A 72089-nucleotide genomic window follows, 5' to 3' on the forward strand; every position below is an offset into this window, starting at 1 on the left:
GTGTTTATTCAGAGTTGTTCTGACCAAGTTAGGTGATCCAAACATTCTGACCTTTAATCAATAAAAAAAAGGTATTTCAGTTTACCTCTTTATTTCCTGATGATATGGAGCAGTGAATGAAAATGCTGCTAATCTATGCCACTTCCTGCTCCATTATAGAAAAACACTTTCATGTGGGTATGATTTAATTTAGCATTGTTAACATGGAAGATTGAAAGGTCTTGCTTCGCAAGTACAGGCTGATTTTGAGTATTTAACAGCACACACATACTTTTGATGTTAAATTTTCATTCGCATGTTGGAGCACACAGTTAAAGGCAGCTTTGTGACGAAATGTTTTTTTTTCTCCTTAATAATTAACTTTTAAAATCTACCATCTTTTATTTACAGACCATTATGAATACAGTGTGTTGCTAGTATCGTATCATGTAATGCTCTCACACATACTATATTTTATCCTTTGTACATTTATAGCTTAGTTATTCACAATTTTGTGCGACTTCTCCCCACAGCCCGGCTTCATGACGGCTTTACCTCACTGACACCAACAGAAACATAGCAAATGTGTGATTATATACTGGATTTTTAAATGAAGCCATAAGTGATATATATTTATCAAATTGCAGTAAAGCAAAAACTGAATTTGCTGTAAACCCCTTCGCCTTTAAACCATCACCAGTTCTCACCAGAAAACAACCGTTAATCATTTTTGAAAAATCTAAGTAAACATCATCAACGTATTTTAACGTGCACAAACCCATAAACGGAAGAACAGTGATCAACAGAAAATTGCCTAGAAGAAAAAATACTGCATCCTGACTCACCTTCTCTCCAACTAACCCACCAAAGTTGTAAAGGGGCTCGAATAAACTATTATCCCCACCCTTATCCTCTGTGACCTACTTTCTGCAGAATCAATAAACATAAATAACAATTAATCCATTACATTACATTACATTACATTTCATTTAGCTGACGCTTTTATCTAAAGCGTCTTACAATAAGTGCATTCAACCCCGAGGGAACAAACCCAGAACAACAAGAATCAAGACAGTACAATTTCTTCGAAATAAAGCAAAACTACAAAGTGCTATAAGTAAGTGCCATTTTAGTGCTACCAAAGTGTTAGTTTCAAAAGTGGTTAGCTTTTTTTTTTTTATTTTTTATTTTTTTTTATTCAAGTTACAGTCGGAAGAGGTGTGTTTTTAGTTTTCGGCGAAAGATGTGTAAACTTTCAGATGTCCGGATGTCGAGTGGGAGCTCATTCCACCATTTAGGAGCTAGGACAGCAAACAGTCGTGATTTTGATGAGTGTTTAGCTCGCAGTGAAGGAGCAATGAGTCGTTTAGCTGAAGCAGAGCGGAGTGAACGTGCTGGTGTGTAGTGTTTGACCAGGTCCTGGATGTAAACTGGACCTGATCTGCTTACAGCATGGTATGTGAGTACTAGTGTTTTAAACCGGATGCGGGCAGCCACTGGTAGCCAGTGTAGGGAGCGGAGGAGCGGAGTAGTGCGAGTGAATTTAGGTTGGTTAAAAACCAGTTGAGCTGCTGCATTCTGGATGAGCTGCAAAGGTCGGATGGCAGCAGCAGGTCGACCTGCCAGGAGGGAGTTACAGTAGTCGAGGCGTGAGATGACCAGGGCCTGCACCGCCTTCTGAGTGAGAAGGGGGCGTATTCTCCGGATGTTGTAAAGCATGAATCTACAGAACCGCGTTGTTGCAGTATTGTTGGCAGAAAGGGAGAGTTGGCAGTCGAGTGTCACACCCAGGTTCCTAGCAGTCTGAGTGGGGGTCAGCACGGAGTTGTCAAAGTTAATAGTCAGGTCATGGGTGGGAGAGTTTGTCCCTGGAAGGAAAAGTAGTTCAGTCTTGTCAAGGTTAATCTTCAGGTGGTGAGCGGTCATCCACTGAGAGAGGTCAGTCAGACAGGCAGAGATTCATGCTGCTACCTGTGTTTCAGATTGAGGAAAAGAGAGGATTAGTTGGGTGTCATCAGCATAGCTATGGTAGGAAAAGCCATGTGAGTGAATGACAGAGCCGAGAGTGTTGGTGTACAAAGAAAAGAGGAGAGAACCCAGGACCGAACCTTGAGGGACCCCAGTAGTGAGAGGACAAGGTTCAGAAACAGATCCTCTCCAAGTTACCCGATAAGTGCGTTCATTGAGGTAGGAAGAGAGCAGGGATAGAGCAGAGCCTGAGATACCCAGGTCCTGAAGGGATGAGATCAGGATCTGGTGGTTCACTGTGTCAAATGCAGCAGAGAGGTCTAGAAGGATAAGGACAGAGGAGAGAGAAGCTGCTCTAGCAGTGTGAAGCTGCTCAGAGACAGCAAGGAGGGCAGTCTCAGTTGAGTGACCTGCCTTGAAACCAGACTGGTGAGGGTCAAGAAGGTTATTGTGGTTCAGATAGGAGGAGAGTTGATTAAAGATCGCTCGCTTGAGAGTTTTGGAAACAAAGGGAAGAAGAGAGACAGGTCTGTAGTTATTTACTGCAGACGGGTCGAGGGTGGGTTTCTTCAGGAGAGGATTTACTCTTGCCTCCTTCAGAGAATTAGGAAAACAGCCATTTGAGAGGGAAGTGGCTCTGTCAGCACGCACCGAGTCAGACAGCCACGGAGCTGGGGAGGACTGGCGGACCTGTCGTGACATAAGAGGGCAGAGAGAGTCAAGAGAGGAGGACAGAGTAGAAAGGAAAATGTCTGTGGCCAAATAATACACCTCTGATGTTTAGTCTTTTTTTTTAAATATTATTATCAATTAATTAATTTAATTTAATTGAAATAATGACTCAAAATAAAAACCTTCAAATACCTTGTAACATTACCCAAAATAATTATATTCATATCAACTCATTCATGGCTCTTACTGCAAAAAAGCTAAGATTTCAACAATTTTTGTTATTTTTCAGAGAATAATTAATGCAACTTGATTAAAAAAATCAGGCATTTTCAGTGCACTGATAGTTATGAGTGTGTAAAATTTGGGGCAGATTCAAAAATCTAAAATCTACATGTTTGTATGCTTGCCCGGCAAATAACCATCAAATCCACATTTAATATCAAGCATTCACAATAAAAATCTACCGACACAGTTTTATAAAGAAAGAATATTTCATTTTTATTTCAAAACCATCTTAAACGTTCTCATATCATTATCATATACTGTTAAAATACATTTCTAGCTACATATACCTTTCTCAAAAATATAAAGAAATGCTACACAATAGTAACCTATAGGAAATATGTTTTGATAAACAGCTTCTTCGGGTCTTTCTCTAAAATATACCATCATGGAGGAACATTTCAGTCAAAGGGCCTTATCTTACACCAGCGATAAGGCCTGAGCATGTGTTACTGATGTTGTTAAAGAAAAGCCGTTGGGAAACATGGTTCACCCACAAGAAGAGAGAATACATTTAAATCACTGTGGCTCAGATATAGCACAGCACACTTTACTTGTTGACAGTAATTGGTGGTGCATCTGTGGCTAGCTCATAGCTAACACCATGTTAATCAGACAACGTTGGAGCTTTTTATTATGATGGAGAATGACTGTGCTTCCAATGTTTGTACTGTGTTACACTAAAAATGTCTCTGAATGAAAGACAGATGTGAAGTTAGTTGATCAGTCTTTTTGTGGGTGACACAGCACAATAACATATCACTACAAGTTACAAGTCAGAGAGTAATAGTAAACTGATCATGGAAAGACATGGTAGAAGTTTTAGCTCTGTATGCACAGAGTGTGTCCTGTGTTTTAAAGCTGCTGCTAACATCACCACAGCGCCCACAGCATGGACAGTGAGATCAACAGCAACTCTTCAGAATATATAACAAATGAAAATATAAGCTTTCTATATAAGAACTGTCTTTTACATTTAGGGTAAGTACAGAAGTTTCAGAAATCAGACACAGTATTGTTAGTGCTTGCACATGTAACTCTACAGTTAAAGTATCAGCTTCAAAAGAGATTCTGACCAATTTTTTGTTCTAAGATAACTTGAATCCCTAAACCAGCCAATCTACAGAGATCCTTTCTAAATTATGTTCTTTTTAATCTTGTGCACACACAAGGTAATTATCCTGTGTGCACATTATTAAGGTTCTGCACAATTTTAGACCTTCAGACCTTCATAGCCTTTTTCCATTCTTACTGTGCATTAACAACAACGTCAAAGGTCATGTAATGTCCATGAAATGACAGTTTTGACGGAAGCCCGGATTATCAGTCAAATTAAAGGAAATATAAATCAGAGAAACCTCATCAACTGTTTAAATAAATGTCTTCCTTTTCTTTATGGAGAAACAAACAGAGGCTCCTGCAGAGACAGTCATGGTCCCTTCCAGGACAACGAGCTGCTGTTTGGTCTGGTCTCTCTGACAGCATGTGTCAGAGCTGAATCAGGAAAACAAAGCAGAAGTTCAGCTGCTTCTTCACAGGGAAACTTTGACCAGTTTGAAAAACATCTTGAAATACGGAGTTGATTTCAAGAATTTTAATTCATGTGTCAGGGTGAGAAATAATGAACCATTTGGGAAATATTAAGGCTTAAAGGGAAGGATTCTGGTAGTGTTGATTGATTTTTATCTGCCCACACAAATGAGTATGCTCAATTTAAACTTGAATCAATTGCCCCTCATAGAATAACAACTGTAAAGAGCTCTGAGTGGTCATCATCAGACTAGAAAAGCGCTATATAAATACGAAACTCTTTACCAAAACCATAGAATGCTAAATCTAACTGCACAACATTTTCTAAGCAAGGACAACTTGGTCAGCAAGTGCTTACAATTGATAATCCATGTTGTGTTCTACACTGGTAGCGAATCCCATTCAGCCTTGGTGACTGCGTCTTGTGTTGTAGCTCCGATCAGGCTTGCCCACATATCCCATGTTCAGACCTTCTGCTTCTAAGATGATGGCAGGTAAACCCAAACCCAGCGTTTTAAAATGTTTCATACAATCTGTGTCAGACATCATCAAGAGTTGCTGTTTTTGGCCTTGTAACAGCCATGGTCTTCCACAGTTGGTACCACATCCAGGTAGAAGTGACACATACATCCATTAAAACTCAGTTTATTTCAGACTGATGTGGCTGTAATTTATCAGCAAACAAAAAAAAACATGGTTGAAAAGCTTCCAGTCCAAACTAGGATAGTTGGACTGCTGGGATGTATGGTGGCTTCACTTGGTGTCCAACAACTGTAGCGGCCCTTTGAACTGGTTTCCTGAAAGCTGCTGTCTGACGGATGGCTTGGAGCCGGTGGCATCGCCCAGCTTTCTCCAAACAACCTGAGAGGGACAATCAATACTGTTAGGGACATTGTATACGTTTATCAGTCATTTTTTTACCAGTCTTGTTATATGTCTAAAAATCATTTTAAATAATCATCAGTCATGGTACATGATTATTAGTCATAAGTTTAGCCATTTTTATTATGTTAAAAGAAAATTAAGCATGTCTATTTCATGTGCATGAGCATGCTGGCTGTGAAGTGTTTGTAATGTGCAGCTACATGTGACAGGTGTGTGACCATCTGTTGGTATATAAGTTTAATATAAGTTTATAAGTTCTGGGGAATGTTTTATCACTGTAGAACCATTTTGACATGGTTGTCTGTGTCTGATTTTGGACTAGAAGAGGATCTTACTCCGGCATATTCATCCTGAAACTTTAGTGAAAGGAAATCATCTTCCAAACATCAGGGACACTGACTTATTGCATGTTCTTTCAACATTTGGACATTATCGCCACACTGCTGCTAGAAAATTCTTGTTGGAACTTACATTGCACATCTCTCTGACGATGGTCTTCTCTTTCACACTGAGATCTTCATCATAGTCCTGCGGACACTGTCTGTCAAGCTTTTCATGGACCTGCAACACAACACAAACACACACACACACACACACACACACACACACACACACACACACACACACACACACACACACACACACACACACACACACACACACACACACACACACACACACACACACACCAATGGCATCAAATCTGTTTCTTTTATTTGTAGATTTAATTTAAACTGACTATTAATAATAAATAATTAAATATAATAGAAGAAAGAAAAATCCCCAAAATGTGCATTTAAATGAAAACAGGTCTGAAATGCCACTAGAAGTCAAACACTGCTACAACACCAAGATTGTAAACACAAAACAGATTTAAAAGAAAACAAGACTGTCTGAGCAATATGACAACAAAACGTCACCGCATCACCTACACTACCTGTGTTCAGCTGACATGAGGTAAGGAAACAACTCAAGTGGCATGCATAACAGTAACGGAGAACAAATTTGAATCCAACTCTGCTGTAAAGTCTGAGCACAGTTTTATTCATGAAGCACGTGCGCAACACTAAGTTCTTTTGGCCTGAGGTCAGCTAATTGAAAGTTAAAACCTGTGTTAGGGAGTCAAAGTTCAAAGACAGTGGACAGACAGAGGTGGTGTATCAACCTAAACTTGGTAAAAGCTGTATCATATTTTAACCACTAGAGGGCAGCTGGTGTACTGGAGTATTTTTCACATTACTTTATTGGTACTATTACTGCAGTAAAGGATGTGAATACTTCTTCCACCACAGTTTTTCCTTCGGTCAGAATGATAAAACAAAACAAAACTGACAGCTACAGTAAATGATTACCAGTTGCAGTTTAAAAGTATGACAATTCTGTAAAAAACAATAAACTGCAAATAAAAAACAAGCAATTCCCAACCACATGGCTTGTGAGTGCTAATATAAACAGTTTGAGGGCCCTTTCTTAGGGGCCTAATTTCTGATGTGTCTGGGTTGTTAGATGTTATGTTCATAAAATATCCAATATTTCACACAAAATCAACTGAAAACAGATCAGTGAATCAGATCAGTATGTGTTTTTCACTCTCCACTGAAGACCTCCTCATGTGACGACCTCTAATTAAACACATTCGTGTGCTGAGAGCTAAGAATTAAGGATCTGAACTCTTATACCATAGTACAGTTACGCCATGAGCTACAGATTCTTGAATTTGAATGCATTAATTCTACTTGTTTAAGAGTATTCTTTCTTTGTTTGTATTTGTATCTTAGGGCAGATTCACAACAGCCTAGTTTATTCCGGTTGAATCAAACCTTGGAGCGTTTACACCTTTTTTATTTCATTTGGATGGTATGAATTTGGATTGGATCTCCGGTGTGGACCCAACAAATGCACTCTAGGATTTTTAAATCGACACCTACTGTGAGCGCGGTAGATGTTGTTGAGTCGTACGTCAAGGAACATGCACCAACTCATCGTTGTCTGCCATGGATAGCCACAGTTACTCAGGTCATGTAGGCAGATTATTAGATTAATTAATACCTGCTGTTCATATGCGCAGTCCTCAAATGTTTGATTATATACACTCCAGATTAACACAAGCATAAACAGAACCTGACGGTGCTTCATGATGTACCATATTCAAGTAGAACATGGAGTGGGAGTATTTTATTTTTGAAAACAAAGCGGACCAGTTGAAAACTTGAAACAATGTATCATTCTCACACTGATTCGAACCAGGAACATAACTTTTTGGTATGAGCCCGCCGTAAGTAAAGGAAATACTTGAGTGAAGGATCCAAATATTTGCTTCTTTTATGCTTAATCATCTTTATTATGGCGTAAAACAGAAGACCTCATCAGCTCTCACAGGCAGAGTTGTGGTCTACCTTCATTGCGTGGACTATTGCCTCTGGTTTCTGACCTCGGGGGATGTAGAGCTCTGTGGGTGAGGGGATCAGAGCAGCACCCTGCAGAGATAGGATTCACAATTATTGTTGTCACCATGTTAACAGAAAGATGAGAGTACAAGGATATTCTGAGGCAACAAGCAGTTGAACAAAAATTAGAAGAAGAGGAAGAAGAGAAGGTGTGAGAGGAAGCAGCAGTGCTGCTGAGCTAGGTAAACATCGTTCCCATGGTGAAAGGAGGTGCCATAGACCTGCTGTGTTTGCATAATAGCCGAACAGGATCAATCTGCTCCTCAGACAGAACTTGAGATGACATAGGATGGCCTGTATCTGCCGCAGGAAGTTAACGGTTTCCTGATCTGTATCATGTGAGAAGGGCTGCAGAGCTGATACTGATGCTTCACCTTCTGATAAACATCTCAGATTTATTTGATATATTTTTTCTTTAATTCTGGTGAAACCAAAATATCTTAGAAAACAGTTAATACCATCCCACACACTGCAAAAAGTGGTATCTGACCCTGACTGAAGAGCTGAACTGACGAATGAAAATCAAATCACAAGATTTTGTATTCCTCCGATTCATAATTCCAATAAACATTTACAAAGGAAATGTACTAATGTGATTAGATGTCCCATTTACATCAAAAAGAATAAGAGGGTTATATCAGTTTTCTGGTTGGAACACTTGGAGGTCATGATGGGCATCGTTCACTTTGGAAGCCAGTGAATAAATAACTTAGAAACAATTCAACAACCTTCCAATTCTCTGTTTGTGTGAGTAGAGTCTTGTCATCTTAGCTGGGACATGTACTGACTGTTGTCACTCATAAAAGGGAAATGAGAAGCAATATTAAATGTATCCACATCAGACTTTATTGCCATTGTTTTGCAGACGATGTAATGTCTTTACACACAAAAGAGCAGAAGGGTTACAGTGACACCACTTACCTGTGACAGCAGCAGCTTGTTTTCATCCTCCAGCATCCTCACCATGTTTTCCAGCTGTGTGATGTAACCCACAGATGCATCTAAACAAGACAAAGAAAAAGAGGCCCATCTGATGAGGTTTTGGATTGAATGAATAAAATTAAACTAGGTATCAGAGATTTTTTGGGGGCACGGTGGTGCAGTGATTAGTACTGTTGCCTGACAGCAAGAATGTTCCCCCCATGTCTGCATGGCGTTTCTCAGGCTCCCTTCCGTGGTCTGAACACATGCAGATTGGAGTTGGACTAATAAGAGACAATGCACTGACTGCAGGTCTAAATGTTTGTTTGTCTCTGTTTGTCAGCTGTGATATGCTGCTGACCTATCCAGGGATGGATGGATAAAAGAATTTGCTCATGCCTCTATTTTCTTTCTCTTTCATTGGGCACAGCAACATGATCAACACTGTATAGCTTAATTATAAAACAATGAGCTTGTCTGTGGGTCTCCATAGTGTCTGATGGCTGCAACGAACTGATACCTGAGCCCTATGTTCAACATCTGAGCCTCCACCTCTGCCAGCATCTCCTTCTAGGGCCTGGACTGACATGTTTTTCAGATGTTTAATCTCCACATAAGAAGCTCTTTGTATTAGCTGATCTTACTTCTCAGAACAACATCAGGCAGTGAAGCAAATTTCTGGCACCTTAAAGATATTTTAAGTTTAACCTTAAACCAGAGAGCTGTTGATTCTAATTCAAAGATACCTCTGAACATGATCAAGCCAAAAATGACATGTCCAATTTCTATCATATGAATGTGTATGTGAATGGGTGAATGTGACTGAATGGTCATTAAGAAGAGTTAAAGGCTGTATAAATGCAGTTCATCCACTTTCCATTAATCTATATGGTCGTTAAAGTTGAATGAAATGCTAATATTTTATTATGGCAAAGACAAATAAACTGTATTCAATGTAAATCGGTTGCATCAATCTCAATTTGTTTGATAAATAATTATAATCATTACATTACATTACATTACATTTCATTTAGCTGACGCTTTTATCCAAAGCGTCTTACAATAAGTGCATTCAACCCTGAGGGTACAAACCAAGAACAACAAGAATCAAGACAGTAAAATTTCTTCGAAATAAAGCAAAACTACAAAGTGCTATAAGTAAGTGCCATTTTAGTGCTACCAAAGTGTTCGTTTTCAAAAGTGGTTAGTTTTTTTTATTTTTTTTTTTATTCAAGGTACAGTCGGAAGAGGTGTGTTTTTAGTTTTCGGCGAAAGATGTGTAAACTTTCAGATGTCCGGATGTCGAGTGGGAGTATATTCCACCATTTAGGAGCTAGGACAGCAAACAGTCGTGATTTTGATGAGTGTTTAGCTCGCAGTGAAGGAGCAACGAGTCGTTTAGCTGAAGCAGAGCGGAGTGAACGTGCTGGTGTGTAATGTTTGACCAGGTCCTGGATGTAAACTGGACCTGATCTGTTTACAGCATGGTATGCGAGTACTAGTGTTTTGAACCGGATGCGGGCAGCCACTGGTAGCCAGTGTAGGGAGCGGAGGAGCGGAGTAGTGCGAGTGAATTTAGGTTGGTTAAAAACCAGTCGAGCTGCTGCATTCTGGATGAGCTGCAAAGGTCGGATGGCAGTAGCAGGTAGACCTGCCAGGAGGGAGTTACAGTAGTCGAGGCGTGAGATGACCAGGGCCTGGACCAGAACCTGCACCGCCTTCTGGGTGAGAAGGGGGCGTATTCTCCGGATGTTGTAAAGCATGAATCTACAGGACCGCGTTGTTGCAGAAATGTTGGCAGAAAGGGAGAGTTGGCAGTCGAGTGTCACACCCAGGTTCCTAGCAGTCTGAGTGGGGGTCAGCACGGAGTTGTCAAAGTTAATAGTCAGGTCATGGGTGGGAGAGTTTGTCCCTGGAAGGAAAAGTATTTCAGTCTTGTCAAGATTAATCTTCAGGTGGTGAGCGGTCATCCACTGAGAGACGTCAGTCAGACAGGCAGAGATTCGTGCTGCTACCTGTGTTTCTGATCGGGGAAAAGACAGGATTAGTTGGGTATCATCAGCATAGCTATGGTAGGAAAAGCCATGTGAGTGAATGACAGAGCCGAGAGTGTTGGTGTACAAAGAAAAGAGGAGAGGACCCAGGACCGAACCTTGAGGGACCCCAGTAGTGAGAGGACAAGGTTCAGAAACAGATCCTCTCCAAGTTACCCGATAAGTGCGTTCGTTGAGGTAGGAAGAGAGCAGGGATAGAGCAGAGCCTGAGATACCCAGGTCCTGAAGGGATGAGATCAGGATCTGGTGGTTCACTGTGTCAAATGCAGCAGAGAGGTCTAGAAGGATAAGGACAGAGGAGAGAGAAGCTGCTCTAGCAGTGTGAAGCTGCTCAGAGACAGCAAGGAGGGCAGTCTCAGTTGAGTGACCTGCCTTGAAACCAGACTGGTGAGGGTCAAGAAGGTTATTGTGGTTCAGATAGGAGGAGAGTTGATTAAAGATTGCTCGCTCGAGAGTTTTGGAAACAAAGGGAAGAAGAGAGACAGGTCTGTAGTTATTTACTGCAGACGGGTCGAGGGTGGGTTTCTTCAGGAGAGGATTTACTCTTGCCTCCTTCAGAGAATTAGGGAAACAGCCATTTGAGAGGGAAGTGTTGATAAGATGAGTAAGAAAAGAAATCATAATGTCCCTATCTGGACCAACAGTATTGACTTATTAGTGGTACATTAATGTTACTCTTTCTACATGTGATAATACCTCAGTTTGTCTGGGTTAGGTCTGCTTTCTGTCCCTAGAGTCCAAACTTTAGGTTTTCATCAGCCATAGGCCGAACAAACAACAAAGCTGGTCTTTTCTGTTTGACATTGCCTTTTATTATATCAAATTAATACTCATGCACTACACTGGGGAGTTTTTCTTTCCACATGTGCCAAAGTGCTGCTCTTTGTTGGAACGGTTTTCTATAATTTTGTAAGGTCTCGACCTCAAGATGTATGTCATGATTTGGCGCTTTACAAATAAAACTGAATTGAATTGCACCAAAACTTTGACTTCTTGTTATTTATTCATTTTGATAACTATTTTTGGATAAATAATGTATTAATAAATAAATATAAAACCAAAAAGTATCATTGGTGAAGAGCTTGATTTTTCATTCCATTTCATTTCCATAGCCATGAGATAAAGTCGAGGCGATGTGGTCAAAGTCACTGGTACAGATGGTGCTGACCTCAGGGCAAATACAGGAATGCACACACACACACACACACACACACACACACACACACACACACACACACACACACACACACACACACACACACACACACACACACAGTAACACCACCCCACCCTCTCAAGTGGAGACAGTGCTGACAATTAATGGCAGAGTTAAGAGGACGTCCTTAAATTACGGTCAGTCAGCACTAGGTCAGTACAGTATAGTGTTGTCTGTCTCTTTAGCCTTCTGTTCGTCTGTCCTTCAAAGTCCTTCTATCTATAAAGATGGAAGCTTTGACTAAAATCACTGATGGCTCAAGAATATTTTAGTTAAGTTTACACAGAAAAACCTGCTAATGTAAGGGGTAGTTGTCGATGAGGGGTTGCAACTGAACTCCCCTCTCCTTCCGAACATTTTCCAAGGTTTCATTTACTATAATCTTGTTAGTAATTTAGAATGTTTGGTATGAAAGGACAGGGTCAAATTAAGTCGTACCTGGCCCCACATTTCCTCTTCCTGAATGTGGATACTGAGGAGTCTCATAAGTCTGTGAGGGGGATATTGAAATATGTGGTTCAATAAAATCCAAGCAGGGGGCAAACAGGTATTAGATGAGGCTCATGAGAGCGGCCCTGAAACCAGTTTGACCATAGCGTTTAAAGGGATAGCTCACCAAAAAATGAAAATTCACCCCTCATCTACTCACCACTGTGCCGATGGAGGGGTGGGTGAAGTATTTGAGTCCACAAAACACTTCTTGAGTCTCAGGGGTAACCGGCTTTGCATCAGATACAATTATAGTCATTTACACAGTGTTTTAGGCCTGAAAGTTTATTGGAAGTGCCACGCTGGCGGACGTAGCCACACGATAGTGTGACGAGGGTCCGTGAATGCACCTCGTATGAAGATATCAGAGGGTTAATGACAGTTGGTGAACTATCCCTTTAAGTACAGTGTTTGCCTTGGTCGGTTAACAACATAAAATAATCTTTAGAAAAAAGTAGCAAACTATGCTAGTAAATTTAATATGCTCAAATTAATGACGCATTATTGATCATTACTAACTAATTATAATTTTCCTATTTTCAAATTAAACATAATTTAAAGAACACAATAAAGCTACATGAAAAACCCTTCCTGTCACACAATCTAGAATCAGTATTCCAGACTGGGTTCAATCATTATCTTATTAGGATCTGGTGTTCTCTGATTGAGTGTCAACAACATCCAATGATCTAAAGAGCATTCACAAATACAGGCTTAGACACCTCTGCATCTGGCACAGGTTTTGAAATATCCCTAAATAATGTGAAATAATTAATTCCACAGTCAGGAAATGTATCTACACATGAATAGAAACAACTTCCAATATGTACAGGAATGGCCAAACTGGAAAATTAAGACCAAAGGCAGACCGTTTATTTCAAGACGAATGCTCCATGAAATTTCACACAGCACCTGCAGACTCAAACTCATGGTGTCAAAGTGCATGTGTCTGCAATCAGAATGAGACTGCACAAGTTTAAGTCTTGCCAGGAAAAATACTTTACTGTTCAACAAGAGCATTAGAGCAAGACTACATTTTTCTGATGAACAGATAGGCAAAGAGCATATATTGGAGTTGTTTGGCCACAGTATCCATTTGGTGCAGACCAAATGTCTTTAAGGAGATCCTCAAGCAACTGTGAAGCACGCTGCTGGAACTGTTATGGATTGTGGACAATACAATGTTTTGTTTCGAGTTGAATTACAAAGGTTTTATTTTGAAAAGTTGTTAACTTGGGTCTCAACATTGTGTTGAACTCTGAAATAGCTGACATGCAATATACTAAAAATAAATGCAGTCAAATAAATCATTCAAACTTATATGTAAGCCACACACATGAACAGTAATAAAGAAAATTCGTTTTATGAAAATTGCGAATAAGCCAAACATGATGAACGCAGCTTTCAAACTTCACCCTGCACCATAGACTGTGTATAAAAAAAACTTTGAACACAAAATCCAGCACACAAACAACAAGGGTAGGCAGTATATTTGAGAAAGACTCATAAATGTCGAGTAATAATTCTTAAGTAGCTCCAAAACATCACCACAGGCCCAGCAAACCGCCCATTAAAAACTGTAATGTTTACAACCAGCACTGCAATAGTGATCTACATTCTAATAACATTCCCTCCTCAGCTGAATCACTGGCATGAAAGTCGGTTCTTTTCCCCAGCAATGAATCATTTGATTCTTGATATAAATTGTTTTTCCTGCAGAGCTGTTTCAGGGCGCATTCCTCACTCTCTGTTATCAACAGTGTCACAACGCTGTGTCATTTCATATGATGTAAAAACCTGAACAGGCTCAGCTCTAGTGGGAATACAGAGTCTGTCATATGAGAACCTCGAACATGCTGTGAGAAATACAGGCAGAGCACAGGAAACTGAGAGAGCAGAACACAAAGCACAGCTGGCAGCAGAAACACTGGCTCAGCACTGTCTCTGGTAACACACACACACACACAATTTATTTGGTCCATATTTATATTCAGTAAAGCTGCTGTGTAGCCTATTTAACTCCTTCCTCCCTGGACCAACCCAGCAGGTGTCTGAGGCTCTTCAGTAACACTGGACAAAACAAAGCTCTATTATTGTTTCCTCAGCACGGCTTTTTTTCTCACACTACTCTCAGGCCATTATGTGCACTGTGCTGGAATGTGGGAATTCCTGAGCAGGCGGCTTTTGTCCTGTGATTCCAGGCCAGGGCTCGTTCCTACGGTTAGAGTAAACTCACTCAGATTGAACATGTGTCTCTTCTGCTTTGTAATGTTATCACATTCAAATTAATCACTAAGTTAATGGGGGTAAACTGATTAGGCAACACATCATGCTGTGTTTCTGATACATGAAAGTCATTTATTTAGCCGGACATTACTTATTCTGTATGTGTTTATTGACAGTTAATAGAATATTATCCCTCTCCATCCAGACTCTTAATCAATGACTCTTATTCTGTAACAGCTGTGCATTATAACCTGTATTTACATTTTATTGTTAGACGACCTCTAGTTATTATCACATGAGTAAAGGAGAACATCAGGTGATGTAGTGTGAAGAACAACTAAGTCCAGGTTAGGAGCAGGTCAGGGTGGATACTGCGCTTTATTTCCCACGTGAAATAAATAGTCATCATGATTTTTTTCCTCCAAACTTTCACGTCATGTTTATTATTGTAGACATGATGACAAAGGTCATCCAATCTAAAGGAAGAGCTCAATTGAAACCAAACCACGATCTTTTCCTAAACCTAAGTAAAAACGTGACCCTTCCAGAACCACAAATTGTTTTACTGTTAGGTAAGGGTTAGGTCCGTTGAGTGTGCATGATCTATGGGTCGTATGAGGGACCTGGTACATAGTGAAATATGTTGGAAGATTTTTGGGAAGAGACAGTGTAAGAAATAGGAAACAAACACGCAGAGGTCCAACGTACCAAGTTCTAGGTAAATTGCTAATAATAACAATTTCTTTACACTAATCGAGACAAAGAGCCAAATATACAGTAAAAACAGACGAGATATGCCGCAGTTGAGTCACCGCGGAGCAGTCACAAGTCTCAACTTTGTGAGGAAATACAATAGTAGTCCTGTATGCGCACTATAAAAGAGTCACTAATATGGATTCACTCAGTTGGTCACATGGATATAAACTTACACACAGCAGTGTGCTCCGCTTCTTCAACAGCAGACAGTGGATGGTGTTTAGAATTAACCTTATTCTCCCATGGTGCATTCAAAGCTTTTCATAGCTGCAGACACAAACACACACACACACACACACACACACACACACACACACACACACACACACATACTCGTTTTTGTCACGTCAGGAGGTCCGTTCTGTCTTTGTATCATTGTGGGGTCCACCATTTCCAGTGGTTCTACAGCATTGTAAAAAATCAGGGAAAATAATAAAAAAATTCTAAAAACAGCTATCACTTTGAAGTTACAATATTCAAAACTTTTGTGTCACGCTAGTTTTTTGGTCACTTGTGGGGCTCGGTTTCTAGCGTTCCACTCTTGTGGGGTCCAATTTCACACACACATACATATCTCTAGTTTTTCTATCTTAGCGGGGATCTCAGCATTAGTAGAGGATAAAATCGGTTTAAGTACACTAATAGTATTTTTGGACGATAAGATTCTTATGATTTGACTGATGCAAACCATTTTAGGATATAATCACAACAGCTGGTACAATCAACTGCATCAGTTATTTACTTTTCTGTGTACAATTCATACATTCTGCATCTTGTCTCTTTTCCCTCTTACCAACCAATTCACATCCCTGGTTAGCTCAGTGACGTGGTAGTCAAATAATGACATCCTCCTCAACATATCTGTATCATGGAGACTTTTATTCAAGAAACATTGTACAAAACAATGTTTTGTGGACAAAAAGCTGCTCTCAAAAACATTTTTTTTAAACTTAGGGTATAGACTCAGACCAACCCATTATGGCAGGTACATTTAACATAACTAGAAAATATTAAATACAAACATTGTACAAAACAAAGTTTTGTGTAAAAAAGAAAGCTGCTCTTGGCAAGAGCTTGTTTTTAATTATTTTTACTTAGGGTATAGACCCAGGCCAACCCATAATGGCAGGCACATTCCACATAACACACCCGAAAATATTAAATACACACTCAAAAACAATAAATAACCTGTGTGTAGGAACCTGAAGAGTGAGGTTAGTGCAAATTGTCTCAAACAACATGGCATTTCATTACATTTTACTTTTCATTGCAGTGATCCTATTTTTTATGAAAAACTTGATTGCTTTCCAATCTCTACTGCCACAGCAGGAGGCTGCCAGTTGGTCACCTGAAATTCAGATAAAAAACAAAAACACATAATGAATTGATGCTGATGAGGTTTGTGAAGATATTGACAAGTTACTTAAGTCAGCTCTGTGATAAACGTTTCTAAAACCGCATATAACTAAAGCTAAGTGTGTGGCACAGACGTTTCTGAAGATCTGAACTACTGTCATGACAACATATAAGAGGCTGAAGCGATCACCTTCAAAATACATGTAACATATAACAGTTCAGAGAGTTTAATATTATATCTGTAATAACTTGGTTTAGATATTGAGAGGTGTTGCCTTGTGTGAGAGATGAATTGGGCCCCATAAGGAAAAGACTAGAGATGTGTGTGTGAGAGATGAATTGGGCCCCATAAGGAAAAGACTAGAGATGTGTGTGTGGGAGATGATTTGGGCCCCATAAGGAAAAGACTAGAGATGTGCGTGTGTGTGAGATGAATTGGGCCCCATAAGGAAAAGACTAGAGATGTGTGTGTGAGAGATGAATTGGGCCCCATAAGGAAAAGACTAGAGATGTGTGTGAGATGAATTGGGCCCCATAAGGAAAAGACTAGAGATGTGTGTGTGTGAGATGAATTGGGCCCCATAAGGAAAAGACTAGAGATGTGTGTGTGTGAGATGAATTGGGCCCCATAAGGAAAAGACTAGAGATGTGTGTGTGTGTGAGATGAATTGGGCCCCATAAGGAAAAGACTAGAGATGTGTGTGTGTGAGATGAATTGGGCCCCATAAGGAAAAGACTAGAGATGTGTGTGTGAGAGATGAATTGGGCCCCATAAGGAAAAGACTAGAGATGTGCGTGTGAGAGATGAATTAGGCCCCATAAGGAAAAGACTAGAGATGTGTGTGTGCTTGTTTTAGTTAGGTGCACTGGTCATAAACTATGTTCCTTCAATCAGAAGTCTACCACATCAACCAATGAGTAACCCTCAATGAAAAGCTGTATCAGAATGCTATATCAACACCATAATATCTTCGTTAATGAACTAGATAGTGTAGAGATCAACATTAACAGTTTGTGATGACAGCATCTTCATCATTCTTTTACCTGTGAGTTTGAACTGTCTGTATTTGAATCTCCATGGGAGCTCGGATCAGCTTTTAATATCTGGGTCTCTACTGCCACAGCAGGAGGCTGCAAGTTGGTCATCTGCAATTCAGATAAAAAACGAAAACACATAATGAATTGATGCTGATGAGGTTTGTGAAGGTATTGACAAGTTACGGAAGTCAGCTCTGTGATAAACGTTTCTAAAACAGCATATAACTAAAGCTAAGTGTGTGGCACAGACGTTTCTGAAGAGCTGAACTACAGCCATAACAACATATAAGAGGCTGAAGCGATCACATTCAAAATACCCTTTTTAAACATATACCTGTTCAGAGAGTTTAATATCCTGTCTGTAATAATTTGGTTTAGATATTGAGAGGTGTTGCCTTACTGATGTAAAATCTCTTAAAGTGAGATCCAAACCGGAGGGCCCCATAAGGGTATCACTAGACACGTTTATGAGTGTGTGTGTGTTCGAGGAAAATCTCTAAAAGTTGGATCCAAACGGGAGGGCCCCACTAAGCATCACTAGAAACAGAATGTGTGTGTGTGTGTGTGAGATGAATAAGGCCCCATAAGGAAAATACTAGAGATGTGTGTGTGCGTGTTTTAGTGAGGTTCACTGGTCATAAACTATGTTCCTTCAATCAGAAGTCTACCACATCAACCAATGAGTAACCCTCAATGAAAAGCTGCATCAGAATGCTATATCAACACCATAATATCTTCGTTAATGAACTAGATAGTGTAGAGATCAACATAAACAGTTTGTGATGACAGCGTCTTCATCATTCTTTTACCTGTGAGTTTGCACTGTCTGTATTTGAATCTCCATGGGAGCTCGGATCAGCTTTTAATATCTGGGTCTCTACTGCCACAGCAGGAGGCTGCAAGTTGGTCATCTGCAATTCAGATAAAAAACAAAAACACATAATGAATTGATGCTGATGAGGTTTGTGAAGGTATTGACAAGTTACAGAAGTCAGCTCTGTGATAAACGTTTCTAAAACAGCATATAACTAAAGCTAAGTGTGTGGCACAGACGTTTCTGAAGATCTGAACTACAGCCATAACAACATATAAGAGGCTGAAGCGATCACATTCAAAATACCCTTTTTAAACATATACCAGTTCAGAGAGTTTAATATCCTGTCTGTAATAATTTGGTTTAGATATTGAGAGGTGTTGCCTTACTGATGTAAAATCTCTTAAAGTGAGATCCAAACCGGAGGGCCCCATAAGGGTATCACTAGACACGTTTATGAGTGTGTGTGTGTTCGAGGAAAATCTCTAAAAGTTGGATCCAAACGGGAGGGCCCCACTAAGCATCACTAGAAACAGAATGTGTGTGTGTGTGAGATGAATAAGGCCCCATAAGGAAAATACTAGAGATGTGTGTGTGCGTGTTTTAGTGAGGTTCACTGGTCATAAACTATGTTCCTTCAATCAGAAGTCTACCACATCAACCAATGAGTAACCCTCAATGAAAAGCTGCATCAGAATGCTATATCAACACCATAATATCTTCGTTAATGAACTAGATAGTGTAGAGATCAACATAAACAGTTTGTGATGACAGCGTCTTCATCATTCTTTTACCTGTGAGTTTGCACTGTCTGTATTTGAATCTCCATGGGAGCTCGGATCAGCTTTTAATATCTGGGTCTCTACTGCCACAGCAGGAGGCTGCAAGTTGGTCATCTGCAATTCAGATAAAAAACAAAAACACATAATGAATTGATGCTGATGAGGTTTGTGAAGGTATTGACAAGTTACAGAAGTCAGCTCTGTGATAAACGTTTCTAAAACAGCATATAACTAAAGCTAAGTGTGTGGCACAGACGTTTCTGAAGATCTGAACTACAGCCATAACAACATATAAGAGGCTGAAGCGATCACATTCAAAATACCCTTTTTAAACATATACCAGTTCAGAGAGTTTAATATCCTGTCTGTAATAATTTGGTTTAGATATTGAGAGGTGTTGCCTTACTGATGTAAAATCTCTTAAAGTGAGATCCAAACCGGAGGGCCCCATAAGGGTATCACTAGACACGTTTATGAGTGTGTGTGTGTTCGAGGAAAATCTCTAAAAGTTGGATCCAAACGGGAGGGCCCCACTAAGCATCACTAGAAACAGAATGTGTGTGTGTGTGAGATGAATAAGGCCCCATAAGGAAAATACTAGAGATGTGTGTGTGCGTGTTTTAGTGAGGTTCACTGGTCATAAACTATGTTCCTTCAATCAGAAGTCTACCACATCAACCAATGAGTAACCCTCAATGAAAAGCTGCATCAGAATGCTATATCAACACCATAATATCTTCGTTAATGAACTAGATAGTGTAGAGATCAACATAAACAGTTTGTGATGACAGCGTCTTCATCATTCTTTTACCTGTGAGTTTGCACTGTCTGTATTTGAATCTCCATGGGAGCTCGGATCAGCTTTTAATATCTGGGTCTCTACTGCCACAGCAGGAGGCTGCAAGTTGGTCATCTGCAATTCAGATAAAAAACAAAAACACATAATGAATTGATGCTGATGAGGTTTGTGAAGGTATTGACAAGTTACAAAAGTAAGCTCTGTGATAAACGTTTCAAAAACAGCATAAAACTAAAGCTAAGTGTGTGGCACAGACATTTCTGAATATCTGAACTACAGCCATAACAACATATTAGAGGCTGAAGTGATCACATTCAAAATACCCTTTTTAAACATATAACAGTTCAGAGAGTTTAATATTATGTCTGTAATAACTTGGTTTAGATAATGAGAGGAGTTGCCTTACTGATGTAAAATCTCTTAAAGTGAGATCCAAACGGGAGGGCCCCATAAGGGTATCACTAGACACGTTTATGAGTGTGTGTGTGTTCGAGTAAAATCTCTAAAAGTTGGATCCAAACGGGAGGGCCCCACTAAGCATCACTAGAAACAGAATGTGTGTGTGTGAGATGAATAAGGCCCCATAAGGAAAATACTAGAGATGTGTGTGTGCGTGTTTTAGTGAGGTTCACTGGTCATAAACTATGTTCCTTCAATCAGAAGTCTACCACATCAACCAATGAGTAACCCTCAATGAAAAGCTGCATCAGAATGCTATATCAACACCATAATATCTTCGTTAATGAACTAGATAGTGTAGAGATCAACATAAACAGTTTGTGATGACAGCATCTTCATCATTCTTTTACCTGTGAGTTTGAACTGTCTGTATTTGAATCTCCATGGGAGCTCGGATCAGCTTTTAATATCTGGGTCTCTACTGCCACAGCAGGAGGCTGCAAGTTGGTCATCTGCAATTCAGATAAAAAACAAAAACACATAATGAATTGATGCTGATGAGGTTTGTGAAGGTATTGACAAGTTATAAAAGTCAGCTCTGTGATAAACGTTTCTAAAACAGCATATAACTAAAGCTAAGTGTGTGGCACAGACGTTTCTGAAGATCTGAACTACAGCCATAACAACATATAAGAGGCTGAAGCGATCACATTCAAAATACCCTTTTTAAACATATAACAGTTCAGAGAGTTTAATATTATGTCCGTAATAACTTGGTTTAGATAATGAGAGGAGTTGCCTTACTGATGTAAAATCTCTTAAAGTGAGCTCCAAATGGGAGGGCCCCATAAGGGTATCACTAGACACGTTTATGAGTGTGTGTATGTTCGAGTAAAATCTCTAAAAGTTGGATCCAAACGGGAGGGCCCCACTAAGCATCACTAGAAACAGAATGTGTGTGTGTGAGATGAATAAGGCCCCATAAGGAAAATACTAGAGATGTGTGTGTGTGGTTTTAGTGAGGTTCACTGGTCATAAACTATGTTCCTTCAATCAGAAGTCTACCACATCAACCAATGAACATGACCCATAACACATAACCCTCAATGAAAAGCTGCATCAGAATGCTATATCAACACCATAATATCTTCGTTAATGAACTAGATAGTGTAGAGATCAACATAAACAGTTTGTGATGACAGCGTCTTCATCATTCTTTTACCTGTGAGTTTGAACTGTCTGTATTTGAATCTCCATGGGAGCTCGGATCAGCTTTTAATATCTGGGTCTCTACTGCCACAGCAGGAGGCTGCAAGTTGGTCATCTGCAATTCAGATAAAAAAACAAAAAGTAATATTTAGTTCTGAGAAATCACATAATTATCTTTCAAAACACAGATCACAATCAATTCTATATAAATGGAGGAATACAAACATTTAGACATTAGAAATATTATTTCGTCACCCAATACAATATTCTCCTTCTTGGCCTTCATGCATTTATCGAACTGCAGTTCATTGTGTTTTTTCAGGGGGTTTAATATTTGTGGAGCAGGCAAGTGACATGCACTCTTTGGATATGATTTTTGTTGTTAATGATCACAACTCTCCTAAATCTGAATTACCTCAAAAACAATGGGACGATGATTTGTTTCAAGGGACTAGCTTCTGCCTCTGGTTTTTGTCTAGCTGTCTACTCTGGATATCCCTTTTCTACTCTCGAGTGCAGCCACAACATCCAGGAATTGTATATTCAGGCTGCCAATGCACGATGCACACAACATATTAGTTTAGGGACTACTTGATTTTATATGCAGCGTATAAGAGCTTTCTGTTAGCGAAACCTGCATTTTAAATGTCAATAGTCAGTCGATCATGTTTATTTAATTGTGGAAGACCAAAATAATGATCACAATTACTATTTGATTAATTATGCAGCCCTTTTTTAAATAAGTTGGAGCTAGCATGTAATCATTCTCCAACAACAAGGATATGTATTTATAACACAAGCAATATACAACTGAAAACAATGTGATGCAATTTAATCTATTTCAACTATATTTAATGTAAATATTTATGATAGAAGCCAGTGTAAAATTGCCCATACAAGGCTGCATTCATTTTACTAAAACAGCAGCCATAAACAAGTTGTTTTTTGTTTTTAAATGTCTGCTTCTGAGATGTTTTTTAAATATATATTTATACCACATGTAAATATTAATGAATAGTACTGAGGAATGCACAATATGCTACACCCACTGGACCAGACATGCTTCTTACCTTTATTATTATCAATATATTTTTCTATAAAACACTGCTTCTCCCTTTAAGACAGAACCCACGATATTGCATCCACTGCAGGCTGGATCCTCTTCCTCTTTAACATTGTGGCTCTGTGAAAATCATTTTCAAATTAGACAGCAAACAAGTATTTATTATCTAGGATTAGTCATCAGAACTACAGGTGTGTCCAAGAGGTTTGTGCCAATAGCATAATAACATTCACTAGTAATCATGAACCCCAGCATTCAACTCATGAAGCCATTCTTCTTATTAAAATAATACTTGTATAGGATCAACCATGTAATACACAATACACATATGCCCTTTTTTAAAGGCAAACTGGAATACTGATGCTGCAGTGATGTTTAAATACTTATATTAACATAAAGGCAAACAAAAACAGCATAATAGTAATAATTCATATTGATCAGCCCATCAGCAGCCAGCTATCTTGTGCTACTATAAGAAGCTAGTGATCTGCTGTTAATAATAGCAGCTAGCAATCCGATGCTAACATAAGCCAGTGATAGGACACTAACATGAGCAGCTAGGGATCCGATGCTAATATTAGCAGCTAGCGTTTCGATGCTAACGTTAGCAGCTAGCTATCCGATGCTAACGTTAGCCAGAGATAGGACACCAACATGAGTAGCTAGGGAGCCGATGCTAATATTAGCAGCTAGCGATTCGATGCTAACGTTTGCAGCTAGCTATCCGATGCTAACGTTAGCCGGAGATAGGACACTAACATGAGCAGCTAGGGATCCGATGCTAATATTAGCAGCTAGCGATTCGATGCAAACGTTAGCAGCTAGCTATCCGATGCTAACGTTAGCCAGAGATAGGACACTAACATGAGTAGCTAGGGAGCCGATGCTAATGTTAGCAGCTAGCGATTCGATGCTAACATTAGCAGCTAGCAATCCGGTGCTAAGGTTTGGCAGTGATAATACACTATTATTAGCAGCTAGTGATACAACACTAATATTAGCAGCTAGCAATCCGATGCTAACATTAGCAGCTAGAGATCTGGATAAAATATTTTATTAATCCTCAATGGTGAAATTGTTGCACTGCAGTTGTAAGAAACTGTGGGGAGGAACAATAAAATGTCATACAAACCAAGTCAAGCTCCACTAAAACTATCCAGCTTACCTGTCATCCATTAAGCAGCAGGCCCGGTCCACAACACGGCATTCGCTAGGCCCCGCCCACGTCCCGTATCATTGGCTGAAAGGTTACACACTTGTAGCTGGTGTGTGTGGGCCAAAATGGCCAAACCGGAAGTAGGGGGCAGTAGAGAGCAAATAATTTCACACACACTTTTCCACTTTTTGTTACCTTGTGGGCCAAGTGAAGAAGAAGCAAGGGGGGCATGAGGGGAGGTTCCTGAGCTCATTTAAAGCAATAAACGGTGTGGGGCCCACCATTTAGGGCCCCACACCGTTTCAGGGCCCCACACCGTGGGTGTGCTCCTTGCCACTGGACCTCACAAAGTAAGAAATACGAGTGCACACACACACACACACACACACTCAGACAAAGACCTTCCCATGCAACCTCATTAACATAACAACACAGCCTCTCTCCATCACATGCTGTAAATCTGTCACACACACACACGCAAACATTGAGAAGAGGCCAAGCCCAGATACAAGCTTTTTATTCGACTCGACTCAAAGACTTACAACAAACACACACATCTTCAGTATGTAATTACCAACAAATCTTGGCAGATTAGACGGTACATAGTGAACACAATTCGGAAAGGCTTTGGAAAAAACCTGCAACAATAAACCATGAGTTTAAAATTGTTAAAAAAACGAAATAAAAAGTGAATTGCTTGAGTCATTAGAAGTATTTTAATTCCAAAGAACCAGCAGCCCCCCCCTCTCTCTCTCCACAGCATTTGTTATGGGTCTCCAGAGGGCCACTGAGAAGCTGTCAATGAGCAGTTTATGGATCACCCCAATTACAGGGTCCTTCAGAGGGTAACAGCAGCACTGCTTGTCTTTTTATGGCTGCAGGATCACTGAAAGACATGTACATTTACAGAATTAAAAAAATGTGGATAAACTCACAAACAAATAATTTGCTGTACTGATGGATTCTAATGCAATTTCTAATGAGGAGGAGGTCAGAAGGTAAAAATGGGGTGTCAGTGGGTGAACAGGGAGGGACACAATAAAATGGGATACATTTGCCATAAGTGTTTGTACACCCTGGTCCACATACTCTAATGGAATACTGCCAAGATTTTATATTCATTTCATATTATTTCATAATGTAGATAAATTGTCAACTTACAACCGGCGAGTTGCAAAAATCTTCAGCATGCTTGTATCAGCTGAAGCAAGATGAAAAGTTTTCATCGTTGTGTTTGTGCTCCCAGCATTTGGTTAAGGAAACATGTTGGTTTTTATTAAATGCAGAAAAGCCTTTGTGATTTGATGCACAAGGTGTAATGTTTACTTTAATAACGTCTTTTCCTGACGCTAACCCAGGACTAAACCTGTAACCACATGAAGGACTCAGGATGAATCAAATCTCCTCCCCACAACTTTTTTCAACCTTCTACAACTATCTATGGCCATGATCCAGGCAGGAACTACAGCTTGCATATTGGGCAGTAGAGAAGTACATTAGCATTAAGTTCAAGTAATTAGGACGCTTCCAAAATGTGATGTAATGAAGAATGGATGGAGACACTGAAGTTGATATGGACCGAAGTAATACATCTGCTTCCACGTTACATTACACAATGTGCTGACCTGTTTGAATGGTTAATGTTACTGACCCCCCAAACATGCATGTCTAAATTAACAGCAACTCAAACAGGTAAATCTGAGGAGGGCTGTTTTAGACAGGGTAAAATGGTTGCTGTTATAAATTATCCTTGTGGTATTTTGACCAAAATATGTTGCAGACATTTCATTAAGACCCCAAGGAACCATATCAACTGTGGTAAAATGGGCATAATATGTCCCCTTAAAAACATGCATGCATGCACGCGCATGCACACGCACACGCACACACACACACACACACACACACACACACACACACACACACACACACACAGACACACACACACGTACATAGATAGCTGTAGACCCTAACTGGTATCAGACAGAGACATGGTACCTCAGTATTGGGCTGACACTGGTTTAAACTGCAAATGTCAACAATCCAACCACACGCTGTCTCTCTCTTTCATGAAATAAAATGCGTGTATCCTGTCTGAGGCCACTTTGACCATGCCACACCATAAATCAGTCCAACCTTGAAGTGATCAATCCTAATCCACACTATGGAACAAAGACAACCAGATGTGTTCCAGACACTGTCTGTCACAGATGTCTGACCCAAGGAGGCTCCAACTGTTGTGTCTCTCTTTGATGTGTGTGTGTGTGTGTGTGTGTGTGTGTGTGTGTGTGTGTGTGTGTGTGTGTGTGTGTGTGTGTGTGTGTGTGTGTGTGTGTGTGTGTGTGTGTGTGTGTGTGTGTGTGTGTATGTGTTGTGTGTGTGTTGCTAACATGCTGAGTTGAGCGCAGCCACCATGGAGGTACGACTCAGATAGTGATCTACTGACCACAGTGATGATGACATTTCACTCCTGCTTCCCACACACAGCTGCCTATTTATTGACAGACTATTTTGGTAAGACTTTTCAAAATCTCTTTAAAGATAGTGTATACTGCTCATAATGAAGTGTTACCATCTTTACAAATTTTGTAACCCCTTAGAAACTGTGTTAAATTGTACTGTGTCGGTCCAAGTTTCCAAATATGAATGTGAAGAGGAAATTTCAGGTAATGTCAATTCAGCTGGTTTTGACAAACATGCACAAGGTCAGCTGCTTGCTTTCTTCAGGATCTTGTTCTTCTGATAAATTAGTTTTGTGCAGTAAAGTGCACGGTGTATTTCATTACACTCCTCAGATAAATTATGAAATATAATCCAGAGTGTGGCTCTGGAGGTAGTGCGCTATATTTGAAACTTTCCAATTTTCTTTCCCATATCTTAAGGAATCAATGACAACTCTAACTAAGGCTGTTTGAGGAAGTACTCTATATTACAGTTTTTTTCAATTGCATAAACACTAAAATCAAAAGTATTACACAATTATCAAAACCTTACCCATTTTGCAAAGGATCTGAGGTGTTCTGCTCATTGGGTGTGTGGTTGTGCTGATTGTGTGTAGTGTTTTGAAACACGAGCCCTGTTTTGAAAATCGTTCTTAAGCAATCAAGAAAAACCTATTATGTTACTGATAAATTATCAGATTTATTAGATCATTAGACTATTTGTAAAGAGAACATGGTAATTCCTAGTTTCGAGTGCGTATATACTATTATGAAAGTTATGTATATTCCATTTTTGACCCTAAATCCTAACAATGCACCTTAAAAAACTCTTTGAGATATTGTGGATCAAAACCAACCTACATAACCATTGATCAGCTTTTGAGGAATTGCTGTATGAACACAACATCCCAAGTGGTGCAGAGCGTACGCAGAACTAGGGTCATTTTTGTTTCTGTACTTCCGATTATTCACATAAGAGATGGTAGAAATGTCAGTCTTTGGGTACAAATAACTGTTTACAGCCTAGTATTTCTCATCCTGTGCATTTGTTTTTACGTCTTTCCCTCTCAGACACACGTAAAAATGCAGACATAATCATCGATTTAACTGTTTGACCATTGGTCTAAATCAGGGGTCGGCAACCTTTGCTATCAATGTATCAAGCTCGGATGTGGTGCTGCATTGTGGAAAGGATTAGCTATGGTTGTGAATAAACAGAATAAATATAACATGACATCTCATCCACTGAATGTGATTATTTCTGGAGCTGGACCTGCAGGTGTCCTACTGTACAGTGTTCAGGACCAAGACCTCACCTCAGCTGGATGTTTGGAGCGTATAATGATTTCAGCAGGGACTAGATTAAAACGGCAACAGCTGAGAACCAATCTTCTCTCTCAGATTGAATTTTGAGACCAGTTTAGACCACACTAGACAAATAATAATATTACTGTATTACACAACTTCAAGAGCAGTTGGCTGTAGCATTCTGCATCCGTGATGTTTCTTTGAAGCCATATTTTTTACGTTAACAACAAAACTGCGGTCCTCTGTGTTTTGTAGTTAGGCACCAATCTTCAGGCTGCTTCCATTGACATTCTGCTATATCAAAAACAAACACTCCAGTCCTGTTTGCTTTCCTTTAACCAACTTGCAACTTATAACTCCAAGTCAAAACTTCTTATTTTCACTGTGTTTCCTGTAGAGAAGGGGATTTTAAAAACGGTGACAGAAGACAAGAAACAGAATGGGAGGAAAATGCAACCGAGACACATGGTCAGTGATAGGTTTATACCCCAAATCCAGTGTATCCACCCTGACCTTCTTCAAACGCGGACTTTGTCCCGCTGTATACTGCATCAGCTGACTTCCTACTTTGCTCCTGTCATATTGGTAATGGTAATTCGCTCTGGGCCATCTGTGCTGAGCCATGCCGGGCCAGACACTGTCATTTAGTCAGAGAATGAGCAAACAGCAAGGTGACTATGAAACACTGCCTGAATCAGTGAGAAGAGGAAGTGTGTGTTTACTCAAGCAGAATTGGTTCTGTTATTTATTTCAAAGCTCATCCGGGTTTTACTATGAGGTTAGTGGACACTGATGTGCTGGGTAGAGTAGAAAAAAACACTGATAGATAGTAGAAGGCAGCACATACACACAGATAGACGACATACATACTACTCACATCAACCTTAAATAATCCACTAACAATTTGAGAGAACAATTTGTCTGTAAAGTTGAACATGTTATATATTATATTATATATCAAGGCTGAAGCTTGAGAACTACAAAACTGTAGAATCAATCCAGCTGAGAGTTGCACCTTTCTCTCTGACTAATGATGCTTGCCTCTTTGTTTTTTATGTGCTATATTTGACGATATTTACCTGGGTCAGAATTATTGTGCTCTACTGAGTGCCATTAATATATGGTCCTGTGAGTCCATTTTGTAATTACCTACAACCAATAACCCTAAGCCTTAAAATTTACAATGAAAACCGAAACCTTCAGTCACAGTTCAGTACCAGCTAAAAGATAAGTGTCAACAATACTGGTCCCTCTCTAATCACAACCACTGAGATGTCCTAGCAACGTGTGTAAATGCAGTCAGGGCCTTCCTGCCGAGGGCTGGACTCTCAGAGAAACTTCCTTTAAAACATAAATATTCAAACAGAAGAAAAAAGAATGAGCTGGCACATGTGAGTTAGCAAGCTAGCCTATGTTCTAAAATGTTTTAAATACACGAAGTGCAGTTTATATTTTATCATGACGCATTATCAGTGCACATCGAAATACAGTATGTTGTTATAGGTTTATTTTAATCCTGTTTTTTCCCCTTCTATTATTGTTTATGTGTGGTTGAGTTTAGACTAGATATCATTGAGTTCATATTGATAGCCAACTAGATTCTAGATATGCAGTTTTGCTTTGCTTTAATATATGAAACCATGTCATTATTTTCCTGCAGACAAGGACATTTGATTTGAACATTGGAGGGGATTAGGTTAAATGTCAGGCTAAATAATTCTAATTTCTTATATATAATTTTTTACTAAAGAATAATCACTTGATATACCTCAGAAATAATGACTATTTATCTGTCATACTTTCCAGATGTTATCAACTAGCTGGTAGTAAAGTAGCTACAGTGAAATCAGTTATTCTGATTTTTGTTTGTGCTGAAAATGTAATAGAGAAATCAACCACTTTATCATGTTTTATAGCAGTCAATATTTATGATTCAGTGTGACAGTATAATGATTGGGGCTTGTAACCCCTGTACCCCTCTACAATTAGGCCCTATCAAGGAGAGGACTCTGAATTAGCCTTTTGGGCCTGCACTGGAGTCTCTGTTATTCTGAATATACTGTATCCTCATAACGATCACGCATAGGGAAGTCAAAATTTTAAGGTATCAACTTCATAACCACTCAAGTGATGTTAAAGACCAATTACATCTTTATGAGTCAGCCTTATAGCAGTAATTTCCATGATGCTGGTGCAGAATACACAGAAGCCCATTTTCCAATTTCCATACAGGCATTTGGAACACTAACCAAAAGAAATTCTGAAAACACAGAGAGTATTGTCCAGTACTTGTCTTTGATGTGTGCATATGACAAATTAGTCCAAAAACGACATTCTACACATGAGAAGATAAGCACTTGTTGCATTATAATTATTTCTGAAATTAAAAAAGTTGTTTAGCCTCAACCTTTTTTACCGGGTGCTGTATGCGGTGAGTGATACCCAGATATGTACCAGAATTGACCACTGCTATTCACTGTGGGGACAGTCTATTCCTATAGAGCCAATGCAGCATACATTAATAGAGTGTTAGTAAGTGAACTGAGAAGGATAGAGCCCTGACTAAGGTAGTGATATGTTTTGCAGGAACACACCACAGCATGTATTTAACTCTTAGCAACATGTTGTTTCTCCTTAGTTTAACTTGAGGTCAGTGTTGACTTTCTGAGAATGACAGCAAATAATAACTATTATTAACATGAGGAGCAACACCACCTTAAAGGATATCCGTATGAATCAAAAAGCATGGACATGTTTGGCAACTTGATTAAATATTAAAAGAAACTTAACCTCTGTCAATGTAACAACTGTTTTAACAACAGCAACTCATTGTCCATTTACCAGCCGATGTGTTTTATATGGACTCTTTAAAGCTAATACTAACACAAACGATAAGTCCTTCAAGTATAACAACTCCTGAGTTAATATTTCCCATCTGATAAAGAAGACCTGACAGATGAAAGTCAGGATCAAACTTTTATTGGAGTTTGTCAAGAACTGACTTATAACAGTAACATGTCAATGACGTGTGATGTTTCTGTGATTTCCATGTTTTAAAGATATGAAACACTTTTTAACTTGTTTGTCACATTTTCTTTCTCTTAGTTCCCCTGTGTGTTGCAGCATGTTGAACACGGAGCCCAACGAAAATAATAATGATTCAGCTCAAGTTGCCAAACGTGTCCATCTTGCACTTCGAGTGACAGGCCACAGCCTCAGACCTATGGGGTGCCGTTTGTCAAGCAGCTCACGCTGAAAATAACAGCAACATTTTGTCACATTTAGCTTCAAACCATGTTTAAAAAACTGGTGTGAATTTTTGAGAGTCACTTTTTTGCACATTTACAACAATATTTGTCAACTTGGAGATATTTTAAATATTTAAATCCAAATGTTAAATGTAACACTTAAATGTTAAATGTTAAATCTAAATGCTAAATCTAAATCTAAATGTTAAATTTAAATCTAAATGTTAAATTTAAATCTAAATGTTAAATATAAATATAAATGTTAAATTTAAATTTAAATATAAATGTTAAATATAAATGTTAAATTTAAATCTAATTGTTAAATTTAAATCTAAATGTTAAATCTGAATCTAAATATAAATGTTAAATCTAAATGTTAAATCTAAATCTAAATGTTAAATCTAAATTTAAATCTAAGTGTTTAATCTAAATGTTAAATTTAAATGTAAATGTTAAATTTAAATCTAAATGTTAAATCTAAATATAAATGTTAAATCTAAATGTTTCGGGTGAAACTAAATATTTAGCTAATATGCAAATTTAAATGCCGGTTACAGGAAGTAGTAACAAAATAAAAGCTCGAGGAAGTCAGAGTGTGTTTATTACGGAGCCCCCCAGGGGACACGGGGGGAAATGAGGACAGCAAAATGACTTTTGTGAGATCCCGAGAAAGTTTAGGACAATGTACATCCGGGTATCTCATAATAATGACATATAAAGTCATTATTATGAGATACGGGTTGTGGGCAGGGCGCCACAGAGCAGGGAAGTCGAGGCTGAGCGGCTGCGGGGACAGCCATCCTACTCGCGGAAGTGGGCGACTGTGCATCGATACAGAGACATAACAGGATCGATCCATGTTTTCTGCTCCGTTCATTGTCTTAGCGATGTGCTGCCGCTGAATAATTATAACCAGCGCTGCTCCAGCATCAGAACAGACGCTCATTAAAAGTCCGGTCGCCCTGTGTGTGTCGGAGTCTGCTTCCGCCTCACTTCCCTCTGTCCCGCGCTCGCTTTACACTTTAACAATAAACACCAGCGCTGATCACAAGTTATTAGGACACCTACAGGACTGATGTTTACTTTGTGTTTGTTTGAGCTCATGAAACACATGTTTAAACACCGTGTGCACGTAGTCCCCCGCTCCACACAACACGAGCAGAACGTGACGCGCACAGTCAGGACTGACAGCGTTAAAGTGACGGAGCGATCCGAAGTCATGATCGGTCATCATCGGATAATAACTAAAAAATACATGTGATTATCAGTTTTAGTGAAGAGGAACAGAGACAAGCATACACCCCCCCAACACACACACACACACACGCACACAGCCCCCCCCCCACACACACACACACACACAGTCTCCCATGACAGACCCTGCAGTCAGTATCTCATTATTATGAGATAGTATGAGATCATAACATCAGTCCTGCAGGTGTCCTAATAACTTGTGATCAGCGCTGGTGTTTATAGTTAAAGTGTAAAGTGAGCGGGGGACAGAGGGACGTGAGGCGGAAGCAGACACAGACACACACAGGACTTCGCTAAGACAATGAACGGAGCAGAAAACATGGATCGATCCTGTTATGTCTCTGTATCGATGCACAGTCGCCCACTTCCGCGAGTATGGCGACTGTCCCCGCAGCCGCTCAGCCTCCGCTTCCCTGCTCTGTGGCGCCCTGCCCACAACCCGTATCTCATAATAATGACTTAATATGTCATTATTATGAGATACCCGGATGTACATTGTCCTAAACTTTCTCGGGATCTCACAAAAGTCATTTTGCTGTCCTCATTCCCCCCCGTGTCCCCTGGGGGGCTCCGTAATAAACACACTCTGACTTCCTCGAGCTTTTATTTTGTTACTACTTCCTGTAACCGGCATTTGAATTTGCATATTAGCTAAATATTTAGTTTCACCTGAAACATTTAGATTTAACATTTATATTTATATTTTGATTTAACATTTAGATTTAAATATAACATTTAGATTTAAATTTAACATTTAGATTAAACATTTAGATTTAAATTTAGATTTAACATTTAGATTTAACATTTAGATTTAACATTTATATTTAGATTCAGATTTAACATTTAGATTTAAATTTAACAATTAGATTTAAATTTAACATTTATATTTAACATTTATATTTAAATTTAAATTTAACATTTAAATTTAGATTTAACATTTAGATTTAAATTTAACATTTAGATTTAAATTTAACATTTAGATTTAGATTTAGATTTAGCATTTAGATTTAACATTTAACATTTAAGTGTAACATTTAACATATGGATTTAAATATTTAAAATATCTCTAAGTTGACAAATATTGTTGTAAATGTGCAAAAAAGTGACTCTCAAAAATTCACACCAGTTTTTTAAACATGGTTTGAAGCTAAATGTGACAAAATGTTGCTGTTATTTTCAGCGTGAGCTGCTTGACAAACGGCACCCCATACAGACCCTGGTCTGATAATCACTCACCATTGAGCCCGGTGCCTCTGTGGAGGTAAGTGGCGGACAGGTCGTCCATAGACCTTCTCAGAGACGCTGTCTTCGCTTCGGGGGCTTTATACAGGTGGTTGTGGTGGTGGTGGTCCGGACTACCGATGCTCCCAGTACTGGACGTGCTACTACCATCCCCGTTGTCCCGAACCGACACCGTACCATTCAGGTTGCTGAGGCTGGACTGGCTGTCGATGGAGCTCCGTGAGCCGGCTCCCCTCCTCTCCTCATCCAGCATGAGGACGATCTCCTTCAGCTCCATGTTCTCCATCCTCAGCGCCTCCTGACCGGCCTCCAGCTCCTGAAGCTTTTGCTGGTACAGTCCGACGTCTTTCCACAGGACGCTGGCCGTGTAGCGGCCGAACCGCTGCCACTCCCGGGATACCTTCTTCCCTTTCTGCCGGTCGTCGTCCAGGAAGCAGCACAGCTCCCGGAGATCCAGGTTATCGTGCTGAAGTTTCTGGTTGACGTCTTTCAGACTCCGGATCTCATGGAGATGGACCTGCAGGCTCCGGTTCACGTCCTTCATCATGTCCGCGTGTTCCAGCATCAGGTCCATGTTGCGGCTCTCCAGCCTCCTCATCCTCCGGATCACATCCTCCTTCCCCAGCAGCAGCAGCTCCTCATCGGACAGCTTGCTCACATCCGTCCCGTGACCGTCCATGTCCCAGCTGCTTATTTTTCGTCGCCCGAATGAATCGCGAGTCTTCTACGGTATGATGAAAAGCAGATCCATGGTAGACAACGTACCGGGCTGCAGACCCACCGTGTTTAACATGAACAGTGGAGGGTCAGCATGGAGACACTGTCTGAAACCGGTGACCGGAGGGGGGGGGGGGAGAGAGAGAGAGAGAGAGAGAGAGAGAGAGAGAGAGAGAGAGAGAGAGTCAAACAGTTTACTCTGTAGGCAGCTACACAAACTTGTATATTGTATATTATCCTCCTAAAACAGGTGATTTGATATTACTTAATCAAAAACAGGAGCAAGTAACGTGTGGAATATAGGTCACTATTAAAGGGTGGATATATTATTCATGTGTATTCTTGCTCACAATAACATCTCCCCCATCTCATGACCTGGAAATGAACAAAGCCCCCACTGTTCAAGAATATGTGGAAAAAACCATCAGGATCCTTACTCTTTCAATGAAAATCTTCCTCGCTTATGACGATGATGATGATTGTTGTTATTATTATTATTAAAACGATTGCATTTGAATGCAGCAATCTAGCTTGGATTAGGTTGCCATCTGCTGGACAGCAGGAGATGTTGCAAAATATATTTGTTAAAGGGATGAACTTGAAAGAACTCTCCATGAGCTGCCTGTTGCGTGATGTTGTGTGTGAAGGGGTGTCAGCAGTATCATTATTGCTGTATGAGGATGTGGCTGACCAATAGACAGTAGCAACCTTGCTCTGCAGCTGGTTGGCTTCCTGTCACGGTGCTTGTGCGCGCGCGCGTGTGTGCGTGTGTGTTTGGTGTGTGTGTGTGTGCGTGCGTGCGTGCGTGTGTGTAACGGTACTACCAGCGCACACAGAGGTTCACCACGTCAGAGAGCCAAACCCAGCGGATGACCGGAGTCGGAGCAAAGTGCACACAGGAAGCCGCCTGTGCACGACTCGCTCCTCCGTGGTCTCCACTGCTCGCCAAAATGCGGCGGTGTGACAGGAAAACCCTGCGTCCTCTTTGGCTCTCTCCAATCGGCGTCTTGTGTTTTTCGATGTTGTGGTTCGCACCTGTGATGTTACACCCGCAGTGTTTGGATTTTAAGCCTCCCTTCCGACCGCTGAGGGAGCTCGAGTTTTGCGTCATGTATAAGGAGTTTGGTTGCTGTGATTATCAGAAGGACCAGGATCTGAAGGCCAGGTTCTATCAAGTTATGGATCATTTTGATTATTACGGATACGCAAACTGTGCGGGCTTCGTCCTGGAGCTGCTGTGCCAGGTAGGCATGCATGGGCAAAGGTCGCTCTGCTTAGTGCAAAACTTCTCCATAGTGCGCCGAGAGTCTGAGCTGACAGCAAAGACAGTGGCCGTTAAATGAGCAAGAGACGAACACACAGACATATGAATGCAGTCAGGTGCTCTTGCGGGGATATGTCATGATGTTGGCTCATTATGCTCATTGAGAAGCCAAAAGTGAGCTGAATGAAGGTAAAGGTCAGAACCTACTGCTTTCCCTTTAACCCAGTCACACACCAATACACCCCCCCCCCCCCCCACAGTACTACCCACTTATTCTGCAGTCAGATGTGGATCACGTACATTGTAGATAACCGCTGACCAGCTCTGTCCAATTAAATTAGATAAAAAGGTAAAGAGTATCTCATTAAGTAACTTTGTTTTTATTTAGTTTAAAGTTGTCCAGTTGACAACTTGAAATACAGATGGTTGCAGTCTACTATCGATTATGTGTTTGTCCAAACTGACATTATAATGCTTAAAATACAAGAAAAATAAAAATGGACAAAGAAAGTAAAATGCATTTTGTTTTGTTGTTGAAAACTAAATAAAAACTAAATAAATAAATAGAAGCAATTCTGTCCGTCCTGGGAGTGGGATCCCTCACATGTGGCTCTCTCTAATGTTTCTACGTTCTTTTTAACCTGTTAAAAGTATTTTTTTTGTAGTTTTTCCTTACTCTTGTTGAGGGTTAAGGGCAGAGGTTGTCCTTGTTAAAGCCTTATGAGACAAATTATGATATGTGAATATGGCCTATACAAATAAAATTTGATTGATTGATTGATAGATGGGGCATAAGGTGTCCCAGAAGCGGCTTCTACAAATACGTCTTGACTACAACTGGACATCTGACAATGGTTATCCAAAACATGTAGCTTTAGAGTAGGACTAGGAGCTTTTAGTGAGAGTATTGGCAAGATGGTTTGGATAATTCTGTGTCTAGCTTTATGCTACAAAAGCTCAGACACAGCCAAACAATGGGGATCTTTATGAATATATTGTTATTATGTCCTTATTATCATGTCATTAACGCTGATATTGGTGAGTGAACTGACACCAGAGCTTACATGGTCTCTTGTGTTGATAGTTATTTCATTAATAGTACATCCCTACAGTTAATAAATATTATAAAAATATTAATAATAATAATAATTAGGGCAGTGAGCAGCACTGTGTGTTCATGTAAATCAAATTAAAATGTAAAACAAGGCTTACTTCCTGTTACTAGTAGGTGGCGCTATCACTATCACTACATACAGACTAATAGATCTGTTCAGGTCGGGGCTCTGATGAAGTTTGAGTAATTTGGGGCTGATTGGACAATGCACAGTGGAGTTATGATAACTTTGTCTCCTTTGGGAGCGGCGGTGGACGATTGGTAGAAAAGACGGACATCAGACTGGAAGGTTCGAGACCATGGACTGACAAAAACATACCTGGATATGGACCAGACCTGGATCTGTTCAAGTCCAAGAGGACTCTCCCTACCCCACTGTCTAAGTGCCCCTGACTCCCCCAACATCTGCTCCCCGGGCACCGTCCATGGCTTCCCACTGCGTGTTCACTGTGTGTGTTGTGTACTGCTGTGTTCACACGGATGGGTCAAAAGCAGAGGACAAATTTCCCATGTGCGGCACACGTGTCCATGTGGGCATGTGTGTGGGTCCAATAAAAGATATCCAATAAAGGAATCTTGAATCTTGAATCTTGATTCTTGATCTGTGACGAAGGATCAAACTTTCACGCCACTGTCGGTCACCCCGTGTGACATACACTAAAACTTTTAATATTTTTAATCTCAATGGAGTTAACATTACACTTCCTATATTAAATGATTAAAAACAGCCACTTAATCCATAATGGCAGACTTCCAGTTTGGTCTAGCATATCATCCAGGAGAGGTTTTTTTCGTAATGATATGTAACATGTCCCTACTGATTTTTTTTCATGTCAGTTAATTGTGGTGCTAGGGCTGCTCTTTAGGGGGCGCTATTCAGCTTTTTTGAGGCCAAAAGCTTCTAATGTACTAAGCAAAGCTTTATTGTGCAGAGTCCTTCTCCTCATTGGTTCTAACCCTTCTCTTCCCATATCTCTCCTCCACCTCTCCAGGAATGTTCTCCCTATGCAGCTCACCTCTTTGATGCAGAGGACCCGAGCACCCCAGTCCACACCATCCCTGGCCTCTGTCAGGACCACTGCTTCCAGTTTTGGGAAAAGTGCAGCTCTTCCATCCCCTTCCTGTCAGATGACCCACACATAGCCAAAGTCAAAGAAGACCAGGCACTTTTCTGCCAGTATGTTGGGCTAGGCGACTTGGACTACTGCTACCCACACCTCCTTAGCAACCAAAAGCTCACTCAGAATCTGGGTCGAGTTCAGTCAGACTCAGATGGCTGTCTGCAGCTGTGTCTGGAAGAAGTGGCCAACGGTCTGCGGAACCCACTAGCCATGGTCCATGCTAACGACGGCACACATCGTTTTTTTGTGGCAGAACAGGTGGGCTTGGTATGGACTTACCTTCCTGACCGGTCCAAATTGCTGAGGCCATTTTTGAACATTACCAAGGCAGTGTTAACATCATCATGGGAAGGGGACGAGAGAGGCTTTCTAGGACTCACTTTTCACCCCAAGTACAAGTACAATGGAAAGCTGTATGTGTATTACTCAGTGGAGGTGGGTTTTGATGAAAGGATCAGGATCAGTGAGTTCCGTGTATCTGCCAATGACATGAATTTAGTGGATCACACCTCTGAGCGGTAAGTATGTACAGTAGATCCAAGTAAGATAATGGCAATAGGTTTTGAGTGATCTGACACATTAACAACAATACATGCACCATACAAATGAACTCAAATAGGGAGTCATACCTGGTCATATCTGTCTTGTCCGATGTCCTTTCAGGGTTATTCTGGAGATCGATGAGCCTGCATCAAACCACAATGGAGGGCAACTGCTCTTTGCAGATGATGGTTACTTGTACATTTTCACAGGTGACGGTGGAATGGCAGGAGACCCATTTGGGAAATATGGGAATGCTCAGAACAAGTAAGAAAATATTTGATCTGAAGAACAGTCTGAAGCATAATCAATCTGATTATAGCAAATAGACCAAATTATCATGTTAAGAGATATTTTTGATGTTTCTGTCATAATAAATACATTTATGTTAATTCATGTTAATTTAGCTCTGCAGGAGCATATTCACATGACATAATTGGTCAGTTATTATATGTTTTCTATATTTCCACATCTTTTTTAGGTCAGCTCTCTTGGGTAAAGCTCTTCGCATTGATGTGGATGACAATGAGAGAGGCCCATTGTACAGAATCCCTCCAGATAACCCCTTCATACACGAACGAGGAGCTCGACCTGAGATTTATGCTTATGGTGTCCGCAATATGTGGAGGTGCTCGGTGGACCAGGGTGATCCTCGAACGAAAGAAGGAAAGGGAAGAATCTTCTGTGGGGACGTAGGCCAGAACAAGTTTGAAGAGATTGACATCATAGAGAAAGGGCGGAACTATGGCTGGAGAGCTAGAGAGGGCTTCTCCTGCTATGATAAGAAACTGTGTGCCAACAGCTCACTAGGTAAGCATTTCAATCAGATGGTTTCAAAGCATCCATGTTTACCCTTGTTCAGCATCAGACAACAGACAGTGGTCTTTAATTATGTTTCAATGGTGGTCTAAGATCAGATTCAGACCAAGACCAGGCTCAGATGCATGAGCTTTTCACCACAAACAAGGACCATGCAAGCTCCCTCCACAAATACTGATCAAATAGTCTGCCTTCTTTAGAATTCATTCAATGAACCTATATGAATTAGCACTTGTTATTTATTATATTATATTAATATTAATTAATTTCCTCTATCCTGACTCTGCTCGCTCATTTGTCTCTCTCTTTTTCAGACACGCTGACAAACACTGACACACAAGGACTGACACACAACAGAGTCATCAGACATATCAGTTAACTCAGTAAACAATATCATTTGGTCTTCACCAACACAAATGACGTCATGTTTATTTGCATAGAGAGGGTTGAAGTGAGTTCCGATCATAACTATTGAAAGCTCTTCCATTATTGCATTTGTGGATACTCGTGTGCAATGCGCATGTGCGTACACACCCACTTGCACGAATGTATCATCAATCCATGGTTATCGAGCTGCTGGTGGCTGATCAAAAATTTTTAGCATATCACCCAATACTTTTTTACAATAATATTTGTTCATATATCAGTCCTTATCTGCAAGTGCACCAAACCCCTCCCTAAACTGGACATATCTCTTTAGAAACAACAATGCTAATAATACATCACTGTTATTCAGACAAAATCTTGTTAAAGAAATGGCTTGGCATTAAAGCAGGAGGGCAAATCCATTTCAAAACCTGAATTAGACGTCTTTTGTTCTGATAGGTCAACTTTAAAAGAGAAATAAATGAACTGATTTTATCTTGACTTAAAAACAACCGGCAAAGAACCATGACCTTTGGTCACTGGACAACCCCACTAAACAGCATTCCTTGTAGGCCTATCTAGCTGAGGAAAAACCCCAGTGATACCAATAATGACCTTTAGATTTTTTTTTTAACAGATGATGTCCTGCCTATTTATGCATATTCGCACAAGATGGGAAAATCAGTAACTGGAGGTTACGTATACCGCGGTTGTGAAAACCCCAACCTGAATGGCATGTACATATTTGGAGACTTCATGAGCGGGTAAGATTAATGTGGTAAATATCCTATTTTGTTAGCACAATAATACCAACTTTTATCTTTGTGTTGAAAACAGCAACTAGCAGACTTTGACAAATTAAAAATAATGGGATATCAGACCTAATCCTGAAGAGAACTTGTTGTTTGTTAGACAACTCCCTGATCTGCATTTGATGATTTCAGAAATGGCACAAGTCTGTGCAGCAAAGCTTCTATAATCAGAAAGATTTTGGTAGACATGCCACAGTGAATTCATTCGACAATTATACTGCATGATTACCTTGATCTTTATCCAGTAAAAAGTGCCCCACCACCCCACCCCCACTGCTTGCCAGAGCCAGATGTAGTCTTGAATTTACTGTGAAATACAACATAAGGAAACAACACTGTAGGGGCTGGAACATACATGTTGGTTCAATTAATAATTCACAGAAAAAAACAATATGATTAATTGTTTCATCTCTTTTTTGTCAATTACACAAGTGCTTTTCCTCAGGTACTGTACTTACAGTAAGTACTGCTGTGACATACCTGCACTTTACTTAATTTTATGCCAATTAATACTTTTACATTTATGCAATTCAGATAGAAATATTTTCCTTCATACTTTATTCCATCTGATTACTGGAGTTTGTTTGTAGATTAACATTTCAAATGCTGTACACAAACAAAGTTAGGATGGTGACAATAGTGAAGCCTATTTCAGGTAGAATTTCTATTTTCAATTTTCTTGATTAGGATGTTTTTCTTTATTCAGAGCAGAAATCCCTTACTTTTCTTACTTTAAGAATCCCACCTCTGCTTACATAAACTGATGTAGTTGTAGTAATGCAGGGAGTATTTTGAAATGAATGTGTTCCTGTCCTAGGCGTTTGATGAGTCTTCAGGAGGACAGAAACACAGGGCAGTGGAAATACAACGAGATCTGTATGGGGATGGGCCGGACTTGCGCCTTCCCTGGACTCATAAACAGCTACCACCAGTACATCATCTCCTTTGCTGAGGATGAAGCTGGTAATGCATGGGCACATGCACACAAGCTCTAACCTCTGATACTGAATCTGCAGTGTTCTTTCTACACCAGTTGAGACTTGTGTAATGTCCTCTTGATTTACTGATGTGTTTTTCTTTCCATCAGGCGAGCTGTACTTCATGTCCACTGGAATACCAAGTGCTACGTCACCTTCAGGAGTCGTTTATAAAGTGGTGGATCCCTCAAGGTGACCAACATAACCATTATATAGTTTCATATTTCACCATTAGACAAAGAAATCCTCTGTAACGTGGCATAACCAGTAACTGCTCATTGTGAATTGAGAATTTCACAATTCTGCAGTTTTGTCCCCGCTTGTAAGTCATGGATATGTAAGACACGCACCTGTTCATAATAACAAACACTGGCATCTCATTCCACTCAGCAGGCTCAATGGATGTGCAGTATCATGATCACACTTGGATGTGATAGTTCTGTCTTTTCTCAGCAGTGGTGAAATAATGTTCTCAAACTTTGTGCTAAATGTGGAGGTCATACTGCCTGTATCTGGGTTTAGAGAAGGAAAATGAAGCAGTGTTGGCAGCAGTGTGAAAGGTCTGCCATACTAAATCTCTCCTTCCAGACGTTGCTTCAGACAGCTTTGGTTTGGTTCTGTATTTCTCTCAGCAGCAGATGGTTGTGTTACCTCATTTACTATAGCTCATTTCAACTGTTCCTCATTTCTGTCTACATAAAGGAAGGCTACTCAAAGTAACAATGTAAAAAACATTGTATTTGTCCTGCAGCTTGTATCTTATACGCAGCAATACTTTATATATCTGTTTTTTCAAGACGTGCTCCACCGAGACAGTGTCACTACAACCCTCTTCCTGTCAGAGTAAAAAGTCATCTCATCAAATTTGTTCCCCAGGAATGTGAGTCCACCAACAAAACACCTGACACTGAATTAAAAAAGAATATTGTTTTGACATTGTTTGTATTCATATTGGGTCTTGTGCTTTTCTGTTGTCTCTCCATTAGCTTTGATTGGAGTTGAGCCATCAAGCGAAAAAATCCCAGAGCAACAACCCACAGAATCACATGACTGGCTCCAAGAGCTTATTGACCATCTAGGTGAACCAGGACCACACCTGGCCACACCTCTACCAACGACCACCAAACCACCCAGACAATCAAGACGGAAAGGTCAGCGCAGGAAGGAAAAATCCAGAGTAGAAACTGCACCAGAGCTCCAGAGTGGAATGGTAAGGCTGGTTGGAGACGAACAAGGTCGCGATGACCGTGGACGAGTGGAGATCTACATTAACAGGGAGTGGGGCACTGTGTGTGACGACCTATGGACCACCAAGAATGCTGCTGTGGTTTGCCGGCAGCTAGGCTTCCAATACGCTCTGAAAGCAGCCAAGAACTCAGAGTTTGGTGAGGGGACTGATCTGCGGATTCTTCTGGATGATGTTCAGTGTGAAGGGACAGAGTCCAGCCTGCTGGACTGCAAACACGCCGGCGTTGGGACAAATAACTGTGCCCACTATGAAGATGCCGGAGTGATTTGTGGCAACTCAGACTATGTTGTTGAAGTCTAAAAGTATGACTACTATAGAGTCGGAGCTAACTATGATTAACACTAAACCTATTTTCTTAAAAATACAGCATCAATTTAACACTGTCATAAACAGGTATTAAGAGAACTTTTCACATTCCCATAAATGAGCTGTTATTCTTTGATGACATCCAACGCTGTTTATCCAAGCTCTTCCATCACTAATGTCTTCTACTTGTCTGCAGAGGCACTTTGCAAATTTTACCCAACCGTAAATAAATATTATCAAAAGTTTCTATTAGACAGACTTTAATGTTTAATTTGAATGTATGTTTAGCATTGATTTATTACAGTTACATATTAGACAGAGTAGTCCTAATGTGTTGAATGTTCGCCACCTATTGAATTACTGTATTGTTTTATCCTGAGGTTACCATGTTGGTATGTGATTTTAATAAAAGCTTAAATTCTAGTCTCTACTGATGTTCTCAACTATTACTTTACGGAAGAGAAGCTGTTGTATAGCACACTCTATACTGATACAACTAAGTAATGATTAGACATGAGACCGTGATGGAAATAACGTGCATTCACTACTGTGTGTTTCACAGGACAAAAATACCCAGCATTCAATGCGGGTAAACATTACGGATGCCCCGAGGGAACAAAGTTAATTGAATATCAATACACAACATTCCTCCCCCTTTACTTTAAATTCACCATAAGTAAAAGTAATATTCACTTTATTGATTATTCTTTTATAAAAGTCTTAAACCTTAAAGAAACTTTCTTTTCTTTTTAATACAACAGTCCCTTTTACTTTAACAATGTTACAAAATAACATTTAACAAATTAACATAATAACATTTCCTGAACTAGGGAAAGAGGGTAGACTGCCTCAATTCCCAGACTTAACCCTGGGGCGTATTCTGCCCAACTGTTGGAGGTTATTCTCTAGACTACATGTTCAATCTGTCAGGGGATGGTGTCTGGGGTGCATCAGTACCCTGAGTAGGCACACCCACTGGTGCAGGTGAGTAGGGAACACTTTCCCTGTTTTCAGGTGGCTGCAGTGGATGTTCAGATGATGGCTCAAAACTAGAGATGAGCCGGATACTCGGCTGAAACGAGTATCCGGTACGGATAAAGCATTTTGCCAAGTACGATTATAATACGAGTAATCGGAGTCATTATCTGTGCTCGGACTGAATGAAAATCCTCACACAGCGTCACAGCGGTCCTCCCGTCACACACGGCTCTGCTCACTCACTCACAGAACAGCTCTCTGTCTCTCAGTCACTCAGGTTCACTGCGCATCGGGACTGTTCCATAGGCTCAGTCAAGGAAGCAGAAATGATTCGTTCATTTCCCGACTGGGTCTTCGGGTACGAGTCTTTGGAAAATTTTTCACGAGACCTGCACTGGCTCAGTAGAGGAGCGCTGGAGATGCGAGGGACGTTCACTGTCTCCCGGAGAAATGAACACTCTGTGTTTTTAGTTTAGAAAGACGTGAATTATATTTGTTCACAAGTCATATTGACTGGTTTTGTTATTTTCACTTTACATTTACACTTACTTTACAGTAAAGTAAACCTCTATTAAATACAGTACAACATGACAGTTTGCAGAGGTGGGACCAAGTCATTTTTTTGCAAGTCCCAAGTAAGTCTCAAGTCTTTGCCCTCAAGTCCCGAGTCAAGTCCCAAGTCAAGACAGGCAAGTCCCGAGTCAAGTCCAAAGTCAAGACTGACAAGTCTCAAGTCAAGTCCAAGTCCTGCAGTTTGAGTTTCGAGTCCTTTCAAGTCCTTTTGATTACAGAGTAATAATATATTTACACAGATCATGTATGCTTTTAAAATCTGTATTTCTTTATTAAAACTTGTGGGAGCCGCTCCTATGCAGTGCAAAAAAGGACAACGGCTCATAAATCCAATCCAAAAACAGTTATTTTTCATTAAAGGAGATCTTTACAAATTTAAGTGCAATGACATTAAACATGTCAAACATTAAACATTTAACATGTCAACACAACATTTAAGAACTTTTGGGAGGACATGTCAAGACATGAACCACATGACAGCTAAAATAAAAAGTTAAAATGCCGCTGTCCCACTGTATATTTAAACTTTTGGTTAAACTTTGGTCCATCTTTCGAGCACTAGTCTACAAACATCTTGTTGAGTTTGAGCAGCAGCTGATTTTCAAGGTGAGTAGAGCTCATCCGGGCTCGTTTTGCAGTGAACAGCAGGCGGCCGAGGCAGGTAGGCCAGTAGGCTATTGAGTTTCAGGCAGTGTTGTCCATGAACACGTTCATTTTTATGAGAACGTTGAACTAAACGCAACTTAATGACAAATAATGAATTTGAACGGTAAACACGTTCATATTATCTGAGGTCAAGCTGAAACATTACGTAATGTTTTCCTTCTCCTGAGGAGAGACGCTGTCTAAAACGAATGCTTGCACCATGTCGTTGTGATCGTTGTTGTGTTTATTTGAAATGAAATGCAGTCTTACAGGGCAAAATACCGTCTGAAAGTTGCAATTCCGTTTTTCAACTTTTTTTTGTTGAGGGGGGGGGGCTCTTGCATAGAGCCCCAAATATTCTAGGGCCACCCCTGTGTAGCGCAGTGATTCTCTGTAAGGTGCGCTCCACCGGTGTGGCGCGGAGGCATAACAGGCTGGCGACCGGGAGGAGAAAATGAGAGGCGGATCTAATATTCTAGCCGAACTAATGTTTTGACGTCCGCATCTCTTTAACGGCGGAGCAGTAAACAAATCGCTCTTTCGCCGTAGCCAGGGGTCTGCAACCCGCGGCTCTGCAGCCCCTCCGCAGTGGATCCCTGTGCAGTGTTGTGCCTGTCGCGCATATTTTTCGCGAACAGTGAACTTTACGATCAGTTTTCATATGTTGAATGTGCACGTTAGGGAACGTCATCCACTCTTTGCAGCATCTACCACTGCAGTGAGAATTGCCTTGCCTTTCGTTACTTGACACCCCTGACGCACACATACACAATGAAAGATGCAGAGCGTTCCTTAATAACATACTTTTTAATCTTTGGGTTTTGGGGAAAGGAGCAAGTCTTATCAAGTCAAAAGGCTCAAGTCCAAGTGAAGTCACGAGTCATTGATGTCCAAGTCCAAGTCGAGTTGCAAGTCTCTTTACATTTTGTCAAGTCGAGTCTAAAGTCATCAAATTCATGACTCGAGTCTGACTCGAGTCCAAGTCATGTGACTCGAGTCCACACCTCTGACAGTTTGTATGGTTTGAAATTGTCATTTATTATCACACTGGCATTTAATTATCACGGCAAACAATTACACTGAACTAAACTTTAAGTGTTAATGTAAAGTGAAAATAACAAAACCAGTCTGTATGACTTGTGAACGAATATAATTCACGTCTTTACATACTAAAAACACAGAGTGTTCATTTCTCCGGGAGACAGTGAACGTCCCTCGCATCTCACACACACACACACACACACACACACACACACACACACACACACACACACCCACCTGGTGTGGAAATAAATTTAAAAAAAATAAAAATAAAAAAATCATAAAAAAATTTCAAAGTTAAAAAAGAAAGTTATGTTGAACCAGCCCCCTTCCGGGTTAAATCACACCCACTTCCGGGTTAGGCCCCGCCCACTCCGAGTACGGATACGGATACGGATAATTCATATGGTTAACAGATACAGATACAGATAATGCTGTACTCGCTCATCCCTACTCAAAACCATGGAATGGCTCCAGTAGCTGTTCTGGGTTTGCCATTTGACCTGAGTCATCACTGAGGTTGGTTCCTGACAACAGTTGATCCACGTGTCTCCTCCAGATGATGTTCTCTGGTCTTAGAACTGTGTAGGACACAGGGCCTGTTTGTGCGACAACTGTTGCTTGTATCCACTTTGGACCTTTGCAGTAGTTCCGAGCAAGAACTCTCTCACCAGATCTGAAGCTTCTGTCTTTTGCTTTGCTCCGTCTCTCCACCTGTGCTCTCTGTTGTGTCTGTACGACCTGCTTAGTCTTCAGTGATCTCAGAAGGTCAAGTCGTGTGCGAAGCTGTCTTTTCAACATGGCTTACGCGGGGGCCACTTTGGTTGTAGCATGGGGGGTGTTTCTGTAGGTCAACAGGAAGGTGCTTAGGCGCTTGTTGAGCGATCCGTTTCCTTGTGATGATTTTAGAGCTTGCTTCATCGTCTGCACAAATCTTTCCGCTAGGCCGTTCGTGGCGGGATGATAGGGAGCTGACTTGATGTGCGGAATTCCGAATCCAAAGCGACTGAAGATGGACCGTAGCTCTTCGATGGTTCTCCCTGATGAAGTGCTCTTCATTATGGCGACCTCTGGTCATTTGCTATGTGCCTCAACTACGACTAAGAACATACCATCCTCCAGTGGACCTGCAAAGTCTATGTGGACTCTCTGCCAAGGCTCCTCTGGGAAGACCCATGGGTGTAGTGGCGCTAGCTGAGGCATGTTTCTCATCTTTTGACATGCAGAACATGACCTGGCCCTGTCTTCGATAGCTGCGTCTAAGCCTGGCCACCAAAAGTAGCTGTGCGCCATCTCCTTCATTTGCACCATGCCACAGTGCCCTGAATGGAGTTCCTCAAGCACCTGCTTTCTCAGTGGTGGCGGGATGATGACTCGAAAACCCAATAACAAGCATCCAGCCTGAACTGTGAGCTCATTCCTCCTCACCAGGTAAGGCTTTAGGCTGTCTGCCAGCTCTTTCTCTCCCATGAGTGACAATGTCCATGACCTCAGACATCGCTGGGTCAGTGCGGGTGAACTTCTTCACATGGGCCAAGGTAACTGGGGCATTGCTCACTTCCTTGAAGTAGAAGATTTTAGCCTCGGAGTGCTTGGTGTGTGAGACAGGTAAGGGAAGCCTTCAGAGGCCGTCTGCATTACAGTGCTGCTCAGCTCTTCCGTACTTGATGTCATACTGGTGAGCAGACAACAGTAATGCCCATCGCTGCGAGCGATGGAATTCCAGTGTGTGGACCAAAGATGGAGGTGAGTGGTCTATGGTCTGTGAGCAGCGTGAATCGTTTTCCGAACAGAAACTGATGGAATTTCTTTACTCTGAAGATTATAGAGAGTGCTTCACGCTTTATTTGTGCATACTTGCTCTCTGCTTTGCTTAAAGTCCGTGATGCGAAAGCCATTGCCCTTTCTTCACCTGATGGCATTATGTGTGAGATCACAGCACCAACACCATACGGCAATGTGTCACACGCTAACTGTAATGGCAAGTTGGGGTTGAAGTGGGTGAGGGCTTTTGAATGGACTAAGGCTCTTTTAGCTTCCTTAAAAGCTTCCTCACATCTGTCTTACCATTTCCACTGTGTGGTTTTGTTCAAAAGTTCATGCAGTGGTTTTAGCATGTTTGATAGGTTCGGCACAAACTTTGCGTAGTACGTCAGTAGTCCCAAGAATGATCGCAGCTGACTCACATTTTGTGGGGATGGAGCTTCCTCGAAAGCTTTTACCTTAGATGGTGCCTTGTGCAGCCCAGCACCGTCGATAATGTGGCCCAGGTCCTCAACTGAAGACTGGAAAAACTCAAATTTGTCCGTCCGGACCCGCAGTCCGTACTCCTCCAGTCTCTGTAGTGCGGCGTCAAGGTTTCTCAGGTGCTCCTGTTCGTCTTTACCAGTGATGATAAGGTCATCGAGGTAACACTGGACACCGGCATGCATCTGACGATAGGCCTGACATAAGTCTATCTTACTGCATTTCTGTCCTCCAGCTAAACCAGCAAACAGATCGTCAATGAAGGGTAATGGATACTGTTCAGCTGTCAAGACAGGGTTAACAGTGACTTTGAAGTCGCCACAAAGTCTGATGGATCTGTCTTTCTTCATGACTGGAACAACTGGTGTAGCCCATTCACTAACACTTACTGGGTCCAGTACTTCACTCTTGACTAGTTTGTCTAGTTCAGCTTCAACTTTTGGCTTTATGGTATATGGGACAGGCCTGGCTTTGAAGCATTTGGGCTTGCTGTTTGGTTTCACTGTCAATTTAACTGTTAAGTCCTTAATTCTACCAAGTTCTCCCTTGAACACTTCAGCATGTTTCCTCAATATTCATTGTAGGTTTATGTCCTCAACTTTTGCAACCATATGAATTTGCTGCCAGTTTAATTTGATCTTTTCCAGCCACGTGCCTGACTAGCAAAGCTGGCTAACTGCCCCTCACAATGTAGAGTGGTAGCTTTACCTTCTGTTTGTTGAGCTTCACTGTTAGTCACGATTCCTCTCACTGGTACAGTCTCACCAGTGTACGTTTTCAGCGTGATCTTCGTTGGCTGTGGTATGAGCTGATGTAGTTTCTCCTTGTATACAACCATAGACACCAAGGATACAGCTGCTACTGTGTCCACTTGCATCCGTACTGCTTTTCCATCCAGTAGCGGTGTAACCCAGTATCCATGCCCATCATCTGAAAAAGACAAAACATGCACAGACTCTTCCCCTTCAGATGGGGTGTCACTTTGGTTTTCCTCTGTGTGTTCCAGTTTGTGCACTTTCTTTTTGTACTTCCTGAAGTCACTTTTCCTTTGTTCAATATTTTTGGTTGACTGTCCATTTTTGCTTTTACATACTTGTCAATGTGACCCTTTTTGCCACAACTTCTGCAGTCTAAGTCTTTGCAACAACACTCCTCTGCTTGGTGACCTGGTTTCCGACAGCGATAGCATGGCTTGCAACCTACGGTTTTGTATCTGAAATCCGTAGACACCTTATGCCCTTGGGTTGATGCACTGCTGAGCATCTTTGTTTGCCATTTCCATTGAAGTACTCACTTCTATTGCCTTCTGCAATGTTAAGTTACTCTCAGTCAATAGACGTTTCTGAATTGTCCCACTGCGCATCCGCACACTAACCTATCACGTATAGTGTCATTTAGAGAACGTCCAAATTCACAGTGTTCTGATAACTGTTTCAGTACAGCCACAAAATGTGAGACTCCCCCTCCTCTTGATTTCTCTTGTGGAATCTGAACCTCTCAGCAATGATCAGTGGATTTGGAAAATAATGTGCTTTTAAAGTAGCCACTATTTCATCATAACATCTGTCACCAGGCTTTTCAGGTGTTACTAGGCTGCGCAGTAGATTGAACGTTTTTCCTCCCATGAGAGTCAAAAATGTTGGCACAATCACATCTGCTTTGATGCTATTAGCTAACACAAAGTACTCAAAATGTTCTGTGTATGAACTCCATTGTTCCACAGATTCATCAAATGGTCCTTTTTTTCTAATCAGTGCAGCCATTGTCACACTGTTACTCACTGCCCTTTTTCTCTCAACACTCGCGAAGAATCCCTTTTCTCCCGCGGCAAACTTTCCCTCTCCTGCTGACGTGCCGTTGGAAGCTAGCCAGCTTCACTCTTCACCAGCTACCTCCTCGTTTTCTTCGCGTCTTTTTACCGCGAAAAAAAAACGTATTAAACTCGGACTTTTCACCGAAAACAATAACACAAACGTGAGAACGTTTCTTCCTCGTCGCCAGTTTTTTTGTATAGCACACTCTATACTGCTACAACTAAGTAATGATTAGACATGAGACTGTGATGGAAATAACGTGCATTCTTTACTGTGTGTTTCACAGGACAAAAATACCCAGCATTCAATGCGGGTAAACAGCGGGGCATTCCGGATTCCCAGAGGGAACAAACAGTGACATTGTGAATGTATCCACTCTTTGCAAGACACACTCACTGGTGACAGATTGTGCGTCTCTATCTTCACATGTTCAACACAGTGCAGGGCCAGTTGTTTGAAATCTTTAATCAGTGCGACACCTGAGTTTCTCTTCATTAAATGTCAACATGTCACTCTACAAAACATGATTTTACTTTATTACTTTACGTTTACCTTTCTACTGTGTGTGTGTGTGTGTGCGCGCGCGCGCGTGTGCGCGTGTGTTCAAACACTGCAACATTTTTAATAGGCCTGAAAGGACGTGGACACACAAACACACGCTCTGTTGTGTATCATACCGAGTGTAAATATGTTTTTTAACGTTGGCGGAGACCACACAGGCTCCATAGCTCAGTGGTTAGAGCACTGGTCTTGTAAACCAGGGGTCGCGAGTTCAATTCTCGCTGGGGCCTAACGTAAAATATAATTTTTTTTTTTTTCTCCGCTTTTGTCAGCCGGCACTCATGAAATACTTAAGGTCAGCACACTAGGGCTGCAACTAATGACTATTCTGATAGTTGATTAGTCAGCGATTATTGAAACGATTAATCGACTAATTGGATTATGAATGACACAAATTCTCAATTGCTCTTATTCAGCAAACAGCTTTTAAATTTAGCTTGAGGTTGTTCGAGGCATGTGATGACTGAAAATACAGACAATAAAGATTGATACTTCATTAAAAAAAATGTCTTTTTATAAACTTTGTTGCATATAAGGGTACAGTTGACACAAAAGCAAAGACAAATCAAGTTTTTGTCCATTTAAAACCAAGGACAGGCAAAGTGCTAATAAAAAATATTAATTTAAATTTAAGTTTCCCTTTTTACTGTGAACCAAGAACAGGCCAAGTGCTGGTACTAAAAATAAATTAAAAATCAAGTTTCCATTTTTCGTGTTAACAAAAAAGGACAGGGAAAATAACAATAATAAAAACATCAACAAACGAAACTACAGTCTTCTTCGGACTAAATCATTTTGATTAATAAAAGACGTTTGTCAGGCAATGAGATAACATAACGCCTTTAAACTCGTTAATAAAAAGTTTAAACCATATTTTGTAATGGATTCTAGAATCCTGCGCGCGGGTATATACGTGTATATATAACATCTGACAGAGGCGAGTCCGCATCGTCTCCGTTACGATGTCACACGTGTCTCCTCGTCACATGCGCGTGTCCTGCTGGCCTGGAGAGCAGGTCCTCTGTACAGATACTGCAGGTAGTTTTTTCGGGCTGTTACGGATGAAGTTCTCCGGAACTTTTTACTTCCTGGTGCGCGACTGCGGGCGGCAGCGGACGCCGACATCGGTCCATGTTTTATCGCTATTGCACATGCGCGCCTTTCAGAGATAGGAAGGGAGCAAGATGGCTCACTCCTCAGCTGCTTCCATCAGCACCTCCGGTAAAACGACGTTTAGTACCGGTGCGCGGCACGAGAAACACGCGCTATGACGTAACCAACGAATCATCAACGAGTAAATTCGTCGGCGACTATTTTGGTAATCGATTTTTGTCGACGACGTCGACTAATCGTTGCACCCCTACAGCACACACAACCATAGTATACCAAGCAAACAGCTCACCACTGACACCCTGTGGTGTCTCCACACACAACAGTGTCTCTCACAATGGATTGATGAATGTTGTATACATTTATTTTGTTGAGCTGTTTAAATGTTGCACGATAATTCAAGTCAAAAGTATATAATCAAAAATATCACCTCAAAATAAAAAAAAAACAGTCCCAGATCATCCATGGATACAGAATGTGGTGTGAACACCAAGGCAAACACAAAGTCACACAGACCTTTTGTCCCATCCACTCAGTTTGAGGGAACTTTCCTCTGTGCACTGAAAGTCATTGATATGCACAGCATCACCTCTCAGGCGCTGGAGCCAGGCTTGAGCCCTTGAGCACCTTGCACCCTGCCAATATGTGGCTTAACCTCTCACCCTGGTTCTGTGTATCCAGCATGTCAGTCCTGACTCTCCTGATACTGCCACATCTCAAAGGCTCCCTGTTAAATAGTCGGTAGTATTAGTATACATTATCCATTAAATAGTTTTCATGGGTTAGGGTTAACCCGGCTTGCTGTTTCATGCAACATTTAAATTGAACGAACTGCAAATTACTCTCAAACTAGACTTTTATATTTCTTTGGAGATATTGAAAAGTGTCCTCGTATTGTGTTTTGCTAATTCTTGTGAGTGTTTCTTTCACTCGTGTGTCTGTTGGAAAATAGATTTTTGAGAAAATGGTCTGACAACTTATGTCAATGAAATATTTCCATTTTATTATTTAATACATTTGCAAAATTCTTTTCACTTTGTCTGGGGTAGTGCTCATGAAAATGAAAACACAAAATAAAGCCTTTTTTTCAGAAAATACTTTCGATTAAAGACCTTTGATTCAAGCAGCTTACAACCACATAAAAATACCAAGTGGACAGGCAATGGATCAGATCTGTTACAAATGTATACAATTAGCAATAGTAACCACTAGGTGGTAGTGTTTCTTCATCTATTACTTCGGCTTTGTAATTTGGGTTTTGGACAAACTGAGTGCAGAAGTTAAATAGCTGTGTACTTCATGAGAAGACAAAAGAGGAAGCAGATGCTTGAGAAAATCTTTTATGAATGATTTATGTGCAGCCTCAGTGGCACTCTGTCAACCAGATGATCCAACGCATGAAGGAAAAACTAATGAAGCCTTTATGAAATTGAATCCTTTGCAACTTGCTTTAAAACTAAAATAACATATCTTGAAGGTGGCAGAGGCAGTGATGAATGTATCCAACTGTTTCTTCCACTGCACCCGTGCGATTTGCAGGATGTCAGAAATATCCTCATGTTTTCAGGAGGACAACTCAGTGTTTTTTTAGGATCAAGGATCTTTCCCAGTTAAAACCCTCTAATCCTTTAATTTAAGTGAAAACGCAAAGATCACCAAAAGTTTATTTAAGAGGTTTTTAATGCACATGAAACTAACCATGTAAGAGTGTGTGGTTTGTGGTGTAAAAACTCAGAGCTGCTGCTTGTTGCTGTATCCGAGGCCCTGACAGCATCCAGTCAGCTTTACAGGATTCCGATTCACTTCCATCATCATTCAGGTCTCATGTCTGCTTTAAAATTATCATCTCTGTCTCCATCTGGACTACCTTCTTCTGACCTTACATTCAATATATTTACATACACTTTGCAGGTTGGAACAGAGATGCTTCTCTCGGTAATGCCAAGTTCACATTGCAGGGGTCCAAAGCTCCAGCATATGTCCTTCTCCCTCCTTACAATTTTTGCTTTCACACCCCACCCCTCTCTCTGCCTGAGGCCAGTGGTGTGGCATCCCAGCTCCACAGGGGAATTCTGGGAATTTCTACCTCCTGTCAAAACTGATTATCATTGGAGCCATCAAAGTGTAAGTATGTACTGTATGTTTGTACAGGAGAAGAGTGTGTTTCAACTTAGCATGTGCTCAAAACAAAACATACTTTGACTGATGGTATTGACATTCCTTTCTTTATATGCAAATAATCAATCAGAATGATATGGATGTTGTTAAGTGTATTGTGTGTATACTTTGTTCTTTATAGAAACATAGTGTTTTTTCTCATCTGATAATGGAACCTTTCCTACAGATTTCATATAACGTTACACTTAACCTGTAGAAAATGTATGTTGTATTGCAGTTTGTTGCTGCTTTTAGCATATTCATGTATTGAGCCTAGCGAGGCACATTTGCCGTCTGCAACTTTGTTAAGCCAGTCATGATTTTCACTATGACACCGCTACTATAACATTAAGGTTCTGCTTTGTCAACTCTCCTCATCAGAAATGCAGCATTGAGCAGAAGAGGGCAGGTGATGAAAGAGGAACAGAGCAGCACAGACTGTAGAGAAACTGTTTTGGAACAGCAAGTGAGGACTAACTATACAGCTGTAAAAATCTATTTGAATACTATATCTAGACATACTAATTTCTAATAGTTAAAAATTATGCAAGTCATGTAGGGAAGCAGTGTCACTTGGGGCACAGAGAATGTGGATAATGAAATTCTCTAGCAAATGGAAGAACCATGGGTAGACCTATATGACAAAGAGTAAGGAAAATCTACCGAAAACACAACTTTAACTTTAAGGGGAAAATATGTAGAAACCTTAGAGAGAGGCACATGTGAGGGATCCTTGGACGCACAGAAGTGCAATACATGCAGTGTGTAGCAGAGAACATCAACAAAAAAACAATATTCACAACATTCATGAGAAAAGAGTGTCTAACATAATGGAGAGGTGTATCAATGTTTTCAGTAAAAAAGGACAGAGATAAAGGGAGTAGTAATGACAATTGTAATGATAGAGATATTGCCAGTAATGATAATATAAGTGAGTTAACATATTGTATATCCGAGCAATCTTTTAGTAAATCTTCGATCACTTCCCCTCATCATCCATGATCCCGATCTACGGCCCACAATCTGGCCGCAGTTGCGATCCTGAATCTGCAACAATTCAGGTTACTCCAGCAAACTAGTACTCAAATGTTGTTCAGTGCTCTTACAATCTTTTGGTATTCCTCAGTATGACAACTATTTCCTCAAAGAACCCACTTGAATGAATTTTCATTAAGAAATTATAGGGTTGGATTTCCATCTATGAGTACTTTTAAAGGAGACATATTATGCCCATTTTACCACAAGTTGATATCAATCAATCAATCAATCAAGTTTTATTTGTATAGCCCACATTCACAAATAACAATTCGTCTCATGGGGCTTTAACATTGTGTGACATCCTCTGTCCTTAACCCTCAACAAGAGTAAGGAAAAACTACTAAAAACCCTTTTCACAGGTAAAAATATGTAGAAACCTCAGAGAGAGCCACATGTGAGGGATCCCTCTCTCAGGACGGACAGAAGTGCAATAGATGTCAGGTGTAAGAAAACATCATCAGGATTTTTAGCAGCATCCATTAGGCTAAACATTTTTCAATACTATGTGTCAGGCAGTCCCGCTGCAATCACAGTCTCTGGCCAGCAGCAAGACCACGATCCAGCATCAGGATGGGATCCACTATAATCCACAGTCATTGTCCACCGCCGCCAGTTAGAATCCATTATCAGCTGCCGCCTCGGTCGTGGTCCCTCATCATCCGATGCCAACGCGACAAAGGATCCTCCATTACAACGACGATCAGCTGGCACGATACAGAATCCACCGAACTGGATCCACCATTGCGACCTCCGACACGCGATCCACAATCATAATCCATGGTGCGGCCACAGCTGTGGCCCTGCATCCGCGGGCGCTAAGGCACAGAAACTCCGGGAAAAGGGGTCAAGTTAGTAACATGTACTGATCAGATAAGAATTATCTTGATGTGATAAATATGGAGAAAAGGAAGGAGAAGCAGGAAAGAGAAGCTCCGTGTGTCTTGTGTCATAAATTCCCTGTGCGTCTTAGCATCATCAGGGGTTTTTGCCATTTAATCAAATTTGGAACATCGCACAAATTAGCTCTAACTATAAGCTTTATAAAAAAGGAAGGTTTTGAGTCTACTTTTAAACGAACAGAGCGTGTCTGCCTCCCTAACTGAAAGTGAGAGATTATTCCACAGCAGTGGGGCTTGATGGCTAAAAGCTCTGGCTCCTACTCTACTTTTAGAGACTTTAGGGACAACAAGTAAACCTGAGTTCTGGGATCGGAGTGCTCTAGTAGGTTGATATGGAACTAACATCTCTTTAAGGTAAAGAGGTGCCATATCATTAAGGGCCTTGAAGGTGAGGAGGAGAATTTTAAATTCTATTCTAGATTTAACAGGAAGCCAGTGTAGCGATGCTAATACTGGAGAAATGTGCTCTCTTTTCTTAGTTCTCGTCAGGACACGTGCTGCGGCATTTTGGACCAGCTGCAGAGTCTTTAACGACTTGCTGCTGGAGCCTGATAATAATGAATTACAATAGTCCAGTCTCGATGTAACAAAGGCGTGGACTAGTTTTTCTGCATCTTTTTGCGAAAGGACATGTCTGATTTTTGAGATATTACGCAAGTGGAAAAACGCGGTCCTAGAAATTACTTTTAAGTGACTATTAAAGGACAAATCAGGATCGAAGATCACTCCCAAGTTCCTGACTGTGTCATTGGAAGCAAGGGCAATGTCATCTAGCGCAGCTATATCATTAGATAATGTATCTCTAAGGTGTTTAGGGCCGAGTATTATAACCTCTGTTTTATCTGAGTTTAATAAGAGAAAATTGCGGGTCATCCAGGTTTTTATGTCCTTGAGACATGCTCGAAGTTTAGTTAATTGATTACTTTGATCAGGTTTTATTGACAAATATAACTGGGTGTCATCCGCATAACAGTGAAAATTTACCGAGTGTGTCCTGATAATGTTTCCTAGTGGAAGCATATATAATGAGAATAAAATTGGGCCGAGCACAGACCCCTGTGGGACACCATGGTTAACTTTGGTGCGCACCGATGACTCATCATTGATTTGAACGAATTGGGAGCGATCAGCAAAATAAGATTTAAACCAGTTTAAGGCCGTTCCTTTAATGTTAATTAACTGTTTTAGTCTCTCTAATAAAATTTGATGGTCAATTGTGTCGAATGCTGCACTGAGATCTAACAGAACGAGGACAGACACAAGTCCCTGATCTGAAGCTATTAGAAGGTCATTAGTGACTTTTGCCAGGGCTGTCTCTGTGCTATGATTGGTTCTAAACCCAGACTGAAAGTCTTCATATATATTATTTTCCTGGAGAAACTCACACAGCTGATTGGCTACAACTTTTTCTAAGATTTTAGATAGGAAGGGGAGATTAGATATTGGCCTGTAATTTGCTAAAACCTCTGGGTCTAGGGTGGGTTTTTTGAGTAGGGGTTTGATTACAGCTATTTTAAAAGACTGTGGTACATAACCTGATGATATGGTTCCTTGGGGTCTTAATGAAATGTCTGTAACATTTTTTGGTCAAAATACCACAAGGATCATTTAAAACAGCACCCTTTGTACCCTGTCTAAAACAGCCCTCCTCAGATTGACCTGTTTTGAGTGCCCCCCTCCCCCCTCTCACCGCCCCGCCCCCCCGTCACCGCCCCCCTGTCACTCACACACTGACACATCCACTTTCACGTCTTAAATCCCTCCTTAGCATATTTAAGGTTGTTAAAATCATTTTAAGTCACTGTCCTACACATCTATTTCTGTATCTATTCATTTAAATACATGCATTAGATTCGTGTATACAGTATATAATTGTATGTGTATATTTATTCATACAGGGCTTATATTCTGAGCGCACACAGACACACAGACAGACAGACAGACAGCTAGACAGACAGACAGACAGACAGACAGACAGACAGACAGACAGACAGACAGACAGACAGACAGACAGACAGACAGACAGACAGACAGACAGACAGACACACAGGGAGCCCGGCCGAGGTGCACCGGGAGAGCTGGAGGTGCCGAGGTGCGCAAGGAGAGGTGGAGGTGCCGAGGTGCGCAAGCACCGGCCGGTGCTCGCTGCACCGGAAGAGGTGGAGGTGCCGAGGTGCGCGAGCACCGGCGGAGGTGCCGAGGTGCGCGAGCACCGGCGGAGGTGCCGAGGTGCGCGAGCAACGGCCGAGGTGCTCGCGCACCGGGAGAGCTGGACGTGCCGAGGTGCGCGAGGAGAGGGAGAGGTGGAGGTGCCGAGGTGCACGAGGAGAGGGAGAGGTGGAGGTCCGAGGTGCGCAAGCACCCTCCCGGTGCTCGCTGCGCAGAGGTGCAGCTCCCGGCCGGGCTCGCGTCCAGAATTTGGGAGCTGCACAGCTTCACACGATCCCTTTGTCTGTCTGTCTGTGTGTCTGTCAAAAGTCACATAGAGCGGAGGCAGCAGCCTGGAATAAACATCAACAAGTCCACCAGGAGCGAGCCGCTGACATGGAGCCAGCAGCCCCCCCCCCCTCGAGTTGAGGACTTTACCCTGGTCTCCTCCTCCGCCAGATCTCCACCTCCAGGGGGGGGCTATGGCAAGTTCTGACGTAGAAAAAGCCCATAATCCCATAGGACGCACTCTAGGGTAGCGTTTCTGACAGAGAGGAACCACATCAAATCACATGAGTTGTTTTTTTCCAGAATTTTTGGGACGGTAGACATGCCAGATACCCAAATTAACGTGTAGAAGAACTACAAAAGTGGAATTTTCATAATATGTCCCCTTTAAGCTTATCTCACGGAAATAAACCATTGCTCTTTAAAGGCTTTCTTTGCCTTTAAGTAATAGGACTGATTGTTTGTTTTGTTTGTCTATTTTTCCCATTTTTGAGGGATGTGGCCTCCTTAATGTTTTGATGTTAAGTTAAATCTGGGACATGATGTTAAGAGCTGGCTGGGTAGAAAATACAGTTTTACAATTAGTGTGCCATTAAACAGGCAATCATGTCACCTTGTCAATGACCCTATACAGAATCTCAGCCTTTTCATTCTTTAAATGGTATAATTTGAAAAAGGACCCAAACGCAGTCCACCCATTAGAGAATATAACATTTTTACGGAATTTATGAACATGGCTTATTGAGGGTTGAGGCAGGCAAGAGTCAAAAACCAGGGAGAGCGGTCCAAAGAAACAAACACATGTGATGGGGGAACAGAGAAATCCAAACACAGGGTACTGTGACAAGAGGGGGGAAACACAAGGTCACAAACTGAGGACTTATTGACTACCAGACACTATAAGAACAGAGAACTGGCGGGAAAACATAAGAACAGGAGGTAAAATAACAACAGACTAAAGAGTGGTCATTTAAAAATGAAACAGGAAACCTTGGCCACACAGAAAGTTCACACAGGGACCCATGTGACTGGCTCATTTAAGATACTCCAAGCTACACACAAAACTTTTCCACTCTGCATTTGGGATTTTTTAACAGGAATAAAAAAAATACTTGAAGCACATGCTGCCATAGGACTGTATATTGTAAAACATGTATAATGAACATTACGCCTATGTAGATGCTAAACAAGGCTTTTATAACTTTTCAGGATAAAAACATTGCAATGAAAATTAAACAAAATAAAAATAAAATTAGACCTATCAGTTTTTTTTATTTACAACAAAAAAGGTGAAGTTGAAAAAAATGAATGACTGTAAGAAAAAGTATTAAAAATGTCTCTTTATAGGAAGGACCTCAGAGCCAAGAGACTGGCTCATGTTAACAAAAGCTGCAGCCACAGTTCACTTCTAGTTTACAATTGGCCTGTACACACATTTTGACCATGGCCTGTTTTCCATGCAAAGCTCCCTCCATATAAACAGGAGCTGTCTATTAATAGGTGGAGAGGTTACGTGGTGACTGACATCATTGGCCCATTGAGCAGAGATGGTGGCTCCAGCTGGGAGGTACCTTATTCTCACAGGTTGGAGTCTCTGTCTTGAACCAACAGCCACCAGAACTACTGAGGCACGAACATAGTCACATCTGAGGTTTAAACTATTCCTTTTCTCAGAATAAACTGTAATAAAAGTCCAATAAATATCATTCATCTAATAACTTCCATCTGATTATGTTTCAAATGTGATCCACCTCCTTCAGAAGGCCTATCCTAAAATAAGAGTTGCAATTTCCTGTGTGAAGGCCTCCAAGTGTAAAGGGAAACCACATAATGCTCAACACCAGCTACGATTACTCAAACCAAGCAACTTCTGTCCCTCTAAGTGTGCCTGTGAATGGTGTGAACAACACTGCATCATTTTAAACCACAGATATATCGGGAACGGCAAAAACCCCCAACCAGAAATCACCTTCTCTTATAATTCAAGGGTAATCTTTAGAATGGAATGGCTAACATTTTTTCAAGCAGGATTTGGAAAAGAATTTCTGTAAAGGGAAGCCCTTTAACTCCTTTAGTTACTTACAGCTCTTCCTGGCACTGAGAGTCTACTGTGCTTTCTTCTTTGGTGATCGACAATGTGTAACTAAGGCCAAATTCTTGCTTTCAGATTCAGCTGATGCATTTGTTTTTGTGGATAAATGTTGTCATACAAGGAACAGCATAAAGATAAAAAAGTGTGCCGGTAGTTTCATGTTCTCTTTGATGAGCGACCTTCCCACGTATGTGTAAACTCTCTAATAAGAGGTTAAGATTGCACGTCGTCTCTACTACTGGCCTATGTCTGCACAATCTAACACTTCTCCCCCGTCTTCCCTGTGTCACCAAAATACACCTCAGATTGCAAACATTTTTTTTGAATTTGAAACATCTGACCAGACTTTGTTCTCAATTCACATTTTCCAGGACAATTACAAACTCACCTGCATGGAAAAGCTTTGTTTCTCTATTCATCCAGGTACTTTGTCCTCCACTGACCCTTGACCGCTGTAAAGGCTAGATAAACACAGAACTCAAAGCAAAGATAAGTTAGATAAGCAGCAAAAGCACTGTGTGTGTGCGTGAGAGAGAGAGAGAGATGAGCTCCTGAACTTGTTGTTAACCTGGGAAAAAACTACCAGTCGGTATAGTGGGATAAACCTGGATATGTTTAAAAGGACGTAAAGAGGATTGTACCAACTTTAACATATTTCCACCACACATCCAAAACCTGGAGTTAAAAACATGTTTTCGTACACAATTACCTGAAAGATACTCTGAACCATGGATTAACAAAGGAACCCACTCAAGAACCCACTGGTGAAGCTGAACTGACACCTGGTATTTAATCCTGAACCTGAATTAGTACTGCTAGTCTGTGGTACCCTCTAACCCCCCAAAAAGTGGACAAAAAGTCAACAATACCATAGTTATCCTTCAATAACTACATCTTTGGAACGTGGACACCAAAGTAGGACTTGGATACCAAGCCTTCTAGGACAATATATTTGGCTGCAACCTCAAGCAACCCTGTGGTGTGAGGAGAAAAGGCGAGAAAGGCCTTGAACCTGAACAATGGAAGCATAGCTCAGTTGTACTGTTTATATAGCCCTCACTTACAAGCCACATTTTTCTATTTCATTTGAAGTAATTTGTTCCTTTTATGTTTATATTTCCAACAGCACAGTCAGAAATAAAATTTGTGTTGTTTCTACACTTGCTTTGGAAATGTAAACGTCTGTTTCCCATGCCAATTAAGCTCCTTTGAATTTGAGAGAAAGTTAGTCATCGGTCCAAAACAAATGGCTAGTTCACTGAAAAATGAACCTTCACTCATCATCTACTCACCAGTATGCCTATAGAGGGGTGGGTGAAGTGATTGAGTCCACAAAACCCTTCTGGAGTCTCAGAAGTGATCTTTTTAGCAGCCGAATCTGATACAATTGAAGTAACCAAGACTTCAGACGTAACAGAACAACAGCAAAAACATAACATGCCTCCATACTGCTCGTGTTGTGTCATCCAAGTGTCCGCTAGTTTAGCCACTTCTGGTGGACTTTTAGGATTGAAACACTGTGTAAATGACCTAGTTTTGAGTAGAATATAAATGTCAGGGCTTGCAGGGCTAAATATAACAATAATATTGACAAGTAACCTCAATGAACACTAAAAGATAAATAGCAAAATCAGCAACAAGTAAACAACATTTCTAGTATTTACAGGACAGACTGCAGAGGGGATGACAAATTTTGAGTTTTAAAAACAAGAAAAACAAAACAACCCACTGATGTCAACAACATGTCAAGAAGAGTGTGTTTTCTGTGATGCGAGTTTATCGGGATGGGGAAGTTTGGTTAGTTAGGCAATGTAAAACAGTTTTACAGCATTGGGGAAGAAGCTGTTTTTCAGTCCTTTGGTGTGACCCTGTTTCCTCCTGTATGTCCTGTCAAAGGGGGGAGGTTTGAAGGGGAGAGGCCCAGAGTGACCTGGTTCACAGATGATGTTTGAGGCCCTGCCCTAAAATTGGGCTTCTCTGCGTACTGCATGTGGTTCACTGCAAAATAAACAGCGAAAATGGTATTTCACCTTAGTTTCAATGTCTACCTGTAGAATACGTCACAAACATAAACAATTGCAACACCTCCTGGACTTGGTTCAAGCTAAAAGCACTCAATCATTTATTTTATACTGTTAATTTGTTTTTGCAAGGTTTTTACTGTTATTGCAGGACCAGAAGATACTGTGCAAAGTGTGAGACAGATGCTAGACGGTCAGACAAGGATAGCTGGTCATCAAATGTGATACCCATGTTTTTCACAACCTTTATTATGGAAGGTATGATGATATTAACGTTGTGCTGGAGAGATTGGAAGGACTGACAGGTTCATGAATAGTTACTTTTTAGGGGGGATGTTAAGTCTTAAATGGATAATGGTGTTCCTTTATCCATGTGGATGTCATAGAGACAAGCAGAGATTTGCATCAAGAGCATGGCATCACCTAGTAGAAATCACAGGTATAGTTGGTTGTTGTCTGTGTAGTAGGGAAATGAGACGTCATGCAAGTTGATTATTGGACCCAAGTAGGTGGTGTACATTCCAAACAGAACTGGGCTCAGCACTGAGTCTTGTGGCACCTGTGGGAGGGGATGGGAAAAGGATGTCTGTCCATGTCATTACTCATTTAAGGAATACTCAGTGAGATAGGATTGAAATGAACAAATTACTTTGATTTTCATATTGGAGAGAACAGATAGCAGGATGCTGTGGTTCACTGTATCACAGGCTGCTGACCAAAACCTGCACCCTCTATAGCCATTGATACAAATGGATGTAACAAGACCAGTCAAAAGTTCAAAAGTTTTGCATGTTAAGTGAGGGGTGTTTTAAGAAGTTACCTTAAGTAGTTTGAGCATTTGTTTCTTACCTTATCCAGTTTGAAAAGGCCCCAAAGCCACAATGGTGGGAGATATGGCTTAAAGGAGGTTGGTGAGAAAAATGTCCATTCAATATGTGATAGGACAACTACAGTCATTAGTATTGATACCTCATTCCCCCATGGGGAAACAGAAAGATACACATTGTAGGACTGCTACATATTATACTTTCAGGAGTCATGCAATAACATAAAGAGCTGAGTGAAAGAGTTGGAAACTGGCATGGACTGCAGACATGTTTTTGTTTACAGCTCATGAACACCATCGGCCCCCATCCCCACTTGAATCTTAATGTCTTTCAAAATTGACATCTTGGTTGGTCTCACTTATTGTTATATGGCTCCTCTTTTTCATTCAGACTTTTGTATTCTTGTTGGGATTCTTTCAGTTCTGGGTCCATTAGAAACATCCCAAACATGCCCACTCACTCGCATTGAATGTCCATCTTTATTCTCACTTGGGCTCACTAGGACAGTATCCAGAGTTTTTAGTGGGGGCTGGTAGGAGAAACTCCGGAAGATGTCCGTAGCAACTGACATTTTTTTTCTCATACACAGCCCCTCCGGAAAATTTCACAAGATTCTGTGCATGTCTGAAAGATGCTTAAGTGTTTCAGAGAATTTGTTACTGATGGTTTATTTTCAGTACAGAATGAGGAAAAGATAACAGCTGAGAGGTTAGGGTCTGGTGGAGGTGGTGGAGTACTGAATAATGTGCAAAGGCAGAAAACAATTACAACTAAACTAAGAACACTTTCAGGACATTGACATAACAGTTACAAAGTTACAAGAAACACACAGACCAACATTCAGTACAACAAACAAGTTGTTCTTAGGTTGAGGACAGAAGCTATTGTCTGTCCAATGTCTCTCCACAGCCAGATGAGTGTGTGTATGTGTGTTTGTGTCTGTGTGCTAGTGTGAACTGACACGCTGAGTCAATGTGTGGGCTCACTGATAACCTCTTGAGAAAACAAGGTTTTATGAAGTCAATAGTCCTAACCCTTGTCTACTGGACAATACATGGACCTTCAGTGGACAAAGTTCAACTGTGGAGATGTCAGATGTAAATGCAGTAACACAATGGAGGGAAAATACAATTTGTCTCAGAACAAATGGAGGTGTTCTTCCTCTAATGAGTCTCTTTTCCTCTTGTATATGTAGAAAATCAATTTAAGAAGTAGGAAGCTGTACATTCCACAATCTTTTCAAAGAAGCAGTGAAAAAAAAGCTTAAATTATGAGGAAAAGGTGGATGTGTTTTTATTTGTCTATACTCATTTTTGTAAGCTCTGTATAAAATAGAGGTTGTGGCTCAGGAGGGGGCCCACTTACCAGATTGTCGTTGGTTAAATCCCAGGCTCCTTTAGTCTGCATTCCAAAGTATCCTCAGCAAGATACTGATGCCCAAATTGCCTCTGATGACTGCCGCAGCATTGTAAATCATTTGTGTTACAAACGTGCAGCAAATAGCAGCACTGTATGAAAGTGTGTGAATTGGTGAATGTGCTGTGAGTGGTTGAAAAGACTAAAAGGGCCATATAAACCCAGTATATGTACCATGTTTCTGTTACTGTTACCCTGTTTTTCAACAAGCTTCAGGTGTTCAAGAGTGGCTCTTTAAAAATAATAAAGTTGTGATTTTTTGGATGAAACTATATCAGAACCAGCTTCATTTGGTTGCAGAGGTCTTTTTCAACACCTATAACTGCCTCTGTTGATAACCATAAGTGAAAGCTGCAGAATAAACTAAATAAAAAAAGAAAATAACATTAAGTAAAACACAGCTGGAATAATAAAGAAACTCTTAATACCGGTAGGTGAAGTCAGAATTGCAAAAACCGTAATGGAAACTGCATTGAGTGGTCATCAAGACAATAAATACAGAGCATTTATCATAAGTGAAGAATTCTATGCCTTGACTTAATCAAGTGTCCTGATGATGTGATGCACTTTTGTATGGGAGGTTGATATAAAGTTCAATAGTTCAGTTCGAACTGGCTTCATCATGAAAAAGGGAAACTGATGTTGTTCATCGTGAAGGGCAGATCAATACACTGCATTAAGGATATATGCAAAAACTAAAATATTAAGCAGATATATATTTTTTATATCGCATTACCCATGTTATGGGTCAGAGTTAGCACTCCTAAGCTCCTTTCGCACGAGACAAAAGCCCAAATAAAATCCAATAGGGTCGTAGTTTTTTGGGCGGGGGTTGACAAACTGAAGCCAGACTCAACAAAAACAGACAACACACAGTATTCCAATCCTGTAGCCTTCATTGAGCTGCTGAGCAATGCTTAGCCTGCCACAAAAAAGAAGCCTCATTGTGTCTAAGTGCTTGTGGCAACTATCATGCTGTTTATATTTTTCAGAGAGATGTTTTAGGACTTGCACCCCTGTCGTTATCCCCAGTACTTCCGAGCCGACACTTTGAAACAAACAGGGGAAGCATTTAAAGACATGACTTACACCACCTCCAGTTAGCCAACTTTGTTTATCAAGATTGGGAGAAGCATAGGGTGTAAGCTCGTCCTCGATCACTTGCTGCTGAATCTGTAAATTAGGTTGATCTTGACCAAGCAGCTTTATCCTCTTTCCCTCCTGTTGGGGAGTTTTTGTAAAGAATTAACAGATTTGCCGGAGGTCCAGCAAAGCCAGTCAACTTGCAGTATTACAGAACTAAATACGGCTTATTTGTCTCAGGGTGTTGGAAGGGGTGGCGCCCCAGTGCCTTGTATTAACCTGCCACCAGTGGAGCACATTCAAGGTGGAAGTTGGTTTCTATTTAATAGTGACTTTGAGCACTGTCAGCTGTTCAGGACCTGGCTTACACATACATCTTATTTATAGCACTTCTTTGATTCTCTCATGAAATAACCACTTGGTCATGTAAGAACAGTGATATGAAGTACATAATGATATTGGGGTGGAAGCTGACCACAGCAGCGCAGATTTGCATTTCGCTCTCAAGTTTTAATAAGTTACATCCCCCATCTCTCTCTAACCTTCCCTGTGTCTCTCTACATAATCCCTGTCAAAATAATAATGGTGTAATTGCAAAGAAAAAAAATACTGTAGGGAATTATGGCCCCTTGCAGCTTTACTTGCTGTAGTAAATCCCAATAATGGCCACTCAGCCCTCAACAGAAATCAAGTAAAGCTTTAGAGACTTCTGTTTCCCTTTTTTTTAAAAAATCAATTCAAACACCAGCAGCCAAAAATAACAATAACAAATTCTTCATTTGGTTATCACCATTCTATTGAGGCTACACAGCAAAATCGGGAGTGTTAATTCAACTCACAGTGTTAAATTTAACACTTTTTCTGAGTTTATATAATCCTCACGGATTCTGAGTTAAAATTACACTTTGAAAAGTGTTAATATTTTAACTCTTTAATAGTGATAAATATTTGACATCCTTGGTGTTATTTTATGACACCACATGAGTGCACCTTTAACTCTAAATTGTGTTATTCCCTTTCACTGTGAGTGTTAATTTTTAACATACATAGTGTTATTTTATGACATGTAAAAGTGTATTTTTAACACTAAAATCGTGTTATTTCATTTCACTATGAGAGTTAATTTTTAACATACATAGTGTTATTTTATGACACATTAAAGTGTATTTTTAACACTAATATTGTGTTATTTCATTTCACTATGAGAGTTAATTTTTAAGATACATAGCATTATTTTATGACACATTCAAGTGTATTTTTAACACTAAAATGGGAATGAGGGTTAGTCTCACACCTGTCTTGATAAAGAGAGCTGAGGGTTTTTGTTATGGTTCATTGGGTGCAGCCGAGAGAGGAACATAGCTCCTCCCATATTTTAGGCTCAACTCCACCTGAAGTGAATCTAACTCAGTCACAGGTGTTAACATTTAACTCGCTTGATTGACAATGCTCGCAGAGCTTTTTGATCACTACAGGTGTTAAAACAACTCCAAAATCAACACCCACCAACTCAAAAATATTAACACTGAAAAAACAACACTACAGATTTTGCTGTGTACTCAGGGACCATACAGTCAGATGAGAGACCATCATCATCTATCAGCCATCTTCTCTACATTGCAGCCCACAGGACAGACTCTTCTGTGCTGTTTTGATCATCTCTGTCCCATAGAGCTTACTTTTTATGTGCTATTTAGCTAATCAGACAATCAGTTTAAACAGACAGGGACAGATTATATTTGCGATTAACACCTGTCTGACAACTGCAGATCATATGTTACATCTCTTTAGTTTATTACTTCAGGAAGTGACTAAATGCATATTTCCCCAATTTAGAGAACTTAAATGACTGTCCCAGATAACCCAATGCATGATGTCTCACATTATAAATCAGGTTTCATAAAGTGGAAAAACTAATGTTGAAAAACAACAAAACCCAAAACACATATTTAACAACTCAATGCATATTTTATTGCTTGGATACACCACAAACGTAATTTGATAACAATCAGGAACATTGTCTTATTTATGACATATTTATATCCTTCACATTAATCTTGTCAGAATCTTGTGTCATTGACCTTGCGCCGTCCCTTTCTGTGACATCACCTCCTTGAAGTCATGTGATTTGTAAGCTAACAACAGAAGCTTTTTGGTAATCTTTGGTTCTTTTCTTTTTCTCTCTGTCACTACATCTGCCGCTCTATATTTACTAGAAGAAAAAATAAGGAAGAAAAAACTAATGGTGACTTTACTATGTAAAGTTCATTGTATGATATGATTCGGCACTATAATTGAATAAAATTCAATATTTCCACCTCACATTTTGAGTGTTAAAATATTTGGATACAATTCCAAAGTTAAAACTAGGGCTACGTTGTAGCACTTGCGGGCCCGAGCACCTGCACGTTGAAGCCTGTTGCTGTCGGGGGAGAGAGCGGTCGATGACCAAGCGCACGTCTCCGCCTTGGATGCGTTTTCCTCTCTGTGGCAAGGATAAAAGCTTCACTTCCTGTAGCCACCAGGGGGCGCTGTGATTTAAAGTCATGATTTCTGTGTAGATGACATCAGGCTGGGACTCTAGTCTTACATGTCTAGTTTGGACTCAATTGGACAATAAACGCTTCACTTCCTGTAGCCACCAGGGGGCGCTGTGATTTGAAGTCATGATTTCTGTGTAGATATCATCAGGCCAGGACTCTAGTCTTAAATGTCTAGATTGGACTTAATTGGACAATATATGTCCGAGATACAGAACAACGTGTTTTGATGGCGTGTAATCAAACTTCGACGCCACGGTCACACGGCCTTGAAACCATATGAATATCTCCAGGGGGGGGGGCTGTTGATACACACATGTAGTTTGAGTGAGATAGAACCATGAACACTGAAGTAACAGCATTTTGTGATTCACGGCGAGTTGATGAACTTTGACGCCACGCCATGGTCACACGGTGTGACGAAAAATCAATCCCTAAGTCAGTTTTTATCTCCATCTTGTTGTGATGACACTCATCTGAATTTAAAGTTGAACTGATAAAAGCTCTGGGACAAGTACATCAAAGTAAAAATGGTGAATATGGTCAAAATGGCCACTAAATTCAAAATGGCGGACTTCCTGTTTGATCTAACATATTGATCCAAGACACTTATTTGTTTGTAGTGAAAAGACACATGCCCTAATTATTTTTTGTACAAGTCGGCCAATCGTAGCGCCGGGGCTGCCCTTTAGGGGGCGCTAGTCAGCTTTTTTGCCACGCCGATTCCCTAAAACCATATGAATATCTTCAGGGGGGGGCTGTTGATACACACATGTAGTTTGAGTGAGATAGAACCGTGAACACTGAAGTTACAGCAATTTCGTGTTTCACGGCGAGCTGATGAACTTTGATGCCACGCCATTAATACAGTGTTTGACGAAAAGTCACAGTAATCTTATATCTTCATTATCAATGTCTTGAGACCCATTTGATAGAGTTTGACATGGTTGAGGTCAGTGGATGAGGAGAAATACATCCAAGTGTAAGACATGCAAAAAAAAAGACATTTCCTGTAGCCACCAGGGGGCGCTGTGATTTTAAGAAATTATTTCAGTGTAGATGTCTTCAGGCCGGGACTCTTGTCTTATGTGTGTAGTTTGGATTTGATTGGATCATGTATGTGCGAGATACAGAAGCTCGTGTTTTGATGGCGTTTAATCAAACTTTGACGCCACGCCAAGGTCACACGGTGAGACGAAAAGTTGATTTTTTAAGTCAGTTTTTTTCTCCATCTTGTTGTGATGACACTCATCTAAATTTAAAGTTGATTTGATGAAAGCCCTGGGACAAGTACGTCAAAGCAAAAATCGCCAAAATGGCCAAAATGGCCACTAAATCCAAAATGGTGGGCTTCCTGTTGCGTTTTTCATAATGCCCTTTGAGACTTTTTTTCATGATTTGTCACGATACACCTCTTGCCCGATTTTGGTGAAAATCGGTTATGTGGAAACCTAGGGGCTGGGTTCCAGGGGGCGCTGTTGAGCCATTTTGCCACGCCTATTTCCAAATACTCCAGAATACGTACATTTTCACCACTCTCTAATTATCTGCAAAGTTTGGTAAGAAGTTCACCATTTTAAAACCCTCAAAAAGCCAATTTACTTTAGTCACAATAATAACTAGGGCTACGTTGTAGCACTTGCGGGCCCGAGCACCTGCACGTTGAAGCCTGTTGCGGTCGGGGGAGAGAGCGGTCTATGACCAGGCGCACGTCTCCGCGTTGGATGCGTTTTCCTCTCTGTGGCAAGGATAAACGCTTCACTTCCTGTAGCCACCAGGGGGCGCTGTGATTTAAAGTCATGATTTCTGTGTAGATATCATCAGGCTGGGACTCTAGTCTTACATGTCTAGTTTGGACTCAATTGGACAATAAACGCTTCACTTCCTGTAGGCACCAGGGGGCGCTGTGATTTAAAGTCATGATTTCTGTGTAGATGTCATCAGGCCGGGACTCTAGTCTTACATGTCTAGTTTGGAGTTGATTGGACAATATATGTCCGAGTAAGGAACCTCGTGTTTTGATGGCGTTTAATCAAACTTCGACGCCACGGTCACACGGCCTTAAAACCATATGAATATCTCCAGGGGGGGGGGTGTTGATACACACATGTAGTTTGAGTGAGATAGAACCATGAACACTGAAGTTACAGCATTTCGTGTTTCACGGCGAGTTGATGAACTTTGACGCAACGCCACGGTCACACGGTGTGACGAAAAAACAATCCCTAAATCATTTTTTATCTCCATCTTGTTGTGATGACACTCATCTGAATTTAAAGATGAACTGATGAAAGCCCTGGGACAAGTATGTCAAAGTAAAAATGTGGAATATGGTCAAAATGGCCACTAAATCCAAAATGGCGGACTTCCTGTTTGGTCTAACATATCGATCCAAGAGACTTATTTGTTTGTTATGAAAAGACACATGCCATAATAAATTTTTGTACATGTCAACCAATCGTAGTGCCAGGGCTGCCCTTTAGGGGGCGCTAGTCAGTTTTTTTGCCACGCCCATTTCTTAAAACCATATGAATATCTTAAGGGGGGGGATGTTAACACACACGTGTAGTTTGAGTGAGATGGAACCATGAACACGGAAGTTACAGCAATTTCATGTGTCATGGCGAGTTGATGAACTTTGATGCCACGCCATTAGTATGGCGTTTGACGAAAAATCACAGTAATCTTATATCTTCATTATCAATGTCTTGAGACCCATTTGATACAGTTTGACATGGTTGAGGTCAGTGGATGAGGAGAAATACATCCAAGTGTAAGACATGCAAAAAAACATACATTTCCTGATGCCACCAGGGGGCGCTGTGATATTAAGTCATGATTTCAGTGCAGATGTCATCAGGCCGGGTCTCTTGTCTTATGTGTCTAGTTTGGACTCGATTGGATCTTGTTTGTCCGAGATACAGAACCTCGTGTTTTGATGGCGTTTAATCAAATTTTGATGCCACGCCAAGGTCACACGGTGTGGCGAAAAGTTGATTTTTTAAGTCAACTTTTTTCTCCATCTTGTTGTGATGACACTCATCTGAATTTGAAGTTGATCTGATGAAAGCCCTGGGACAAGTACATTAAAGTAAAAATCGCCAAAATGGCCAAAATGGCCACTAAATCCAAAATGGCGGGCTTCCTGTTGCGTTTTTCATAATGCCCTTTGTGACTTTTTTTCATGATTAGTCACGATACACCTCTTGCCCGATTTTGGTGAAAATCGGTTATGTGGAAACCTAGGGGCTGGGTTCCAGGGGGCGCTGTTGAGCCATTTTGCCACGCCCATTTCCAAATACACCAGAATACGTAAATTTTCACCACCCTCTAATTTTCTGCAAAGTTTGGTAAGAAGTTCAGCATGTTAAAGCCCTCAAAAAGCCAATTCACTTTAGTCACAATAATAATAATAATAATAATAATAATAATAATAAGACTAATCCTTACAATTTCAATAGGGCCTCTCACCATTCGGTGCTCGGGCCCTAATAATAACAAGGGCTACGTTGTAGCACTAACGGGCCCGAGCACACGCGCGTTCCAAGTCTGTTGCGGTCGGGGAAGAGAGAACGTTGGATGAGCAAGCGCTCGTCTCCGCGTTGCATGCGTTCGGCACTGCGGCAAGGATAAACGCTTCACTTCCTGTAGCCACCAGGGGGCGCTGTGATTTTAAGTCACGATTTCTGTGTAGATGTTTTCAGGTCGGGAATCTTGTCTTATGTGTCTAGTTTGGATTTGATCAGACCAAATATGTCTGAGATACAGAAACTTGTGTGTTGATGGCGTTTC

The 72089-nt window shown here is 40.7% G+C and overlaps 3 protein-coding genes and 1 non-coding gene across 7 annotated transcripts; 2 read left to right on the forward strand and 2 right to left on the reverse strand.

Moving 5' to 3' along the window:
* Nucleotides 1–4985: 4985 nt before the first annotated feature.
* ccdc85ca (coiled-coil domain containing 85C, a) lies at nt 4986–34273 on the reverse strand. 3 transcript variants are annotated; one of them, XM_061083482.1, is made up of 5 exons: nt 33529–34273; nt 8685–8764; nt 7713–7793; nt 5788–5877; nt 4986–5292 (listed from the first exon to the last, which is right to left on the reverse strand). In XM_061083482.1, exons 1-5 carry the CDS (start codon nt 34211–34213, stop codon nt 5185–5187), a joined length of 1044 nt encoding a protein of 347 aa, XP_060939465.1. In that variant the 5' UTR covers nt 34214–34273; the 3' UTR covers nt 4986–5184. The 3 variants fall into 3 exon arrangements, with proteins under 3 accessions (XP_060939465.1, XP_060939467.1, XP_060939468.1); XM_061083484.1 differs by having other exon boundaries at nt 5788–5886; XM_061083485.1 differs by lacking the exons at nt 4986–5292; nt 5788–5877; nt 7713–7793; nt 8685–8764 and adding an exon at nt 24874–24927.
* LOC133016158 (uncharacterized) lies at nt 16286–24218 on the reverse strand. Of its 2 annotated transcripts, XM_061083486.1 has the most exons (9): nt 24051–24218; nt 22893–23005; nt 21836–21937; nt 21024–21125; nt 20227–20328; nt 19428–19529; nt 18629–18730; nt 17826–17927; nt 16286–16773 (listed from the first exon to the last, which is right to left on the reverse strand). In XM_061083486.1, exons 3-9 carry the CDS (start codon nt 21935–21937, stop codon nt 16711–16713), a joined length of 675 nt encoding a protein of 224 aa, XP_060939469.1. In that variant the 5' UTR covers nt 22893–23005; nt 24051–24218; the 3' UTR covers nt 16286–16710. The 2 variants fall into 2 exon arrangements, with proteins under 2 accessions (XP_060939469.1, XP_060939470.1); XM_061083487.1 differs by lacking the exons at nt 17826–17927; nt 24051–24218 and having other exon boundaries at nt 22893–23290.
* An 832-nt stretch (nt 34274–35105) lies between the features above and the next one.
* hhipl1 (HHIP-like 1) lies at nt 35106–43242 on the forward strand. The gene is made up of 9 exons (XM_061083481.1): nt 35106–35495; nt 37622–38268; nt 38414–38557; nt 38772–39100; nt 40113–40239; nt 41105–41250; nt 41375–41456; nt 42062–42144; nt 42251–43242. Exons 1-9 carry the CDS (start codon nt 35121–35123, stop codon nt 42811–42813), a joined length of 2496 nt encoding a protein of 831 aa, XP_060939464.1. The 5' UTR covers nt 35106–35120; the 3' UTR covers nt 42814–43242.
* A 7593-nt stretch (nt 43243–50835) lies between these two features.
* Nucleotides 50836–50908, forward strand: trnat-ugu (transfer RNA threonine (anticodon UGU)). Its single transcript has one exon. It is a non-coding gene; the product is annotated as a tRNA-Thr (tRNA).
* Nucleotides 50909–72089: the final 21181 nt, after the last annotated feature.

Source organism: Limanda limanda, chromosome 12 (assembly GCF_963576545.1).
Source record: "Limanda limanda chromosome 12, fLimLim1.1, whole genome shotgun sequence".
NCBI classification, from domain to species: Eukaryota; Metazoa; Chordata; class Actinopteri; order Pleuronectiformes; family Pleuronectidae; genus Limanda; species Limanda limanda.

Coding starts and splice junctions, on each gene's coding strand:
- hhipl1 (XM_061083481.1), top strand. CDS start 35,121: ATGACCGGAGTCGGAGCAAAGTGCACACAGGAAGCCGCCTGTGCACGA. Junction 38,269..38,413: donor GTGGATCACACCTCTGAGCG/GTAAGTATGTAC, acceptor ATGTCCTTTCAG/GGTTATTCTGGAGATCGATG. Junction 38,558..38,771: donor TATGGGAATGCTCAGAACAA/GTAAGAAAATAT, acceptor CATCTTTTTTAG/GTCAGCTCTCTTGGGTAAAG.
- ccdc85ca (XM_061083484.1), bottom strand. CDS start 34,213: ATGGACGGTCACGGGACGGATGTGAGCAAGCTGTCCGATGAGGAGCTG. Junction 8,765..33,528: donor CAGAGGCACCGGGCTCAATG/GTGAGTGATTAT, acceptor TGTCTTGTTTAG/ATGCATCTGTGGGTTACATC. Junction 5,887..7,712: donor CAATAGTCCACGCAATGAAG/GTAGACCACAAC, acceptor TGTGTTTGTGTT/GTGTTGCAGGTCCATGAAAA.
- LOC133016158 (XM_061083486.1), bottom strand. CDS start 21,937: ATGACCAACTTGCAGCCTCCTGCTGTGGCAGTAGAGACCCAGATATTA. Junction 19,530..20,226: donor CAGACAGTGCAAACTCACAG/GTAAAAGAATGA, acceptor TCTGAATTGCAG/ATGACCAACTTGCAGCCTCC. Junction 18,731..19,427: donor CAGACAGTGCAAACTCACAG/GTAAAAGAATGA, acceptor TCTGAATTGCAG/ATGACCAACTTGCAGCCTCC.